The sequence below is a fragment of the Diabrotica virgifera genome, chromosome 7 (genome assembly GCF_917563875.1).
Source record: "Diabrotica virgifera virgifera chromosome 7, PGI_DIABVI_V3a".
Classification (NCBI taxonomy): Eukaryota; Metazoa; Arthropoda; class Insecta; order Coleoptera; family Chrysomelidae; genus Diabrotica; species Diabrotica virgifera.
This window is the reverse complement of record NC_065449.1, coordinates 43,419,677-43,491,765: the sequence shown is the minus strand read 5'-3', so window position 1 is coordinate 43,491,765 and position 72,089 is coordinate 43,419,677. Positions and strand designations below refer to the sequence as shown.

The 72,089-nt window shown below is 31.6% G+C and overlaps 1 protein-coding gene across 1 annotated transcript; it reads right to left on the bottom strand.

Annotated features, from left to right (window-relative positions):
- Window positions 1-25,055: 25,055 nt before the first annotated feature.
- On the bottom strand, window positions 25,056-54,855 carry LOC126888214 (attractin-like). The gene is made up of 4 exons (XM_050656269.1): window positions 54,410-54,855; window positions 42,419-42,648; window positions 31,711-32,092; window positions 25,056-25,203 (listed from the first exon to the last, which is right to left on the bottom strand). The coding sequence occupies exons 1-4, from the start codon at window positions 54,613-54,615 to the stop codon at window positions 25,164-25,166; spliced, it is 858 nt and encodes a 285-aa protein (XP_050512226.1). The 5' UTR covers window positions 54,616-54,855; the 3' UTR covers window positions 25,056-25,163.
- Between the last annotated feature and the right edge of the window lie 17,234 nt (window positions 54,856-72,089).

Here is a 72,089-nt window from a genome sequence, read left to right as displayed (position 1 = left end):
GGAAAAATGGAAGAGCTGATTTTGTTTCATAGTCCTTTCATATTATTCCCGAGGTATCACTAAAATTTTGATTTTTGAATTATCCGAATATCCCTTTTCTTGTAAGAACTGTACCATTTTTTGTAAATAAAAATACTGATGGACTCATAAAATAAAGGTTGGATTAATAAGATTAGAATGGCACGCATTCAGCCTAAATCTTAATCCTATTGAGCATTTATGGGATGAATTAAAAAAGCTATTCGGCCTTATCCTATGGCTCCAGAAAATTTAGTACAGTTATGGCCCTGGTAGAGGAATATCGGGATATTTCCCAGGGAAGGATAACACATCTTTATTCGACGCCAAACAAATTGCGAGCAGTCGTTGCTGCAAGAGGTCGACATACCCGCTATTCAATTGTTTTGTTTTGTTATTAATTTTGTTTTGTTTTGCTAATTTTAGTGCTTTTGATATTTTTAATTAAAAACCCTCAAAGCAGTGTTTCTATTTACAGCTCTTACAAGAAAAGAGATATTCGGATAATTCAAAAAACAAAATCTTAGCGATATCTCCAGTATAATACAAAAGGAGTATAAAACAAAATCAGCCCTTCTATTTGTCCATAGAATTTTTTAAAGTTAAGAGAAAATACAACGTTTTCATTCAGCCCCGTATAACGCCATCTAAGCAAAAAAATTATGTTACCTGAAGAATAAAAAACGACATCAATACATGTGCCTACAAACTGATGCACAAATCTTGAAAATCGAAGTACAAATAAGAAAGTTATAGATTGTCAAACATCAAAAATTTTGGGTGGCGGAATTTTGTGACGGTGAGTGTATAAAAAAACAAATATCACATATCGAAAGTCAGAAGACCCAGATCTTTGTATAATTAATGTAATTTTAGAATTGATAAAAATGCACAATACCTACCACTTCAACCTTAGCAATTTTCTTTACAATGTTGCCAGTAGTATCGCCAAAATCGTAAAAAATGTGAATTTTTTTTTCTTCGTGCCCTATATATTGAAAGCGGATGGCGATACATTTTTTTACTAAGCAAACCCCAATTATTTCTCAGTTTTTTATCTATCCTAAGACGGTGTTACTTTTTTGAAACACCCTGTATAAAAGGTGTACTTATTGATTCTTTTCTGCTATTTTTTTTAGTGTAAATAATAATTTGTTTTAATTGTTTTAAAGCTTAAAGTGAGTCTGGTACAATCTAATTACTCACAAAGAATATCAAATATTAGTTCAATGGTTATATTTTAATCAAAGATTAAAAATACTTTTTTTGTAATTAATTATTTATATGGGAAATAAGCCACAATTAAAATGAAAAAAATAATTTTATTAACGTTTCGACGCCCAAATCGGGTGCCGTTGTCAAAATACAAAATATTACTAAAACAAACAAAAGTGTTGTTGCTAAGCAAAAAAATTCTTCTAATAATTTATTTAATCTCACTCATTTATATTGGCAATTCAGACATATATTATACATTTTAAAGTAGAAGACTTTAAAATGATATTGCCAATATTTATGAGTTGCGTTCCTGGGACGACTTACTGAAAGATAGTTCATTCGATTACATGAAATTAACCCCAACTCAAGAATATCCGTCATAAAAAATTATAGCATGTGATATGTAAAGACCGGATTATATGTTTTTTGCATATCGATAACCATCAAAAATACAATCAAACGCTTCAGGATGTGGACGAATTATGATAATTAAAGGCGTTTGACACTAATTTAATTTTACATATTTAGAATATTTTCGGTTTTTTAACATATTTTGATGGTTTGAACATATTTTCGACCGTTTGACATATTTTGGCATATTTTTAACATATTTTGGCATATTTTTAACATATTTTGGCATATTTTGACATATTTTTGGCTGTAAACAGCTTGACACAGTTAACCATGTAACAATGGTTAGGTTTATAAATGATGCATTCATGAACTTTTTCCTTCCCGTCATTGTTCCAGCTAACAAAATCTTGCTTATGGTTTTCGATGCTGCGTCATACATGGTCAAATCTGGCCAACAACTAAAAGTTTTATATCCCAATTTAATTCATGTGACGTGTTTGGTGCATGGTTTAGACAGAGTGGCGGAAGAAATTCGAAATTAATTTCCTACATTTAATAGTTTAATTAGCAACGTGAAGAAAATATTTGTAAAATCGCCTTTAAGGATTCAGATATATAAAAAAAAATTACCAAATACTCCTTTGCCACCGGAGCGTATAATCACAAGTTAGGGAACATATTTAAAAGCTGCCTGTTTTTATGCGGAACATTTTCTCCCTATAAAAGAACTAATTTTATGTTTTGAAGAAACAAATATTGGTGCGATTTCAAAATGCAAATCAAGTTTAGAAAACAGATCACTGCACAATGAGCTTTGTTTTATTAAATCGAATTATGAATTTGTTTATAAAACCATCCTCAATCTTGAAACTGAATCGTTTCCACTACAAGAGTCCCTTAATTTAATTCAGAAATTTAAGGAAAACGCTGAAGAAGTTTCTAAAAAAACTGGACAATCAATAAATAAAAAATGGATTGAAACTTTACAGAAAAATAGTGATTTAAAATTATTATTACAGGAAGCAAACCAAATTATTTGTGGCGATTTTGATGTCAATACCAATTTAAATACGGAGATTGTTAATGTTTGCACCAATCACATCAGTTGATGTTGAACAAAGATTTTCAACATACAAATTACTACTAACGGATAGGCGACATAATTTTACTATTGAAAATATTTAAAAACATTTGATTGTGAATTGTTTTTATAAGAAGGAATAAAATGTAGAAACGTAAGTAATAGTAATAGGTACTAAATAGGTATACATTCGTATATTTAGGTTAATTTTGTCACTATATGTACTTACCGTTATTTAATAAAACTTTTATACATTTTTTAATGCATATTTTTTTGTTACTTTAAAATGTTTTTCACATATTCCACATATTTGGAACATATTTTAAACTTTTAGGGAATATTTTCAACATATTTTACTCATATTTCAGACATATATATGCACATATTTCAGTCAAAACAGGAACATATAATCCGGTCTTTAGTGATATGTCTTTAAAAAGACAACCAAATGCAACGACAGTAAAATTCTCGCGTTAGAGACTTCATAGTAAATCACAAGGGAAAACCAGGAAAAAAAACCCTGTGATACTATCCCGACATCGTAAGTATTTGGTCTTACATTAATTTACTCTCAAAAAATAATACCAAATTCTGACTTGTAATATGTTTAAATTATAAATAATATTAATAATACTAGATATATAAGTAATACTAAAATATAAAATATGTACTAGCTCGATATTATGGACTTACTAATCTTGGTATTTTCTTTCTATTGACTTCCTCTTTCAGTATGGGTAACCACATCCTACTGCATTCTACCGAGGAATTTGCGACACAATTGGTTTCATTTAGCATAATTAGAGCCGCTTCTTTGATTTTTCTCTTTTTACTATCTGATACTTTCTTAACGAAGGATCCAACGAAGACACTGGAAAACAAAATATATAGAACTTTATTCAAATTTAAAAATGATCTAACATACTATCAAAGAAAATTAATGACACCTCACTACAGTAAGACACCACATTTTTATGGAGTGCCGAAAATTCATAAAGCGAACATACCACTTAGACCCATTTGTAGTACCATCAATTCTCCTTGTAGTGAACTATCAAAATTCTTATTAAACATTCTAAAACCATTTGCTAATAATGATGACACTTTTATAAAAAATACAAAACATTTTTTAAACAAATTATCAACTATTGAATTTAATCCAAATAATATTTTAGTAAGTTTTGACATAAACAGTTTATTTACAAATGTACCATTAGATAAAACTTTAAACATAATCAAAACGAAATTAGAGAATGATAATACATTGGCAACTAGGACAAGACTAAATGTATCAGCTATAATGGAGTTATTGACATTATGTACCCATAATACCTATTTTCAACTAAACAATGAATTCTATAAACAAAATTTTGGTCTAGCAATGGGCTCTTCTTTATCTCCATTATTGGCTAATATATTTATGGAGGATTTCGAAACTAATATTATTTCTAAACAAAATTTAAAACCCACAGTATGGTGGAGATATGTAGATGATGTGTTTTCAATATGGCCTCATAGATCAGAATTGTTGGATACGTTCCTGAATATTATAAACGATCAAGAAGAGACAATAAAATTTACAATGGAAAAGGAATACAATAACAGCCTACCTTTCCTCGATGTTTTGATCTCAAAGAAGGATATTGGATATGAGACTCAAGTGTATAGAAAACCAACACACACCAACAGATATCTCAATTACAAGTCAAATCACAACATCAACGTTAAAAAGGGAATCATTAAATCCTTATATGATAGAGCCAAAATTACTTGTTCTAACGAAAATTTCTTTTTAGCAGAAAAACAATTGTTAACATCTGTTTTATTAAAAAATGATTATCCTTTATCGTTTATAAATAAGGAATTGTCAAGATTGGATCGAATGGAACAGAACAACTTAGAACGGGATCCTACAACATTCACCAGAAATAATACGAGGAAAATATCAATACCATATATAAAAGGACTATCCGAGAAACTTAAAACAATAGGAAATAAATTCAACATTTCAACAACATTCAAAACAACAAACACATTGAGATCTATTCTATCTAAAACTAAACCTAACAATGATCAAGAAAGAACAAAGAATTGCATTTATAAAATACCTTGTGAATGCGAACAATTTTATTTAGGTGAGACATCAAGACCATTAGACGTTAGAATAAGTGAACATCAATCTTATATTAAAAACAGAGAATTTGAGAGATCTCAAATATGTCAACACGCATGGGATAATGAACATAGAGTTCAGTGGAGAGATTCAAGTATAGTCCTGAAAGAATCAGATAGTAAAAAGAGAAAAATCAAAGAAGCGGCTCTAATTATGCTAAATGAAACCAATTGTGTCGCAAATTCCTCGGTAGAATGCAGTAGGATGTGGTTACCCATACTGAAAGAGGAAGTCAATAGAAAGAAAATACCAAGATTAGTAAGTCAATAATATCGAGCTAGTACATATTTTATATTTTAGTATTACTTATATATCTAGTATTATTAATATTATTTATAATTTAAACATATTACAAGTCAGAATTTGGTATTATTTTTTGAGAGTAAATTAATGTAAGACCAAATACTTACGATGTCGGGATAGTATCACAGGGTTTTTTCCTGGTTTTCCCTTGTGATTTACTATGAAGTCTCTAACGCGAGAATCTTACTGTCGTTGCATTTGGTTGTCTTTTTAAAGACATATCACATGCTATAATTTTTTATGACGGATATTCTTGAGTTGGGGTTAATTTCATGTAATCGAATGAACTATCTTTCAGTAAGTCGTCCCAGGAACGCAACTCATAAATATTGGCAATATCATTTTAAAGTCTTCTACTTTAAAATGTATAATATATGTCTGAATTGCCAATATAAATGAGTGAGATTAAATAAATTATTAGAAGAATTTTTTTGCTTAGCAACAACACTTTTGTTTGTTTTAGTAATATTTTGTATTTTGACAACGGCACCCGATTTGGGCGTCGAAACGTTAATAAAATTATTTTTTTCATTTTAATTGTGGCTTATTTCCCATATAAATAATTAATCATAAAAATGCCACAAGGAAATAGCTTCAGAACAACACTTTTTTTGTAATTTTTAGCGCGAAAGTAGGCTTGATACAGAGCCCAAGCTAAAATGTTCACTCGAAGCGACTGACATGCAGCATGACATAATAATATAATTTTATTTATTAAGTGTACCTCGCGCGGCGGTCGTCGTTCGAGTGAAAATTTAAGCTACAGTACTGTATTATTCTACTTTCGCGCGTGTAAATTACAAAAAAATATATTTATAATCTTTAATTAAAATATAACCATTAAACTAATGATCGATATTTTCGGTAAATAATTAGCTTGTACTTTAAACTCACTTTTACGCTTTGAAAGAATTAAAAAAAAATTATAAACAACGCAGGAATCGTATGTTTACTTTGCTGTTTCATAACTTTTTTGCAAATGGTTGTAAAAAAGTTTTAGAACATTCATTTTCAAGATATTTGAAATGCGCATTTTAACTATTTTTAAAAAATTAGAATATAATGAAAACTTTTTGAAAAACGTAAATTTGTTTATAACTATTTTTTTAAACATTTAAAGATTATGCAAAAAAATAAAAAATTTATATTTTGTCGACAAAATGTTAAAAATAGGCATCTCATCTTTATAAGATTTCAAAGTTTGATCAGTGTATCATAATCATTTTGGTTACTATTGCGACCGTATATTATTAATTAACAATTTATTTGTTGCTAAAATATTCGTTCAATTTTCACAAGCTTCTGGAACTATAATCTAAACCAAGAAGGCTTTAAATCACCAAATTATTTAATTATTGGTAGATAATTACTTATCTGAAACTTTATTTGAAAATTAAAGATTTTGTTGGGAAAACCAGCATTTTCCGAGGAAAATTTTCATTGGAGAAGATCGGTACAAATATAAAAAATAATTTTTATTTGAGTGTTTTTGTTGTAAAGTTAAAATCTTCGGAGTTATAGAGCAATAATAGAAAAAAAAACACGATTTTCGGGCGCCTTTTTGTTTATAAAAAAAGTAGCACACTATCTGCAGACTTTGCATACCAATATTATTAATATATATAATCATAAGCTTCGATTTCAGCAATAAAATTGCTGGTAAATAACTTTTCCCAAAAATTGGTCTATTCTCCGATAATCAGCCCAGATGTAAAATTTTGAGGAAGGCTGCAAAGAAAAATAAAAACATATTTCCCATTCCCTACCGCCGACGGGGTGACAGTATTTTAATAGTCATTTATGTATTCAGGATAATAAGCAGATATTTATGCCTTGAGTGCCACAAGCTTATAAACCTGATTGCTTCAAGGGGAGGAGGGTGGTTTGCGAGTGAACCGTGCGCATAGAAATTTTTAGGTCATGTAGGTACATATTTGACAAGTTATTGAAATAGTCGACATTCCAAAAATGTACTTTAATAAATATGCAGCAGGTTTTTTATTTACTATTGTAATAGGCCTGGATCGCGCGTACCAAAAAAAGTTAATTAATGGCAAGCTGAAAATTAGTTAATAGATCAACGGTTATCATATATATTATAATATTATATATACGAATAAACTTTAAAACAACCTGCTAGTTTTAACAATCATAAACTTGTCAGGATGACACGTTTCACAATTACAATCACGTTCCACAATTAAAACATCCCCTGTTCCAGTGTTCCCATACATCAAAGTTTGTCCGACTAGACACTGTTAAACTATTAACAAATTTTCAGGTTGCTATTCTTCATCTTATTAAAGTGCCTATCCGTTCCGGATGTTGGCGATCATCATGGCTATCTTGACTTTGTTTACCGCAGCGCGGAACAGTTCAGTGGTAGTCCTGTTATACCACTTACGTAAATTTTGAAGCCAGGAAATGCGTCTTCTTCCCGGTCCCCTTTTACCATTTACCTTCCCTTGGAGAATCAATTGGAGAAGGCCGTAATGTTTTTGATTTCTCATTACATGTCCTAGATATTTTAATTTATTGTTTTTATGGTTATGAGAATTTCACATTCTTTCCCCATTCTACGCAGGACTTCCACATTGGTAATTCGGTCAACCCAGGATATACGTAAGATGCGCCTCTAACACCACATTTCGAAAGCCTCGAGCCGATTCATAGATGCAACAGTTAGTTCTGCAACAGACGGTTAGTCTGCAACAGACGGTATTTTGTTTTTAATGCTATGTCTCGACTGTTGAAAATGGGTCTCATTCTAACGTATGCTGCTTTCGCCCTTATTAGTGGAGTCAATGAAGGTTTTCACCTCCGATTTCGTTGAACCTCAATCGATTTTCATGAAAATTGGTAAGTATGTAGAGGATACCTCAAGAAACAAAGGTGACATGGTGCCTACTTGCGCTTCTACCCTGGGGGGGATGCCACCCCTTCTCGGGGGTGGAAATTATTTTATTAAAAATAATGCCACTAATCGATAGAGGGACAAATTATAAGTAAAATTTGTTATATAAAGTTATTTCAATAAATCAATAGTTTTTTAGTTATTAAAGATCAAAAGTTTTGATTTTTCCTGAAAAAAAATCCATGTTTTAAAGCAGTTTTTCATAAATAACTCAAAAACCATAAGTTTCTTCAAAAAAGTTGTTATTAATAAAATCGAAGACAATATAAAAATAACTAAGCTCCTTATTCGAAAAATCCTTTATTAGTTATAAAAAGTGGGTTATATGCAATTGAATGTATATTTTTTTTCCGCGAGTACTCAAATCTTAGTATTCAAGCTTAAATAACAGGAAGACGATGCACTTTGTTAAATATAGATATTAAACATATTAATAAAGTACTTAAAGGTATCTATCAAAAAGCTATATAAGAAGTCGATAGCATCAAAATTAAGCAAGTTATGATGGAAATAAGAGGACCCTTTCAGATTTTTTAGGGAAGAATGAAAAATGAAACATACGTCATTTCCACAAAAATTAAAATTTATAGTAACCCATTTAAAACTTTATTTATTTTAACATGAGTAATAACTTCAACAATTAGGACCGGTTTAAAATTCATATTTTTGAAAAAAAAGTACGATAAAAAAAATTAGAATTTTTCAAATTTTCGTGAATTTCATTTTCTTTTGATAATAACTCCAAAAATACTCGATATACTTAAAAAATGGTAGAGAACAAAATTTTAGTTTTAACTTCATTTAAGCTTTCTATTTTTTTAATATTTTTTTACGACAAAAAATAACCGAGATAGAAACATTTAAAACCTAAATTTTACTGCGAGAACCATGTAACAGGGAATTTTTCACCTTGTATTTAAAAAAAATAAAGGATTTAGAAAATTATGTTTAATACAGTGTGATAGAACTTTTACTTAGCTTTGTAATGGTTTTTGGATAAATCTCATATTTCAAAATTTAACGTAGTTATTTTAAAAAAAAACCAATAACATTTTCTTGGAAAAAAATTTATAGCGGAGATTTTGTATGTATACATGTTGTGGGAAGTCCAATTAGTCGTTTGTTGTAGGAGATACGAAAAAGTTTATTTAGGTGAGATTGGGGCATAGATAATAACAGAATTTAAATACATTTCCAAATATACAGGGCCACCCATATTGACAGGATGAAACAAAATTATCTTTTGTTTAATGGAACACCCTGTATATTTTCACATTTTTGGATTCTCCTCAATGTTTTATTTCTTAAAATATCAGGTTTTGTGATGTTATACGAAGTAGTTTAAAAGATAATTACGTTTATATTTTCAAATTTTATAGCAATATTCACCCCCTGTATAATTGTAGTGATTTGACATCAGAAAATCAATTTATGTCAAGTGATTTTTAATATAATCTATTATTGTTAAAAATTATAAATCTAGCACAACGTTTAATTTTAGCTAATACAGGGTTGGTCGAAACTGAATGAGTGTTTTCTCAAAGTTTGAGAGTATGAGTTTTCTCAAACGGAGCAGCCTGTAATGCCTGTAATGAGCATTGTAATGAAATGCTATTGTATGGCACTTTATTATTTCCCACCCTGCCAGTGAGAACTGAATTTATTTTTGAAATCCCTAACTTTATGTCTTTAATTATCTTAAATATTTTAAACGATTAAAAAACAATCAAATTAAATTGAAATGAATAACCAGTGTATATCTTCCACATTTACTTCATATTTAACGTAGCCTGTACCATAACATTGCACAGATTATTATCCCTGTATAGCAACGATATACCATGAATGTGAATTCATACTTGAGAAATGTCCTATATCCAGTCTCACAAAAAAAAGGGATTCCTCAAGCATAATGTATATGCAGACAAAATCAGCCAAAGTGATTTGCGTTATCTAATTAAAGGCCCTACCAAGTTGGTTTTGTTGAATATAGGATGGAAGCACGACGATACTTTAGTGATAAGCGTATTTTTCGTAGTAGCTATAGTATGTTGTTTTATATTATGTATTACCTATATTAAATTAGTTTTAGTATATTTCGTTTATCTAAAAAAATGTAAAACAAACAAAAATTCTGTTTTTCTTGTAGTTGTTTTTTCGTATAGATATTGTTTTATATTGTAGTAAATTGAATTTAGTTTTAGCATGTTCCGTTTGTTTGTAGAATTATATTTAATTAGATTTGCTTTAATTACTATAATAAATAAATTCTCAATTATATTTTATGTATTTGTAGAAAAGGAAACCTAGCATTAGCGGCCGCATTTCTATAACGGCCAATTTTTTTCTATTTTTAGTGGCCGTTATTGTCAGGTTTTACTGTACCAATAATATTTTATTAAATTATGAAATATTATTTAAATAAAAAATTTATAAACTTGATAAAAGAAAGTTTGCTTAGAATTTACTCCTCTATCTAATTATGGGGTTATTTTTAATAAAATAGTGTTCACACATGAGAAGGGGTAACATCCACCCCCAGGATAAAAGCGCAAGTTGGTACCACATCATTTTTGTTTCTTGAGGTATCATCTAACTACTTACCAATTTTCATGAAAATTGATGGAGGTTCAACGAAATCAGGGGTGAAAACCTTCAGTGACTGCCTTTTTGGAAATATAAAAGATTAATTTTTTTCGTGATTGCCGGTTTGCTAATTTTCTGATTTTTGGTTACTATAAGGTTTAAAAAATTAATAAAAATTATAAATCATGCACATAAATTTAAAAAAATATTTATTTTACTTAATTAAACAAGATTGCTTGAACCAGAATGCTGAAATCTGCATTTTTATCATTTAAAAAAGGTGGATTTCACCCCTAAAATTCAGAAAGCGCAACTTGATGCCATGTCACTTTTGTTTTTTGAAGTATCCTCTAACTAATCAACAATTTTCATGAAAATCGATGAAGGTTAAATGAAATCGTGGGTGAAAACATTGAGTGACTACACTTTCAGAAATATAGAAGAATAAGGTTTTCGTGATATTCGACTTGTTAATTTTCAGATTTTTGGTTGCTATAAGGTTTGAAAAATAAAAAAAAATGTAATTCGTGCACATAAATATAAAAAAAAATATTTATTTTTCTTAATTGAACGAGATTACTTGCGCCATAATGCGGAAATCTGCATTTTTTACAATTTAAAATATAGGGGTATATTACAGCCCTAAAATGCAAAAGCGCAAGTTCATGCTATATGTCTTTTATTGTTTGAGGTATCCTCTAACTACTTACCGATTTTCATGAAAATCTATGAAGGTTCAACAAAATAGGAAGTGAAAACTTACAGTGACTGCACTTTCAGAAATCTAAAAATAATTTTTAAAAAAGGGGTGTATTTCACCCCTAAAATGCAAAAAGCGCAAGTTGGCACTATGTCACCTTTGTTCCTTGAGGTATCCTTTAAGCACTCACCAATTTTTATGAAAATCGATGGAGGTTCAACGAAATCTGAGGTAATAACTCATATCCACCTTCATTGACTCCACTATATTATTCGCTGTTTAATTTCTGTTGACTGGTCCCATTGGCTATTTAAATTCGTACCCAGATATGTATATTGCTCAACTCTTTCGATATTCTGTTGGTTGATTGTAAGTTGAGCGTTTAGTATTGGTTTCTTACTAATTGTCATAAATTTGGTCTTCTTTATGTTAGGGGCTAGTCCGTGTCTGTTGCTGACTTCTGTTGTACGATTTGTTAATATCTGTAAATCATTGAGATTATCGGCAAAAACTATGGTGTCATCTGCATATCTAATGTTATTCAACCATTCACCATTTATTAATACTCCTTTGGCACAACCGTCTAAAGCTTCCTTAAATACCCATTCAGAGTAAATATTGAATAGTAGTGGAGATAAAATACAGCTCTGTCGTACTCCTTGTTCTATTGCAATTTTATCAGTTAACTGGTCTTCTATTTTGATTTTGGCCATTTGATTGCAATAAATGTTTCTGATAATTCTTAGACCTTTGTTGTCAATTCCAATTTCTTGCTTGCTATTAATAATTTTTTTGGTACGCGGGATCCAGGGCTATAACCGGTAGCTCCGTTATACACCGGACTTTGTGAAACACAAGTTTAAGTTAAATAAAAAATATTCGAAATAAGTAAAATAACAAAATTTAACTCAAATTAACTTCTATTCAGATCCTTGTGGGAACGGTACTCATCTGAGGGGCCAGACATTCGGATTCAATAAGTCTCTTTGTAAAGACATCGACTTTAGTAAGTAACAAGACGTTTACTCAACGCGCAACACAACACACATTAATCAATACTAATTACAAGACGAAGCAAGTTTTCAAACCTAATAATAAATTAATAATATTGAAAAATATTAAAAATCACTAAAAGATTTTTAAATTGAAAACTTATTGGTACATTTTCATGGTAACGCCTCCAAGACTTCTATAATTTGCAAGTCATATGGATGCTGCAGTGAAGACGAAAGGGAAGTAATTCTACACCTTGCAACTCACATCCCCCGTCTGCAGCCGGCAAAGTTCCAACTGAAAAATGCACCTGGTTACTCTACGGAGTAATACGAAAAATAAAATAAAAATGTGTACCATTTTTATTCGGTTGCAATGCGAAGGCAAACCAATCTTACTCTTTAATTAGAATACGGAGTGCAGTCCAGTTCCTTTAACCGCGATTTTCTGCTCTTATTGGAGCTTCATCAGAAGGAACGTAGGCACTGTTCTCCATACTCCAACTAAATTGCATCGAGAGGTTTTCCCACACATCGCAACCAAAGTGATGATAATAGGTGGCAAGCGCCATCTGGCAATTGAAAGACGAAGCAAGTTTTCAATCCTAATAGTAAATTAATATTGAAAAATATTAAAAATCACAGAATCAGTGCTATGTAAATGAGGTTCCTGAGGAAAATAGTAAACAGAAAGAGGACAGACAAAATACGAAACGAAACAATTAGACAAAACCTAAAACTAGGACCAATTAATGAAAAAATAACGAAGGGACAGCTAAGATGGTTCGGGCACGTGTGTAGAATGTGGAACGAGAGGCTTACAAAACGAGTGTTCGAAACGAAAATGCAGGGGAAAAACAAAAGGGAAGACCAAGAGTTATGTGGGTAGATGTAATCAGGAAAGAAGTCGAGAAGAAGGGATTGACATTGGAAAGTGCAAAAAACCTAAAGCGAGATCGGAAAGCATGGAGACTACAATGCCAAACTCAACTCCACCAGCCTTACACCTAAAGATAGAAAGGCTTAGGACTAAGTAAGTAAGTAAGCTCTCGTCAAAATTCCTAACCTATACTTAGTCTGGGTTAGAGGTGGCCGAACCGATCACTACTTGATCCGGCAAGTAACAGAAAGCAACCAATCAATACTTGGTCGCCGGCGTGAAGGTTTTGGCCTTAGATGAATACTATTCCATGGATACTCCAAAACCTGGGTCGTAAGTTCTTACTATATGAATATTTCAACTTGAACTCCCGGAGCGGTTGGCCTTTAGTCAATATTCAAGAGCCCGGTGAAGTTCTTTCCAGATCAATACTCTAGTAGAACTCTGTTGTCTCTTGAGAGGCTTATCGTTTTATATCGCTGCAGATGTTTGCCCTCTGCAGCGCGCATCTATGGTGGTGGAAGTTTAAGATGGTAGTGCATGCGTACATAACACTGTACGTATTTCCCATTCTCTGCGATGACTGTATTTGAACAGTCGCTTGTATTCAGAATAATAAGCAGATATTTATGCACTGAGTGCTACAAGCGTATTACTTCTGCATATTTATGATTGCACCTGATTGCTTCTAAGGGGGGTTTGAGAGTGAACCGTGCGCATAGAAATTTTTAGGTCATGTAATTTACAAATTATTGAAGTAGTCGAAATTCCTAAAATGTCCTCACGATATTATCATATTTATTTTTACTATTGTAACGGGTAGCTTTGTATAAGAGCACAGTAAGTAAAATAAGTTTTTTGGAAAAATCTAAACGCAGAAGAGACGATTGCAAAAATGAATACATTTTGAACACTTTTGAACACTTTGAACATTTTGACAGGTGACATTTTGCGCTTATGGGCTTAAAGTGAAGCTTTCGCTTGCTTTTAGCATATGTCGCTACGACATCCATGCCACGTTATGTCGTTGCGCTTCGATACATACAGCCCGATATGTTTTGGGTAGTTTAGACAAAGTCATGATTAGCTAAAACGACGTTAACCAACACAGTCAATAAAGTCATGGTAGAAGGCAGTTTTTCAAATCAGTTTAACGTCAACAGAGGATTAAAACAAGGAGACCCCATATCAACAGACTTATTCAATCTAGTACCAGAAAAGATAATTAGAGGAGACAATATCCAGACAAACGGCACGATTATTAACAGAAGACAACAGTGTGCATATTTTCCAGATGACCTGGTGTTTCTGACACGTTCAAGAGTAGAACTTCAAAAAATGTTCAAGCAATTTGAAGATGAAGCAAAAAAATATGGTCTGATTATAAACCAAGAAAAAACCAAGTATATGGAAATTAAAGGAGAAAATTCTGAAGAAAATAAGTGGATTACTCTAAGAGCAAACGACAAAGATTATAAATTTGAGAAGGTAACTGAATTTGAGTACCTTGGAGTAACAGTTACAAATAGAGGAGACTAGACAGATAAACGGTTGTTGAAAGGTAGCAAAGCAGTAGGTTCATTAAACGCACTGTTGAAGGCAAAAAACGTGTCTAGGGCAGCCAAGATCCGAGCGTATAAAACAATAGTGAGAGAAACGGTGTCGTATGCATGTGAAACTAGGACAATGAACCAGAAAGTAGAAAAAAAGCTAGGGATTTGGGAGAGAAAAATATTGAGAAACATTTTTGGTGGTATAAAGGAGGCTAACGGGGAATGGCGAAGAAGAACAAACCAGGAGCTAATGGAGATGTATAAGAATCCTAAAATAACTCAGAAAATCAAGGCACAGAGTTTTAGATGGTTGGGTCATATTTTACGAATGCCACAAGAAAGAAACGTTCTACGAGTTTTATTAGCAGGAGAACAAGGGAAGAAAAGAAAAGGGAGACCACGAAGGAAGTGGTTTGATGCCGTCCGGACTGACCTATAAGAAATGGGTACAAGAGACTGGATAGGACAAGTACAGGACCACAAAAAGTGGAAGAAATTAGTCAAGACTATCGAAGCCAAGGGCCTCTAAGGCATGTAGTGCTGTCAATATATAGACAAAGTCATACGTACATTCTCTGATGATAACCTAAGAACGTATGAAACCGGTTAGAGTATTTATGAACATCTAAGACGGCTTTTGGTGTCGTTTTGCAAAGAATTGATTATTTATTTCTATTTGTTTTACTCCGAACTGAGTATATGGGACTAATTCGTTGGAATTTTTTCCGCGCTGGACAGGAGACAATACAAATGTTTTATTTAACCATTTAACTGTTATTCATAGCACTTATAGGGCAGTCAATGAGGTTATTTGGCTCCGAATTCCATCCTACTACATCGATTTACTTGATATTTTCACATTAAGTAGGGAATATCTCAAGAAACACAGTCCACCCTATATGCTATGTTGCTTTTATCTTGGGGGCGGTTCCCACCACTTCTCGGGGGTGAAAATTTTTTTCGCCAAAATAACCACGGAAGTGGCTAGAGAACCTAATTCTAAGCTAAAATCGTTCCCTAATATTTTTTTGAAAACTAAATACTTTTTGAATTATTCGTGGTTGAAAATTGGCGATTTTCATTGAAAAATTACACCTTTTCGGACAGTTTTTTGCGATTACCTGAAAAACTATGTATCTAACTAAAAAACTATACAAAGCATTTTTTAGCTTATAAAAAGGTAAAGAGATTCGTTCCTTAATAAATCTTCTAGTTATAACGCAAAAAGAGATATGGTAGGTGAAAAGAGTTTGTTTTTTGGTGCATGCTCAAATCGGCGTATTTAACTTGAAAAAAACAGAGAAACGGTCGATTTTTGGTGTATAATGTTGCCAATACCTTTTGTAGTACTTAAGAAGACCTTTAAAACGAGCACTATTACATGTCGATTACGTTCGTACTAAGCGAGATATGGTGCAAGAAAAATTGATGACTAATGTATTTTAAGAAAAAATGAGAAGTGTATTTAACCCCTCATCCACCAGAAGCTAAATGCATCGTTTTTCTTCTACAATACCATTTATTATAGTGTTGTTTCTATGTTCAAAAAGTTAGACGGGTTTGAAATGAATGGTTTTAGAAAAATATAAGATCAAATTATAGAGCGCATTTTTTAATTTTCTTAAAATTTTCATTTTTCTCCATGTAACTTGAAAATGATAAGAGATACGAAAAAAAAAACGTCGTACAAAAATGTAGGGTTCTTTTAGGTAAAATTTTGTTTTTATTTTTCATTACTGTATCTTTCATCACTTTAAAGTTACAGGGAGAAAAATGAAAATTTTTAACAAAAGTTAAAAAGGCGCTCTATAATTTGATCTTATTTTCTTCAAAAACCATTACCGTGATTATTTTAACCACAAAATGTTTCACACACGAGGAGGGGCGGGAACCGCCCCCAAGATAAAAGCACACATCGGCATAGGCTAGACTTTGAATTAGGAGATAAGTAGAGGCTATTCCCAAAATTTCATTAAAATCCATGGAGTAGGACAGGATCCGGAGGTAATATCCTGTTCTTGCTCTTAGTCCAGGGTAATAAGGTTTTTTCCATGACACTCGAGCAGCCAGGGTACTGAAGCGTTTTTTCGACAGGTAATACCTTTAAGAGCAAAATGTAACTATTCCCTGCGTAGGATCCGGCGGCTATTTTTATTTATAAACAATTAAGTGTCAAAAAATGGCATTTTCCCCTTTTTTTTTCAAATCAATAGAAAACAGTGAAATTTATGGTTTTTTAGAACAAATATCTTTGAGATTATGGAAAAAGCTTTAAAATGACGTATTACAAAGTTTGATATACTCATTTATTGTTAATATAATTGCGAAAAAAGGTCGGAATTGCAAAAAAAAATTAATTTCGCAATATCTATTGTAAAAATTAGTGTACAGCTTTAAAATTTTTGTCATATAAGGATTCTTTGGTGCATAATTTGTGATAAAAATTTCAAAGCCATTCATTCGATTGTTAAAATTTTATTCAAATTGTTTATCCCAGAGAGCATTTTTTTTTACAATAACATAAGTCAGAAAAAATGACGTTAGAACCATTCCACAGGTGTCAAATGAAAGAGCATGAGCTATATTTTCAACTTGGTTTAAAAAAAGCGAATAAAAAATGCATTTATTAGTAATAAATAATTATGCAAAAGTATCGTAAATATTTCCTTATAAACATTTTATTTTGTTATATAAGGAATTATACAATTTTTTATCAATTATGATATAAATAACATTACTTGGTAGTTGTGCACTTAAAACAGGGTAAAAAAGTTAATTCTTTTGGAAAAAGTTATTCAAAAACTTTAAGGAAAGATTTACGATGCTTTTGCACAATTATTTATTACTAATAAATGCATTTTTTATTCGCTTTTTTTAAACCAAGTTGAAAATATAGTTCATGCTCTTCCCTTTAGCACCTGTGGAATGGTTCTAACATCATTTTTTTCTGACTTATGTTAGTGCAAAAAAAATGCTCACTGAGATAAACAATGCGAATAAAATTTAAACAATTGAATTAATCGCTTTGAAATTTTTATCACATATTAAGCACCAAAGAACCCTCATTTGACAAAAATTTCAAACCTGTACACTAATTTTTACAGCAGTTATTGCGAAAATAATTTTTTTTGCTATTCCGACCTTTTTTATTATATTAACAATAAATGAGTATATCAAACTTTGTAATATGTCATTTTAAAGCTTTTTCCATAATCTCAAAGATATTTGTACTAAAAAAATCATAAGTTTCACTGTTTTCCATTGATTTGAAAAAAATAGGGAAAAATGACATTTTTTGACAGTTAATTGTTTATAAATAAAAATGGCCGCCAGATCCTACGCAGGAAATAGTTAAAAATTTTTTCCTATAGGTATTACTTGTCAAAAAAACGCTTCAATACCCTGGCTGCTCGAGTGTCACGAACAGGGTATATTTTTGTCTTATTACCCTGGCCTATCTCATTGATTGGCGTATTACAGTTTTGCCGGAAATTTTTATACAGGGTAGCGACAAAGTATGGAAACACGGTAATTTCTCGGAAACCGCTGAAACGATTTTTATAGATTTTGGTATTTTAGGGTCTTCTAATGCGGCCGATATGATAGTGATAATTACATTGTTGTCAAATCTTCCGTTTTTCTGGAAATCTAATCAAATTTCTTAATTCAAATAGAACACCCAGTATATTTTTTAGGTTTTGAAGTTCATGAGAAACACTGATTATTTTTCGTATTATGTTCCCTATACATAAACACCATAATTTAGGAGTTATTGCTACATTTATTAAAAAAAAAAAATTTGAACAAACTACAAAAATCCATTTTTTCGGCCCGGCTAGACATTACTTCAGGTTCTTTGGAGCATTGGGAATAAAAAAGGTTTTTTTTAAATTTTCCTCTAAAGTTAATCGTTTCCGAGTTATAAACAATTTAAAACTGAAAAATTCTAATAATGATGATTTTCATGGTTCAAAAACACAAGTAAAAAAAATGTGAAATTACGAAACACGTGAGTTCAAGCTCAAACCTTCTTCTATCAGCTCCCTGTAAGAATTTTTGGCACTTTCTATTCTAAAATATTATTTTTTTTTAATTGTTAATGAAGTGCATATGAGAGGACAAGCGATCAAGCTGCATTAACAACTAAGAAACAATGATTGAAAATGAAATAAGACCAAATTACTTAGCGGTAATAATTAAAATAAGGTTTTAGCTTGAACTTAGGCACTTCGTAGTTTCAAAAATAATATTGTTGACTTGTGTTTTTGAACCTAGAAAATCGTAATTTTTCGAGTATTTTCAGTTTGAAATTGTTTATAACTCGAATACGATTAACTTTAGAGGAAAATGAAAAAATTACCTTTTTGCACGATTGATCATTTTTGACTGTTTACCGTGACAGATTTTACGTCAGTAGGTGACATTTAATAGCAACTCGACGGTAAGTAATCCAACTCAACGGTAAGTAATTCACTTACCGTCGAGTTAAAAAAGCTCTTAAATTTAATTTATTTTTTGAAAGAATAAAGAAAATTTACGAATTATTTATTAATATTGAAACTTGTGGTACAATTTGTTAAATTATTTAATGAAATCCTACTTGTTTGGGCTGTGGTTTCACTTCTAACAGAAACTCCTGCAGAATCGCATACATTAATAGTATTACTAGTATTACACAATATTTTTTCGGCAAAATCTATTTTATTTTGAAGAGAATCTTCTACATAGCTTTCTGCCACTGTCGATGAACGCCAACCTCCCTGACGCTTTAATCCAAAGACATCAACACCTTTATTACCCAAAAGCGTTGCTGATGTCCTCCTGAACGAATGGCCAGTATAGTTCTCGGGATTAGGCAAATTTAAGAATTTGTCAATTTGAGAAGGCCAGCCCTCGATTGTCCCTTTCCCTATTACTTGAGCACAACATTTTCCTTTGGCGTATCTTAAGAACAAATGATTTCATTTTACTTGTAATGGACGAAGTTTTATATACTTTTGCAGAATTTCTAAATATGGAGTTTTATCGTCTGGTTTATTAACGACTGTAAAAGTACGCTGGATGTTCGTTTTTGTATTGGGTACTTTTACAATCATTAAACCATCGGTTTGTTGGATGCCATTCATAGTAATATTATATAATTCTTCTCTTCTACAGGCACCAGATATTCCCAATATCATTGCGACCTACAAATTATGAAAAAATCTTCATTGGAGTATTTCTTTTACCTGAACTAGCTTATATTACCTTGTGAACTAGAAATTCTTCATCCGGTGCTTCCATCAGAAATTTTTCAAATTGCTCCCGTGTAAAAATGCTCGCTTTCTTAGGCCTATAGCCAACATTTTTTCTCTTCAAATACGCGATCAAAGTTGAAAACTTGGAAATATCAATGCCATCATAATGAAAAACGGTGGATTTAATCATTGAATATTCTGCCCAGGGGCTTCCAGGAGCTTTCAACTGCATATGTCTTTGAACGAAATATGCCAATAGAGTCTTTTCTTCGATTCTTAAATTCTTGCCTTCGCACCAATTTTTAAAACTTTGGTAGGTATTTTGATAACGGATTTTGGATTTTTCGGGAATAATTGCGGAACACCCTTCTTCCCAAGCCCGTTCAATTTCTTCAAATTCACTTTCGCTCATATTTTAATTTATAATAATCAAAATTGTATTTAAAATTATTGACAACTAAATAAAAACTCAATTCTCCATTGTTGTTATGCACCCTAGTTACTACCTAACAACCAAAGTATCTATCTTGATAAAATGAATGAAACTAGTCAATATGACGAAAATGTTTAATTTTATAATTTATAATGATATCAATCGTGCAAAAAAAAGTTATAAGCATGTCCAACGTTAAGGGTAACCGATCTCAGAAAATAATTGGAGTCGTCGCTCCACTCCTCGTCCAAACAATAATTGTCTTCGATCGGTATAAAACCCTTACCGTTCTCCATACTTAATATACTATTTTTGTTACCAATGATCCAAAGAACCTAAAATAATATCTACCCGGGCCGAAGAAACTTATTTTTATAATTTGTTCAAATTTTTTTTTTTAATATATGTAGCAATAACTTATGGCATTTAAGTATAGGGAATATTACATAATAAATAATCAGTATTTATTTTTTAAGGACTTCAAAACGCAAGAAATATACAGGGTGTTCTATTTGAAATAGGAAAGTTCATTAGATTTGCAGAAAAACGGAAGATTTGACAACAATGTAACTACCACTATAATATCGGCCTCATTAAAAGACCCTTACGCACCAAAATCTAATAAAATCTTTCGAGCAGTTTTCGAGAAATTACCGTGTTTCCATACTTTGTCACTACCCTGTAAATATTTTCTATCCTTAAAAATTCACTCCCTTCCACTCAATGACTTTAGATCGTCCGTAAATTATTAATTTTTATTATATTTTCTTTATTTTTCAATGGGTTCCATCCTGTTTCCACCTCATTTTTTACTAAAATTTCATTTAGATATCGAAATCTTCGGATCCACAGACGAAAGCGAATATTTTTATCTTCGAGCGTAGAAGGAAAATAAGACATTTTAAAGTATTGATCGACATTACACAAAAACGGAAACTCACATGCAAGACAATTTTTTGCGCAATGTTCATTGGTTAAAAAGACCCCTTCATTTTTTATCTATTATTTCTTTGACAAATTATTATGAATATCTTGAATTTTTGAGCTATAATACATTAAATTGTAAGATATAATTAAAAAATATACTGTTCATTTCACGGATTTGATTCGATGAGTGAACACTCACAAGTAAAGAAGAATCAACTAAGTAAAATAATGGAAACAAAATAGTCGAGGAAATGAAACTGAAAAAATGGCAAAACCTCGCAATTTTTTCGTCCAGCAGCGAATTGTACAAAAATTTGGGATTAGGCTCATTTCGCCCTCTAGTTCATTTTCTATATTGAGCCGTTGTACGCTTTTGGTTTTTTAAGGGTGAAAACTACCCCTAAAAAACTAAGATTATACAATATCATTTTAAACTTTAATATTGTCAAAATTTGGTTCTTATTAGTTACATGCTTTAAGATATACTATCATATTATTTCAACCCTTAAAACCACCCTTGTTGGAGCCATATATAAAAAATTGCTTATCCTAAAAGAATAATTTCGGCTTGCATCGATATACATAAAAATTTGAGATTAACTCTGTACTTCATATTCTGTAACATGCTCAAGGGCGTCGATTATTTTTAGGGGTGTAAACTACCCATTATTTTCAAAAATTATACAAAAACATTGTAAACTTTAATATGGGTAAAATTTGGTTTTGATTGGCTAAAAATAATGATTTGTTTTATGCTTTAGGATATATTATCATAATATTTCAGCCCTTAAAAACCACCCTTAAGAAAATTACAATTTTTATAAGTAAATAATTTAAGAGGAAAGGGTAGCGGTCAACAGGTAGCGAAAACGCGTTCCAAGATTGCGGCTGTAATTTTGAATATTTTTTCGAGATATTTGGCACACGTATTCGTAATATAATAAAGAATGGCGGTACAGAGCCCAATTTGAAAAACATATTAATATGTGGAAATTACTCTGTAATTAACTACAATATTAGAAAAACGAGCCTGTACCGCCATTAAGAAGGACAAAAAAATACACTTTCTTCAAATAAACTTTTTTATCCGATGTCTAGATTTTGTGTCATTTTGGAACTACTAAAATTTTTTATTTCATTAGTAGTTCCAAAATGACACAAAATCTAGGCATCGGATAAAAAATTTATTTGAAAAAGTGTATTTTTTTTGTTCTTCTTAATGGCGGTACAGGCTCGTTTTTTTAATATTGTAATTATTTATAGAGTAATTTCCACATATTAATATATTTTTCAAATTGGGCTTTGTACCGCCATTCTTTATTGTATTACGAATACGTGTGCCAAATATCTCGAAAAAATATTCAAAATTACAGCTGCAATCTTGAAACGCGTTTTGGCGATCTGTTGATCGCTACTGTATCACCGTAGAATTAAAGGATTTAAAAACATTTATTTACACAAAAATACGAATTTACAAATATGTAAAAGTACCACTAAAAAGAGAGTGGCATTCCATCTTGAATTTTATTGCCAAAAATTTTTGTTTTTTACATTAAAAAACTTTGGTTGTTGGTTGAAGATTTTAACTTTAATATTAGTTAGTAGTTGGGAAAAAATTAAAAAAACATTCAGCTACTAGTCCATTCTTTCACGGTTTTTGCTCTAAATTTAAAAAAACCGCTTGGATTGACATGAAATTTGGCATACGTCTAGCTCACATGTCAAAGAAAAAAAGTGATATTGTGCCGATATGTGCTTTTGCCCTGGGGGTGACTTTTACCCCCTCTTTGGGGTGAAAAAATATATGTCCAAAATAAGTCCGGAAATGGGTAAACTGACTAATTTTAAGTAACTTTTGTTCTATAGAGCTTTTTCGCCAAGTCAACACTTTTCCAGTTATTTGCGAGTGGATATGTTCATTTTTCAACAAAATAACCACATTTTTAGACGGTTTTTCGCAAATAACTCAAAAAGTAAGTATTTTGTCGAAAAAAATGTTCTTAGTAAAAATATAACCCATAAAAAAGTAAAAAAATGGTGTATATGTTAGGTCTCTGGATCTCGTAGAATCAGAGTTATAGCCAATAAAAAATAGATTCATATTCACCAAATTTCAAATATAATATTTCGACGTAAAATATCCAAAAAATTAAGCACTTTTTGGGGAAAACCTATTATAACTTTTTTAAAGTATTTAAAAAAAGTTTTATTTCTGTTTTTACAAAAAGTTTTTACAAAAAGTAGCAGTAAATTTAAGCAAGTTACGCTCAAAATAAAGTTCGTACCTTTTGTTTTTGCAAAAAAAAAATCGGGAAGACCACCCCCTAATTAGCAACTTAAATGAAATTAATCGTTACCGCTCCACAAGTTATTTTACTTATGTTGTGTTTATATGATCTGTAAGTTTCATCGATTCAAAGTGCTTATTTTTGAAAAAATTTGGTTTCAAAATAAAATTTTTAAAAGTTTAAATTTTGAAAAATATGCTTTTTTCAAAATAACTTAAAAATTGTTAGAGACACCAAAAATCTTGAAAAACAAAAAAAGTCAGATTTGCTTTTCTGAATATCATGTGTTTTTGAGTTTTTCTGTTAGACAAAAATTGACTAAGATTTGCTGTTTCTAAATTTGCATATATTCGTGATCAGTGACTCGTTCAACCCATTTTAACTACAGCCCTTTCAATAATAAGGACTTTGAACCGATGAAACTTACAGATCATATAAACAATATATGCACGAGTCAAGAAACTTGTGAAGTCGTAACGATTAAGTTCATTTAAGATATTAATTGTGGGGTGATTTTCTCGATTTTTTTACCAAAACCAAAAGGGACTAACTTTATTTTGAGCGTAACTTGTTTAGTTTTGATGCTAGAAATTTTTTTTATAAAACAAAAATGAAGCTTTTTTAAACTTTTTAAATAAGTTGTAATGAATTTTCCCCGAAATGTGCTTCATTTTTGGTTATTTCACGTTAAGATATTCCATTTGGAATTTGACGAATATGAACCTATTTTTCATTAGCTATAACTCTGCTTCTACTAGGTGTAGAGACGTGATATATACACCATTTTTTTAAATTTTTTACCGGCTATATTTTTGCTAAGAATGTTTTTTCGACAAAATACTTACTATTTGAGTTATTTGCGAAAATCCGTCTAAAAGCGTGGTTATTTTGTTGAAAAAATGAACATATTCACTGCCAAATAACTCGAAAAGTATCGACTTAGTGAAAAACTCTATAGAACAAAAGTTACTTAAAATTAGCCAGTTTATCCATTTCCTGACTTTCTTTGGACGAATATTTTTCCACCCCCAAGAGGGGGTGAAAACCACCCCCAGGGCAAAAGCACATATCGGCACAATATCACTTTTTTTCTTTGACTTGTTAGCTATGTGTATGCCAAATTTCATGGCAATCCAAGCGGTTCTTTAAAATTTAGAGGTTTTGCAATATTTTACCGTTAAAGAACGGACTATATGTATGGTTTTCAGAGGTGTACTGAGCACAGAGTACTGTAACTATTATGTATAAAAAATATATAATTAATACTATACTTTTGTGTATACTTAATGTAAGAAAATTGAAACATTGGCAAAAAAAATTGAAAGTACTACAAGGCACTTTCACATTTTACATTTATTTAACATTTAACATTATTTATTTAATTAACCAATATGAATATACCAACATAATTTTTTATTAATGTTCACTAAATTTACAGATTTAATAGAATGATTCTATTTTGCCTATTAATTTTATCACTAGGCTCTTGACTCTTGATACTCATTACTATGGCATAGAACCTTGAAGTTTGCTGTATAACTTGGCCCTGTAAAACAAAAAATTAATACAATCATTAAATGGAGAAGAAAGTTTGTAAAAACGGTGATAAACTCCAAATTTCTGGGGAATTACGTGCAGAAAATAGCACGTAAGGTGAGTGAGGTGTGTGAGGTGAAGTGCACTTTAGGATTTAAATAGTGTTTCAAAACTACTGTTTCGGTGAACATCTGCTCGGAGTTTGATTCATCTGCTCTAATTTCAGAAATTACAAAAAGCATTGTATTACAAAAAAATTAAAAACTCTTCTTATCGTCTTTGTTTCATGTCCGTCAAAACGTAATCTCCAAACCGTCAAAAAATATTAACATGGAGAGCTGTGACAGCAATTAATAAATTGTATTTTCCGCAAATCGCCAGGAAATTTTGACATTCCTGTCAAAATTTCTTGAAGAAAAAGTCAGGACTTCCTTACTGTAAGGAAATGTCATTTCCTTACTGTAAGGAAATGATATTTCCGTACAGTTGTTAGTGTTCTACATAAATGATAGAAAACACATTGCTTATAAGGAATTAATTTAAAATGCGATAATCCATAAAACGTCTGTATGCATTTTCGTACTTTTCTCTTGATTTCTTTGGCAATAATTCTAATGAAGCAGTATTCACTGCCTCAACCAGCTCTGGAGGAGTCCCAGGAATGGAAATTTCATCATCACTGATCATTTTACTTTCGAGAACACCAGCAATTAAATTTATAAGCGTCAAGTTTGACAATTCAACCTCAATACGTTTCCATAGTAACCCAAGTAATTTTATTAGGAATTTCAAAGCACCATTTATTTGGGAATAAAATTATCGCGTTTTTTTAAATCAATCAATATCTGTCGAATTTTAAACGATTTGCGGAAAAATAGTATGTTTACCTCGTAGGAAAAGCCACATTCCTGGACTCTGTGTTGCTAAGTCTCGGCTTGCGCCTCGACTTAGCAATTTTCACAGTCGTCCAGGAATGTTAAGCTTTTCCTACCCGGTAAACAATGTACTATTTTTATAAAAAAGTTCACCTAATATGAGTCAATACGGAGATAATAATATCTATCAAATCGCTGAGGAATAATAAGTCCCCGGAACCGACAGCATTTAACTGCTGAACTTTTGTTTCCCATAATTCGAGAGGTGTGAAAAACAAATTGCATTCCAGCAGGCTGGAAGGTAAAATTATAAAGCTTCAAAAAAATGGCAACCTCACACTGTGCAAAAGTTTGAAAAGATTGACCATGTTTACCGCCATGAATAAAATTTTCACGACCATTAAACTGAAAAGATTAACAAACAAAATTAAATTTCGAGCTAATCAGACCAGAATCCTCCTGCGTAGACCATATAAATACTGCATACACCCTCTACGAAATCCTGCTGTATAGACAATAAAAATACTGTGAGGATAATAATGGAACAATCGTTTGTAGGCTATTGATTATATTCAAAATAAGATAGCTAAAAGGAACTACAACGTTAACGTGGTTTTATTATTTCATATGGTCAATGGACATCTACATATGAAAAAACCGCGAAGTGCTACCATTTAAAGGGGTGCGTTTTTGAGAAATGGGTGAATTATTCCCTGGCCACAGGTTACATTAGGGTGAGTTCTATGCACTTTTGGTATAAAGATACCTACATAAAAATTGTTCCTGGTTAAATTCCCTATCTAAATATCGCTTTTTAAAGTCAATGATACTTTTTTTTACAAAAATATATTCAAAAGAAAAAGCACAAATAAACCCAAAAGAAAGAAATTTTGTTTTTTGTCCCATAACTTTTGTCCACGAGGATATAGGTATAGACATTGCTTTACAGAAAAAAAATCTACATATTTCTTCTTTAAAATGTTTTGTAGCAGAGGTAATTAGGATTTATAGTTTTCGAAATATGATTTTTAAAATTTCGCCACTCACAGCAATTTTGGGCAATTTTCCTTGTAATTTCGCAAATATTGTTCTGTAACTTTTTTCCACGTATCTTTAGGTATATGAAATGGTACACGTAATAGAAATAGAAATCAATTAGCTTTAAAATGGTCTACTGTCTAACGTTGTACGACTTTTTTTTTAAAGAGATTATGGTTTTGCAAAATTTTATACTTTTAACGATTTTTTATAATATAATATAAAAATAAAATTATATTATATTATGATATATTGTATATTATATAATATTATATTACATATAGTATATATAATATAATATTATATTATATAATATATAATACCTAATATAAAAAATATTATTTTTTACATTTTTTACGATTATTTTTGAAATTTCTCATTATAACTTTTTTCTTCTACATTTAGGTATATATTATATTATATAATAAAAAAAGCTTATTTTGTTTACTTTAAAATTTTGTATTACAAAAAATTCGAGGATTATTTTTGAATAAGATATTATTTTTCAAAATGTAATAAGTACTTGCAACGATTTTTGATTTTAGGATTATTTTTTAAATTTCTCATTATAACTTTTTTTTCTTGTACATCAATATACTATATATTGCTGAATAAAGAGGGCTTACTTTCTGTTCTTTAAAATGGTGTATCATCTATATTTAAATAATGGAAACCGAGTGATTCTTTGATATTTTTTTACCTGTATTATTTAAAATTATTTCTTTTACAAAAATTACATAAACATTAGGCTTAGAAAACATCACTTTAGTTAAAATTATTTAAACGTTGACATTTAAAAAAAAATTCAAAATCAAAGTCCATCTCTTCGTTAGCATTAGCTTCAATATCTTCCTCTGACACCTCAGTTACCTTAGAGTCCCACAATTAGTACCCATGCACATGCACCATTTTCAGAATATTGAAAAACTAATTCCTATCTTCCTACAACCGCAGTTTTTTGTACATCCTTTGGTACATTTACATGCTATTTTTTCAAGCAAAGCTTGTGGTGCAGGAGCTTTGACAGTAAATATTGGAATTAATCCATATTTTGAAGTTTGCCCGGCCGAGTCAAGTGGATCCAAAGTATTACCTATAAAAAATAAGATTCAATCATAACACACAATCACATAAAAAAGTTATAAGGAGAAATTTAAAAAATAATCCTAAAATCAAAAATCGTTGCAAGTACTTATTACATTTTGAAAAAGCATATCTTATTCAAAAATAATCCTAGAATTTTTTATAATACACCATTTTAAAGTAAATAGAATAAGCTTTCTTTTTTATTATATAATATATACCTAAATATAAAAGAAAAAAAGTTATAATGGGAAATTTAAAAAATAATCGTAAAAAATATAAAAACTTGTTAAAAGTATAAAATCTTGAAAAAGATAACCTCTTTAAAAGAAGTCGTACAACATTATACAGTAGAACATTTTAAAGGTAATTGATTTCTATTCCTCTTACATGTACCATTGCATATGCCTAAAGTTGCGTAGAAAAAATTACAGAAAAATATTTGCGAAATAACAAGGAAAATTGCCCAAAATTGCTGTGAGTGGCGAACTTTGAAAAATCATATTGCGAAAACTGTAAATCCTAACGACCTCTACTAAGCATCATTTTAAAGAGAAAATATGTAAGTTTTTTTTCTGTGAAGAAATGTCTATACCTATATCCCCGTGGACAAAAGTTATGGGACAAAAAACAAAATTTCTTTCTTTTGGGTTTCTTTGGACTTTTTCTTTTGAATATATTTTTGTAAAAAAAAGTATCTTTGATTTTAAAAAGTTATATTTAGATAGGAAATTTAACCAGGTACAATTTTTATATAGACGTGTTTGTACCAAAAGTGCATAGAACTCACCCTAATGTAACCTGTGCCCAGGGACTAATTCACCCATTTCTCAAAAACGCACCCCTTTAAATGGTAGCACTCCGCGGTTTTTTCATATATAGAGATTCATTGACCATATGAAGTAATAAAACCCCGTTAACGTTGTAGTTCCTTTCTATAGTACATAATCAATAGCCTATTGAATGGAACACACCACACAATGTCTTGGCTGTTCTACACTAATTATAGTACATTCTTTCACGGTTTTTGCTCTAAATTTTAAAAAACCGCTTGGATTGACATGAAATTTGGCATACGCATAGCTTACATGTTAAAGAAAAAAATTGATATTGTGCCGATGTGTGCTTTTGCCCTGGGGGTGACTTTCACCCCTCTTGGTGGTGAAAAAATATGTGTCCAAAATAAGTCCGGAAATGGACAAACTGACTAATTTTAAGTAACTTTTGTTCTATATAGCTTTTTCGTTAAGTCAACACTTTTCGAGTTATTTGCAAGTGAATATGTCCATTTTTTAATAAAATAACTACATTTTTAGACGGTTTTTCGCAAATAACTCAAAAAGTAAGTATTTTGTCGAAAAAAAAAACATTCGTAGCAAAAGTATAGCCTGCAAAAAAGTAAAAAAAATGGTGTGCGCGTTATGTCTCTGGACCCCGTAGAATCAGAGTTATAACCAATAAAAAATAGATTCATATTCACCAAATTTCAAATAGAATATTTCCAAGTGAAATATCCAAAAAATTAAGCACTTTTTGGGGAAAATCCATCATAACTTTTTTAAAGTGTTTAAAAAAGCTTTATTTCTGTTTTTATAAAAAGTTTCTAGCATTAAACTTAAGCAAGTTATGCTCAAAATAAAGTTGGTCCCTTTTGTTTAGGCAAAAAAAAATCGGGAAGATCACCCCCTAATTAGCAACTTAAATTAAATTAATCGTTACCGCTTCACAAATTATTTTACTTATGTTGTGTTTATATGATCTGTAAGTTTCATCGATTGAAAGTGCTTATTTTTGAAAAAATTTGGTTTTAAAATAAAATTTTTAAAAATTTTAATTTTGAAAAATATGCTTTTTTCAAAATAACTTAAAAATTGTTAGAGATACCAAAAATCTCGAAAAACAAAATAAGTCAGCATTGCTTTTCTGAATATCATGTAGGTATTTTTTGTTTTTCTGTTAGGCAAAAATTGATTAGGATTTGGTGTTTCTAAATTTGCATCCAGTCGTGATCAGTGACTCGTTCAACCCCTTTTACTTACAGATCTTTTAAGCAATGCATACACGAGTCAAGAAACTTGTGAAGTCGTAACGATTAAGTTCATTTGAGATACTAATTAGGGGGCGATTTTTCCGATTTTTTTACCAAAGAAAAGGGACTAACTTTATTTTGAGCGTAACTTGTTTACTTTTGATGCTGGGAATTTTATTATAAAACCGAAATGAAGCTTTTTTTAAACACTTTAAATAAGTTGTAATGAGTTTTCCCCGAGATGTGCTTCATTTCTGGTTATTTCACGTTAAAATATTCCGTTTGGAATTTGACGAATATGAACCTACTTTTAATTAGCTATAACTCTGCTTCTACTAGATATAGAGACATGATATATACATAAATTTTTAAAATTTTTTACACGCTATATTTTTGATAAGAATGTTTTTTCGACAAAATACTTACTATTTAAGTTATTTGCGAAAAACCGTCTAAAAGCGTGGTTATTTTGTTGAAAAAATGAACCTATTCACTGGCAAATGACTCGAAAAGTATTGACTTAGTGAAAAAACTCTATGAAACAAAAGTTACTTAAAATTAGTCAGGTTATTCGTTTCCGGACTTACTTTGGACGAATATTTTTTCACCCCCAAAAGGGGGTGAAAACCACCCCCGGGGCAAAAGCACATATCGGCACAATATCACTTTTTTTCTTTGACTTGTTAGCTATGTGTATGTCAAATTGCATGTCAATCCAAGCGGTTCTTTAAAATTTAGAGGTTTTGCAATATTTTACCGTTAAAGAACGTACTATTAGCCATAGGATGTGAAACCTGGAAATTGACAAAAACCCATTCAGATAAACTGCAAGTCTTTGTTAACAAATGCCCAAGAAAATTTGTTTGTATTTTCTGGCCCAACATCATCAGAAACGAAAATCTGCTACACCTGACCGAACAAAAGGGGGTAGAAAATGAAATAAAATCCAGAAAGTGGAGCTGAAGGCAATAGCTTCCAAGAGTGGAAGGATTTTCCTAGAATGGAACCCCCAAGAGAAAAAAAAAAACGTGTCGCTCATAAATGTGGCGTTAATAAAAAAAGTTGCAGATGAAACTGAATAAAATTGACCTAAGAAGTTTATACGCAATTGGAATGTGGAGGTTCCAAAAAGTACTGAAGATCTCATGTGTACATAGAATAACCAATGTAGCGGTATTGAGACGTAGGTATAAGGAAACAGCAGTAATTCTAACAATTGATTAAGAAATGAAAACTGAGATATGGGATATATTATGAGAGGAGATAATTATCTAATACTTCAGGTCACTAACTCATAGCTGAAGAACCTTAGATAATAGTTTGGATGTAGTAACAACGAATTATTTAGAGCCGCAGTCTGAAAAGTAAAAATCGGTCTGATAATTGCCAACCTTAGAAGAGGAGATGGTACCTAGAGAAAAAGCAAATGAAAAGTCAACAACGTTTCGGAACATGGTCAGTAAACACCGAGAAGAATGTGAAATATACTTACGTTAATAAAGTTATGGCAAATTGTTCCAGATTTAGTTTCGGAGGCTGACTGAAGGAAATTTCTATTACCGTAGGGGTTTGAAAATCGTAGACATGGGCATAAAATTTAGTGGTACTGATATTCCGTGTATCATCAAATTTGTATAAATGTTTTGAAATTTTTGTGGTGATTTTTCCACAGTGGAGGCTTTCCAAAATCGTTTTTTCTTCCAATCCTTCAGTTTTGACTGTTAGATTCACTTTCGCCGGCTTTGAACATGTAATCCGGACATCTACGTCCAAGTCAGGTTTAGTGGGGGAGTTAACATAGTTGATTCTTGTGAAATATTTGTCGCTTGATTTTGATATGTTAAATGTGAATCTATAATCGGTAGTAAGTTCATCTGAAATAAAATAGTTATTAAGGTACCAAGGGTATTATAAGAATAATAACGCTTTATATTAATGGTGTATATTAGGGTGGAAGGAAAAAGGTCAAAAAATAAACGAAAAGAAAAATTCTTGTGGCTGTCGTTTAAAAGTTGTGTCAGGTGATGAAAACAATTGGTGTGAGAGCATTTTAAAGTAAAAAAAAATATCTTGAGGTTCCATATTGGATTTGAAAAATGAAAAAACAGAAAAATTATTTTTGTCGAAAAAATCAATATGGCTCTGATCAAATTTCAATGATCGTGTTTTACCAACTACGTGTGACATTCTAAAGTGTGACATTACATTCGTAATGAACTAAAGTTGACAAATAATAATAAAGATCTATCTATCGCCGACGCGCGATGCCGACGCGACGTCTTGAATGTCGTTGCAACGAAAGTAGAACAAATATGAATAAAAGCTTCTATTCCAACATTAGCGCATAAGTGCATTCAAACGATGATTTAAAATATTTATACAGAGTATCAAAATCTTAAGCGATAGGAACACAAAAACTCAGCAAGCATCTGATTCATAAATAGAAAAGATTTGCCAGTTTCGAAAGGAGTGTAAAAAGTTATTGAGTATCGCGGCTTGCAAGTGCAACATGACTAGAACTGTGTGTCTGTACTTGTGATAAAATCAAGAAAGTACCACAAAATGAGCGAAATTTTCTTCAAGATCAACGATTCTGTCGAAAAATGGCAATTGGACCAGTGGATATTGCAGAATCTGCAGTAATAAGGAAGAAAATGGGAAGAACCATGAAGGCAAAGGCAAGTTCTCAAAAATATAATACCTACTAACGAAATTGTTCTTAAAGCATGTACCGTTGATTCCTCTAATCCTCCCGTAAGTAGCAGCTGGTCTGACTCAAATTCTTCTGATGCAGGTGATCATGAAGAAGAATCATTGCTCCTTTGTCAACAGTTACAGTCCAACCATCTACGTCACAAATACTGCGGCACTTCACTTCAATGGCTAGTATGCTTATTTCATTGCAATAACCACCTCTACGTCATTTAATTAAAGAGTTAGATGGACGCACCAGTGGACCACTTGGTTTTTCAGGGCCAATAGGGAAACTTCTGGAACGCTGTGAAGAGAAGGCTGTTGTCGATTTTGTCGCAATAGGAAACAACCTAGCAATATTATTAGAAACAACACACCTTAGTACCGATCAGAAGTACTTGTACCAAATCAGTCAAGCAGTTGCTGCGGGAAAATATCCTAATGATTTGAGCCTTAAAAAACCTGGGAAAATATCACACGCAAGGTGGCTGACAGTTGATAATCGGTTGCTTCGATTGTATGTTGGAACTAAATGTCCCAGCCCCCAATTAATTATGTTAGTAGGTTTCATCCAAAAAGTGTACGCACCAGTTTGGTTTTCCAAAGAAAAAAGATCCGGAGATTCAAAATACCAACATTAAATTTTAGTGCTGCAGAATATAATGACTTAATTTCTATTTCTGGATTCAAAGTTACGGTTCCTCCTTTGCTAAAACATATTTCCAATGAAGAGGTAAGGGATATGATTGATTCTGGGAATTACAACAACATGGAGGTTTAAACTGCACTTGTCATACAAAATCCGTGGAAAGAACTGCTAAGTTAGTAACTGAAGCATCAGATGCTGTTTGTGGACCAGAATCAAGGGATGGCTTTATTCGTTTAAGGTTGCAGTCTAGAAATATTATGCCGTTTTTTAACACAAAATCAGACTACCAATCTTAAAATGTATATATTGTATCATAAAAAAATTATTTAGATTCAAAGAACTGACACAAAATTAATTTTTAAAATTTTATTTTTTTTTGATATTCCCAAAAATTTAAATTTAATATGGAACCTGAAGATTGGGTCCAAAACAAAAAATATTTCTTACAGTTTTATTATACATCAAAACACAACTTTGCCGCACTAGCCCCATAAAAAATAATGACTTCGAATTTTTCGTTCCACCCTAGTGTATATACCGAGGGCCTTTGGCCCGAGGGATATACGTTGACCGAAAGCGTTATTATCTATAATACCCGTGGTGCCTGCAACGTTTAATATCCGACTAAATTATTCTTTATTTGCAAAAATTTTTAACGAATTTAATGAATTAGTTTTTAAATAATGTTATTTTTCAAAATAACGCCCTAGATCATTATCCCATACTTAACTGACTTCGAAATCATGACATTATTACAAAATTATTAAATAATATACAGGGGATCCAAAAAGTTTCCTGAGAAATGAAGACAGGAGAATATTTAGATATTTTTAAGGCAATTTAATCCAATTCACCTAGCCCAAAAATGCTTTTAAATGTTTGCTCACTACGGAGAGCAATGGATTGTATCCTTGCCTAGTATCTATTGTTGTCGTCCCTTCGTATTTACTCAGTGTTTGTTGTACGTTTGCCGACAGTATTTTAAATATTGCATATATTTTACCTGGTATTGGATACATGGGTACGATACATTGATCGGAGTAAGGCTTGGCGCCTCGTAATAAGAACAACTTAAGGGAGCTAGAACTCTTTGAAATCGAGCCTTGTGATTAGTTTTTGAAGTTATACTTCTTTACCGGCGATAGAGGGTGATTTTTTTATATGTTAAAACCTATCAGCCCGGCGCATGCGCATTATATCTTTGTTCTGATTGGATGTTCAAATGACATGTCAAAAATTATCCGATATGGCAGCTGTGGTTTGGAGGTAAAGGTAAAGGTAAACAAATGTATAATATATTAGTTTTATTGTTGTGAGGACAGAAACAAAAAAGTTTATAATATTGTAGTGACTTTTAAATAGTTTTTAAAAGCAACAGGTACGTAATAATTGTTAACGTATCATGGGTATAAACCTACCTATTTGATCTGCCAAAATACATAGTATGTAATACTTTTATTTATATAATTTGATTGCCATCAAAATTTCTATCAATATTCACCTAATATATTGTTTTTTTTACTCTATGTTTTGTTGTATTTTTTCAATTCTAAATCATTTCAATTCAAAATTAAAATAATTTGATCAATTTTCAAACTGGTGTTTGGATCTTTGATTCTATTCAAAGAATTTTTCCCACCCTGAAATGGTTGATGTGTGAATTGTTCGTAAGGGGATTTTTCGACATTCTCTAGTTCACTGTTTGATTTAGTTACGATTGGTCGGTAAACCAATAACTTCGATCTTTTGATCACTGAGTGTGTTTCAAAGATTTACATCTTTTGTTTTTTTTTGTTTTTCAAAAATATATTTTTATAATTAGGGAATTAAAACTGAGACTGTCATGGTCAGATTATGCGGCGTAGATATACGCTCCTGCTATGTCTGGGTCTCGAATGTTGTTTTTTGATGGAATGTGTCTGGAGATATTCAACCTCTCATCTTCACTGATGAGCCCAGAGAGGTTTGAAGAGGGCGAAGCACATTTCTGAGAACTGGTGTTTGGATCTTTGATTCTATTCAAAAAAATTTTCCCACCCTGAAATGGTGGATGTGTGAATTGTTCCTAAGGGGATTTTTCCACATTCTCTATTTCACTGTTTGATGAATTGATTTCATCAATTTCGAATTACTACTGCCGGCTATAGACGTCCCTTTTGGGTAGGTCAAAGGTTATTTCAACGCATGCTTTTTTGAATTTAACTTTTAAGAATTTGTGGTATTAGATTATTAAATTGAGGGGTGTAAAATCAAAGGCGGCAATCTCCACTTTTTCATGTTTTGGGTTAGGGACGCCATTTGTTGCGTTTCTTTATTATCTGTTAGACAAAACTATTTGTAAAAACCAAAAGCGGTCTTAACTGTATACAAATCGCAGTGAAAAATTCATGTTAGGATCAAAAGCAGCAATATCCATAGCTGAGTGCGTACCAAACACGGCAATCTCCGCTGCGGGCCAATAAGAACCACGTTGCACTCGCACGTGATCAACTGTGTGTGAATGTCATGAACTCTGTCAAAACCTGTGAATATATACCCGAACTTCCGGATACTTTTTTATGTGATATGCATTTAAATTGCTTTTACATTATTGTTGAATATCAAAATATATTTTTCTTCACTAAGTAACCGGCACAATGATGTTTAATTAGTTTCAAAACTGGTAATATCCTTATAGATCATTTTCATATCAGTCAATCTACTAGCGTTGCAAACAAAAGCGGCAATCTCCAAAAAAAAATATTTAAAAAAAGGAAAATAAATAATTTTCTTAAGCTCCTCCTTCTGGACATCCGATCACAAACTAAATTTTATATGATTCTTATTAGTTTTATTGCGTTAATTTAATTTTGCTAGTTTCTACAGTTTTTCGCGGTTTGCCAAAATTATGGAAATGGGAGATTGCCGACTTTGATTTTACACCCCTCAATTGTGAGACATTCTAGTACTAAAAGGTACTCTTGCTTAGGTAGGATACATCGTTTTCTATAAAAATCGATTTGATAATTTCTCGATATTTCGTCATGAAAATTAAAATATTAGGTATATATCGCTACTTCAGTACAAAAGGGCCACAAATCAAAAAATACGAAAATCGCGTTTATTGAAAAAATCTAACCTTAAGCAGTCATATTTTTATATACCACTGAAACCCCCATGTATTTTACGTTTTTTAATATCGAAATAACACTTGCGCCCTTTTTGCATTTTTATGTTTGAAAGAAAAAATATGGACAAAACCGCCACTTTGTTAGTTGTGTCCTGGCAGTCGAAGTGAACGCACGTTTCCTTTGTGCTAAAGAGCCACATTTCAAAAAACCCTAGTCGTTGTTACCGTTTTTATAAACGAAAGTGCCACATTCCGAAATACGTCCGTTTGGCACAGAAGATTCACGTAAGTACATTATTATTTCTTAAGCAAAAGAGATGTGTAACGAAATACGGCCATTTTATACAAAATATTCGCATAATATATATTTTTTTTTCTCAATCAAAAACGATGTATTACAGAATACGTTCATTTTGCTTATGATATTCTCGTAGTTAGTATATCATTTAAAATAAAAAAAGGGCCATATATTGGGACACGACTATTTTGCATTTTTTATGACAGTCAAATGTTATTATTAGAAAGTAAAATGCCGTTGTTTTATTTACTTGCACAGTAGACTCTCTCCATAACGAGAACTGAAATGGCGGACCAAGACTCTCGTTATAAGCAGATCTCGTTATATCAGACAACAATAATATTGAAATGTTTTGATGCCTCTTATGTAGTTTATTAAGCCCTTAATGTACACGCTCTGATACGAGAGCGTGCCTTATTGGCAATTTTGTACACGCTCTGACACGAGCGACCATTAACCCATTAGACCTATTTATGGGATATTAAAAGTTTAATTTTTTTCAACCATTAACATTTTTGCTTAAATTGTAAGAAAAAATTTACCCTGTATATTTTATGATCTAGTAAACTAGTTAATACACTTTGTTTGATTATATTACAAACACCCATTCAGTAAAAAAAATTATAAACATTGGTCAAATTTTTTTACCTCGTCTAGATTTACACATTTAATAATGAAAATTTCATTTCGGCACTATTTTTGTCTCTCTATGGGTTATTATTGTTGAGTAAGGTTTATTACATCCGATAGTCATAAATAAATCTGGTAAAAATATATTGCTGAACAGTAAATGAAGTTTACCTCCGAGGTCCAGATTTATTTATTATATCTAATAACTTGCCCTAGGAACCGTTGACAATTGATACATTGAATTTTGTTGAATTGTTAAAAACTGTTTTTATTGGAGACACTAAACAGCTGTAAAACATTGATACCTTTTTTTATTATCCAGCTAGTGTTGACATTAAGTTATAAATTGTACCTTTTAGTAGTAGTTTTGGAATTAACTTTTGTTATTTTTGTAGACTGACATTGTAATATTTTTTTTGATAAGATAAGACTTTTTGTAATAATTTTACTCAAAATCTACATTAATTAGTGACAAAAACATTGATTAAAATGTTTGTTTTTTTGGTATGTGTCCGTTTATTTCAAATTCCTATCATGACATAAGAAATATTTTTTATACAAAAGGGCCATATCTGCTAATATCTCTTTCAGGAAAATACTTACGCTGTATCTAAATAAAATATCAGATACAGTTTAAATTTACCTTTCTATCAATATATTACTTGCATATCAATGATAAAAAATAAAAGAAAAATGAACCAAAAATAAATGTCAAAACTTTTGAGTAGCTCCTCTGTAAAAACTGTGATTTTGATTTGTGGCCCTTTTGTATTGAAGTAGCGATATGTTACAGTTCAAGTTGCTTATCAGGTTGGAGTTGACTATTCCTAGTTCGAGTCAACTCAAACGGCTGGTTTCAGTAAAAGTTGATTATAAATATAAAATGAAGATTTTGATTCAACATTTACTAGTAAAAGTAGACTCCAACTAGTTAAAGTATAATGTTCCCAATGCCATTTAGTAAAAGTTGATTCACACAAACAACCGATTCTACAATAATGTTACTTGATATTAGGCCAGGAAATGAAGCATTGTGGCTGGCAATTTTTTTGTCCAACATGGATTTACTTGAAATTTTGACAAAAGGTAGGAAATAACCCAAGGATCATTTTCTAAATCATGCCGCTCTACGTTAAAACCTTAGGGGTGGTTGCCAGCCCAGCTCGGGGGCAGAAATTTTTCATTATATTTTAACCATGGAAATCGATGGAAAATGTAATTCTAACAAAAACATGTTTCTTACGTTTTCTTCGTAAAACTAATATTTTTTCAAGTTATTCGTGGTTGAAAGTAACAGTTTTTTGACGAAAAAATCGACTTTTTTAGAGGGATTTTTGAGAATAACTCAAAACATATATACTTAATAAAAAAAACTGTAGCTTTAAAAATTGTGTCTCTTACAAACACAAACAAAATCCTTTTTTTATAATTTTTCTACAACGAATAAAAATTTTTTCGTCAAATGCATAATTTGAAATATTCAAAGAAAAATAACAGAAAAACTTTGCATTTTTCGAGGAAAAGAATATTTTAAGTATAATTATAATTAGACCTTTAAAAAAAGTTTCAAGCATAAAAATTGAGCTACTTACGATCAAAATAAGGTCGGTACCTAGTTTTGCTACGAAAAAATCAGTGAAAGCAACCCCCTAACTAACCACCTACTTAAAATTGATTTTCGGACTTCTGTAATTATTTTTATATATGTATTACCAATACACCCAAGAAGTTTGACCTATTTAAAATTTAAAAAAATTGAAGTTTAAAGATAAAATATATATAGCTCCAACAAGGGTGGCTTTAAGAGTTAAGATATTATGATACTATATCCTAAAGCATAAAACAATCATTATTTAACTAATAAAACCAAATGTTGACCATATTAAAATTTAAAATGCTATTTTATATATTTTTTTAATTATAGGTAGTTATTACCCTTAAAAAACCAAAAGCGTACAACTGATCAATATAGAAAAGTAACTAGAGGGTAAAATGACCCTAATCCCAAAATTTTCGTACAAATCGATGCTGGACGAAAAAATTGCGCGGTTTTCCCTTTTTTCAGCTTCATTTACTGGCCTATATGTTCAAATCATGATAAGTAGTTGAAACGGTCAAAACAAAGAGATGCACAGTCATCAAAAAAGCACGTGAGATTATACTGGTATAATCAACATTTACTGAATCGATCCAGGAATAGTCAACACCAACTAGTAAAAGTTGAATTAAATTTTTCAAATCAACTTTTACTGCTCGTTTTAATTTTATAAATTATCTTTTGGTTCAATAAATGCACAAAATTCCTGAAAATTTTTTAGGAAAGTATAGTCCGTTCTTTAACGGTAAAATATTGCAAAACCTCTAAATTTTAAAGAACCGCTTGGATTGACATGAAATTTGGCATACACATAGCTAACAAGTCAGAGAAAAAAGTGATATTGTGCCGATATGTGCTTTTGCCCTGGGAGTGGTTTTCACCCCCTCTCGGGGGGTGAAAAATATTCGTCCAAAGAAAGTCAGGAAATGGATAAACTGGCTAATTTTAAGTAACTTTTGTTCTATAGAGTTTTTTCAATAAGTCAATATTTTTGGAGTTATTTGACAGTGAATATGTTCATTTTCTCAACAAAATAACCACGTTTTTAGACGGTTTTTCGCAAATAACTCAAATAGTAACTATTTTGTCGAAAAAATATTCTTAACAAAAATATAGCCTGCAAGAAATAAAAAAAAATGGTGTTCATATCACGTCTCTACACCTAGTAGAAGCAGAGTTATAGCTAATGAAAAATAGGTTCATATTCGTCAAATTCCAAATGGAATACTTTAACGTGAAATAACCAAAAATGAAGTACATTTCGGGAAAAACTCATTAAAACTTATTTAAAGTGTTTAAAAAAAGCGTCATTTTTGTTTTATAAAAAAAATTTCTAACATCAAAATTAAACAAGTTACGCTCAAAATAAAGTTAGTCCCTTTTGGTTTTGTTAAAAAAATCGAGAAAATCACCCCCTAATTAGTATCTTAGATGAACTTAATCGTTACGACTTCACAAGTTTCTTGACTCGTGTATATATTGTTTATATGATCTGTAAGTTTTATCGGTTCAAAGTCCTTATTATTGAAAGCGCTGTCGTTAAAATGGGTTGAACGAATCACTGATCACGAATGTATGCGAATTTAGAAACACCACATCTTAATCAATTTTTGTCTATAACAGAAAAACAAAAAATACATGATATTCAGAAAAGTAAATCTGACTTTTTTTTGTTTTTCGAGATTTTTGGTATCTCTAATAATTTTTAAGTTATTCTGAAAAAAATCATATATTTCAAAATTTAAATTTTTAAAAATTTTATTTTGAAACAAAATTTTTCCAAAAATAAACACTTTGAATCGATGAAAGTTGCAGATCATATAAACACAACATAAGTAAAATAATTTGTGGAGCGGTAACGATTAATTTCATTTAAGTTGCTAATTAGGGGGTGGTCTTCCCGATTTCTTTTTGAAAAAACAAAAGGGACCAACTTTATTTTGAGCGTAACTTGCTTAAATTTCATGCTAGAAACTTTTTGTAAAAACATAAACAAAGCTTTTTTTAAACAATTTAAAAAAAGTTAAAATGGGTTTTCCCCAAAAAGTGCTTAATTATTTGGATATTTCACGTCGAAATATTCTATTTGAAATTTGGTGAATATGAATCTATTTTTCATTGGCTATAACTCTGGTTTTACAAGATCCAGAAACCTAACGCACACCATTTTTTTTTACTTTTTTATAGGCTATATTTTTATTAAGAACTTTTTTTCCACAAAATACTTACTTTTTGAGTTATTTGCAAAAAACCGTCTAAAAATGTGGTTATTTTGTTGAAAAATGAACATATTCACTCGCAAATAACTCGAAAAGTGTTGACTTGGCGAAAAAGCTCTATAGAACAAAAGTTACTTAAAATTAGTCAGTTTACCCATTTCCGGACTTATTTTGGACATATATTTTTTCACCCCCAATAGGGGGTGAAAGTCACCCCAAGACAAAAGCACACATCGGCACAATATCACTTTTTTTCTTTGACATGTAAGCTATACGTATGCCAAATTTCATGTCAATCCAAGCAGTTCTTTAAAATTTAGAGGAAAAAACGTGAAATAATGGACTAGTAAGCAAAAAATAATCAAATTAACAAAATGTTTCAAATGAACAATAGTATATTGTACAACAAGAGAGAAAAAAGACATATTTCTCACGAGCGCAGAAGTTCGTTGGCACGAGACGAGGTACGAGGAGAGTGCCGCAAATCAAGCGAGGGAGAAATGTGTCGTTTTCTCACGTGTTGTGCACTGTACTTTTTCTATGGATGCGTTTTTGTCAAGAGTTCAAACTTCAAAATTAAATAGTTTAGGTGATTTTATGTAGATTATATGCCAAAATTAACATAAAGTACATATTATACACATATGTGGGTATATAATATTCTTAATATTTATATACTTTTATTTATTTAAAATTATAATTACCAGTTATATTTGAACTGTTTTGAAAAATAATTCCTGGTATGTTTTCATTTGACACATTTTATTTGACAAAAAAATTTGTGTTTGTATTGTGCATATTACCATGGAAACCGCGATTCTACGTATGGAATCCGTGAAAAAAAATATTTCTCACTGCAATGGCCGACTTTTTTCACAGCCTAAGAAATTGTTCGTTTTGAATGTATGTAAGTAGTAAGAGACGTTGCACATTGTATAGCATCCATAGAAAAATACATTTGCCAATATCCTAGTAATTACTGAACACTAAGAAGCAATACTTACAGTAACAAGCTTTATTCTTATCTTTATCTGGATGATAATGATTAAGTGTGTCACACTCATCGCAAGTATTTCCAATCGTTCCCTTCGTCAAACAATTGCATTCTCCAGTGTTTTTATTACAATCTCTAGCATCAAGACCGCATTGACACTTTTTACATTGGTCTCCATTTAAAGTGGTTCCCCAGTAGCCTTTCATACATTGCTGACAGCTCCTTCCTGTGGTACTGTTACTGGAATTAATTTTACAAATGAATACGTTGGATGAAGAAACGTTCAGAAAAACGGCTAAATAAAGAAAAGAAAAGGGCAAAAAGGAAAAGTCTGACAAAAAACAAAAAAGACAAAATATATTCTCCTTCTCTCATGGCCGAATCAGCTCATCTAAACCACAACCGATCACAACAGAACACGAACAAAAATACCAAATACCAAAAATATCCTCCAACGAAATAAAATTATATCGGATCCTGAAATACCATAATCTTACCAAATTGATGTTCAGGTCATAGAAACACAGGGAATACTCTACACTCTACACATACGGCACTAGTCCTAAATAACTGATTAGTCAGAAGATGACAAGCTGGACATATATAAGGGTGTAACAAAAATACAGGTCATAAATTTAATCACATATTCTGGGACCAAAAATAGTTCGATTGAACTTAACTTACCTTCGTACAAATGTGCATATAAAAAAAGTTACAGCCCTTTGAAGTTACAAAATGAAAATCGATTTTTTCCAATATATCGAAAACTATTAGAGATTTTTTATTGAAATGGACATGTAGCATTCTTATGGCAGTGGTATCTTAAGAAAAAATTATAGTGAAATTTGGACTCCCCTTAAAAATGTAATGGGGGTTTTGTTCCTTTAAACCCCCTCAAACTTTTGTGTACGTTCCAATTTAATTATTGTTTTAGTACCGTTAGTTAAACACAATGTTTTAAAAACTATTTTCCTCTTAGTACATTTCGAAAAGTTTTTATCGAGATATTTTGAATATTTTTCAAATCCCCCACGTATTTGTATATGATTAAGTACGATTATTAGTCTAGTAAAATAAAATTACACTACATGTAAATCAAAATGTAAATTCGTACAGGTTGAAACAAATTTTATATCAAAGTTTAGGTGGGTACAAAAGATATTTTCAAGAAAGTATCCAAATCATACAAGGGGATCATTGTTTAAATAATTAAAAATGGGTCATTTTTGCAAAAAAAAATACTTTTTTAACTGCTGAGGTCATTCAATTACTAATGAAGGTCTATAGGATTTTTTCTGCAAAGCTAACGGATAAATCTTTCACATAAGACTTACTAAATTAAATTTGACCTCCTATTTATTTAAATAATTATACATAAAACTTTAAAAACAAATTTGCAAAAAAATATTTTTAGCGTTCTAAATAAGCACTATAAAATATTTTATTTTACAGAAGAAGTTGCGCTATGTTATCAGTATTAATAAAAAAAAATTGGTGCAAAAATATTTAATATTTTTTGAGATATTGAATTTGTTTTTTAAATATTACTCTATTTCAATTGCAAAAACGCGGTTGTTGCCAAAGAAATATTCACCTTTGTTAAATCTTATTATTTTTGTTTTTGTGTATATTTTCGATAAATATATTGATACATTTAAATTTCAATTAAACTTCCCCCTAAAATGGCATTTGAACATTATTCAAATTTGTTTATAATTTGTTTTTTTAATAACGTCGCGGGGATTAAATATTTTGAAATGCCGTTTCGATAATTGGGTTGCTGGGAATTTTTCAATAATTAAAAATTTTTTTTGTCTTTTTTCCTCTTCTTTTTTTTTTCTTGGAGTTATATTACTACGGGCCCTTTTAGGGTTAAATTTTATTAAGAACGTCGAATCTCTAAGTTATAGATTCTAGACCTAAAAATATTAAGATTTAACTAAAATCTCTTAAATAAAATGTGGCTACTTACTGAGTTACAGGGTGTTTTATTTAAAAACTAAAAAATTATTCTTACCAAGTACTTTAAAAGTATTTGATGTATCCTTATCATACTTGGCATAAAGCGTGAGTACTATACAGTCTACTAAATTGTGATAAATAAAAGTTTCTAGCTACTACCAGAGGCGTACGACGGGGATAGTTATTGGTTGACCCTTCCCAAATTCTACGCTACTGAGGGAATTACTATTTTAGCGAAATTTTTCGATTCTCCAATACTTTCTATATAAATAATACACTCTTCACTGGTAACGATTATGTCATTAGTTTTCGAGATATTGGACGTTAAAAATGAAACGGCATAGTTATTTTGATTCATCCATTCATTAATTATTTTAAACTTCCAATATCTCTCAAACTGATGACTTTATCGATAACAATAAAGCTTATTTACATACAAAGTATTGGAGAATCGAAAAATTTCGCTTAAATAGTAATTAACTCAGTGGCGTAGAATTTGGGAAGGGTCATTCATTCACTATCCCCTGTCGTACGTCTCTGGCACTAGCTAGAAACGTTTATTAATCACAATTTAGTAGGGTGTATAATAGCCACACTTTCTGCCAAGTATGGTAAGGATACGTCAAATAGTTTTAAAGTACTTGGTAACAATAATTTTTAAAGTTTTAAATAAAACACCCTGTAACTCAGTAAGTAGTCACATTTTATTTAAGATATTTTAGTTAAATCTTAATATTTTTAGGTCTAGAATCTACAACTCAGAGACTCGACATTCTTAATAAAATTTAACCCTAAAAAGGTCCGTAGTAATATAACTCTAAGAAAAAAAAGAAGAAGAAAACACGACAAAAAAATGTTCTTAATTAGTAAAAAATTCCCAGGAACCCAATTATCGAAACGGCATTTCAAAATACTTTATCCCCGCGACGTTATTAAGAAAACAAATTATAAACAAATTTGAATAATTTTCAAATGCCATTTTAGGGGGGAAGTTAATTGAAATTTAAATTTACCAATACATTTATCGAAAATATATATGAAAATAAAAATAATGAGGTCTTAAACAGGTGAACATTTCTTTGGGAACAACCGCGTTTTTGCAATTGAAAATATAGTAATATTTAATAAAAAAATTCAATATCTCAAAAAATATTAAATATTTTTCAACCAATTTTTTTTGCTTAATACTGGTAACATAGCGCAACTTAGTCTTTAAAATAAGATATTTTATAGTGCTTATTTAAAACGCTAAAAATATTTTTTTGCAAATGTGTTTTTAAAGTTTTATATTCAATTATTTAAATAAATAGGAGATCAAATTTAATTTAGTAAGTCTTATGTGAAAGATTTACCCTTCAACTTTGCAGAAAAAAGTCCCATAGACCTTCATTAATAAGTGAATTACCTTAGCAGTTAAAAAAGTATTTTTTGTGCAAAAATGACCCCTTTTTAATTATTTAAACAATGATCCCCTTGTATGATTTGGATATTTTCTTGAACATATCTTTTGTACCCACCTAAACTTTGATATAAAATTTGTTTTAACCTGTACGAATTTACATGTTGACTTTTTTTTTATTTTATTAGGCTATATGGAGACTTGGTAATAATATGAAAATTTATTTATGATTTACATTTTTAGGTACATTTTGAACCATATTAAAAAAGAAGCAGCATCTCAATAAAGGGTGCCTTATCGAAAAAATACAAAGAGGCAAAAAAGTTTTAAAAACACTGTGTTTAACTAATGGTACCGCAGTAATAGTTTAATTGGAACGTACACAAACATTTGGGGGGTTTAAAGGCACAAAACTCCCATACATTTTGTATGTAAACGTACTTAAAAAGAAGCCGCATCCCGATAAAAACTGCCTTATCGGAAAAATAGTAAGAGGCAAAAAATTTTGAAAATATTGAATTTAACTACCACAATAATAATTACCACTATGGTACCACAATAATAATTTAATTGGCACGCTCACAAAAGTTTGGGGGGGGGGGGGCCTTTAAGGGAACAAAACCCCATAAAATTTTTAGGGGGCGCACAAATTTCACTATATTTTTTCTTTAAGATGTACCTGCCATAAGAATGCCGCATGTCTATTTTCAATAAAAAATCTCTAATAATTTTCGATATATTCGAGAAAATCGATTTTCATTTTGTAAATTCAAAGGGCTGTAACTTTTTTTATGTGCATATTTGTACTAAGGTAAGTTAGGTTTATTCGAACTATTTTTGGTCAGAATATGTACTTTAATTTATGTCCTGTATTTTTGTTACACCCTGTAATTACTAAAACTTCATTATAGTCTGACTTACATTGTTGCAAAAAATTTAATTGGGAAAAATCTAGTAATAGTTGTTATTTATGTACCAAGTCAGGAAAGTGACTGTTTATCGAAAGAGTCTGATATTACGAGCAGAACGAGGGTAGCGAGCATAGCGAGTAACAGACGAGTTCGATAAAGAGTTTTTGCTGACGTGGTGCATAGAAAATTTTATCACCAACATAATTTGATATTAATTTTAACACCTACTTGTATCCCGAATAAAGTACGTGCCTCCTAGTGGCGGGATACGGGCAAAAATACATTGGCTTATAGGGCAGTCCTTACAGTAGGGATCCTGGCCTATACAAAAAAATGCAGGCGGGTGTGGGGTAATACTGCACTTTGGTTGCATTGGTGGTGTACTGGCTTAACGTGCAGGGCACGGTATGGTGCTGATAGAAAAGGCATTCAGGCATCAAATATCCAAACAAAATATTTTAAGGCCATAAAAATGAAAATACCTTCTCCAAAGATATAAAACTTTATACTGAAATGATGGCATCTCCTGAGGTAAAATATACCGGAAGTAAAATGAGTCTCAGTTAGGATTTCCAGGTGAGGACTATCTCAGGGGGAATACCATTGCAGGTTTCAAAAATCAGGATAGGGTCGTGGAATATTGGTAGTCTTACAGGTAAAAGTCTGGAGTTAGTGGATGCGCTCAAACGAAGGAGACTTCAAGTTGCTTGCATTCAAGAAACTAGGTGGCAAGGTGAAAGGGCGAAAGAACTAGGTGAAGGTTAAAAATTGTGGTATGCAGGGAGTAGTAACACTAGAAATGGAGTTGGTATAATTGCTGATAGTGAAATAAAAGATAACGTAGTGGAAGTTGTAAGAACGAGCCGTAGAATGATGTCAGTGAAATTTGTAATTGATAAAGAGGTATAGTCGGTTCGCTAAACTCAGACGCAACTGGCTAGATAGTTTAGTCGATATTTTTTTTGTTTTTTGCCAATTTTGCAAAAATTGGCAAAGTTACTAAATATTTAGTGATTATTAACTATTTAAAAATTATTTTTTGCCAATTTTGCTAAAATTGGCAAAATTGCCGACTAAAATATCTAGAAAGTTGCGTCTGAGTTTAGCGAACAGACTATATTGAATGTTGTGTGTGTGTTTATGCTCCCCAAATATGTCTGGGTGAGAATGAAAGAAGAGCTTTCTATGACCCATTAGGAGACGTCCTGAGTGATATTCCATCAGAGAAGAAAGTTATAATAGGAGGTGATTTCAATGCACATGTGGGCCAAGCCAAGGCAGGATACGAAGCAATACATGGGGGATTAGGCTTTGGAACTAGAAATGAAGCTGGAGATGACGTGCTTGAATTGGCAACAGCATTGGATATGGCAATTGTTAACACATTTTTTTAAAAGAGAGAAACTCAACTTATTACCTACAACAGTGGACAACATCAATCCAAAATAGACTACTTCGTGATAAGGAAAGAAGACATACGTGAATGCAAGGACTGCAAGGTAATAGTTAGGGAGACAGTAAGCCAACAACATAAGCTGCTTGTTCTGGACATCGAAGTAAAAAAGCGAAACTAAACAAAAATATCGGAGAGGACCACAAAAAATCAAGTGGTGGATGCTAAAATATGAGAAAGAAGGTCTATTCAGCAGAAGAACAGTAGGTACAAAAAATATGCTGGAACATGAAAGGAAGCCCTAATACAATTTGGAGAAAAATGGCCATTAGTATTAGAGAGACTGCAATTGAAATACTTGGGAAAACGTCAGGAAAAAAGTTTGAGGATAAAGAAACTTGGTGGTGGTCAAACGAAGTACAAGAAAAAAATAAAAGAGAAGAGAAAATATATAAAAAGTGGCTTAATTAACGGAACACTAGAGAGTAATCTGAGATATGTAGGCGATAAAATACGATAGATACGATAATTTGGGATGCAAGCTAAATGTACAACAGGATCGCAGCCTTGAAATGAAACAACTCATTGAGATGGCCAGAAACGCTTTCAATAAGGTGAAATCAGTATTATGTAATTGTGGAAAATATCATGTCATATGGTTCTTCTGAGAGGCATTTTTCAGTGCGACACAAGTGACAGAAAAAAGGCACGTCCGCGATATATACACATTTATAACATTTATCCCAGTTGTTGGTAGATGGCGCTATAATCGGAAAACAAATGATTTAAGACTTGTTTACACGGGTAGAGTTTTAAGGAGAGTAGAGTAGCGAGGAGAGTAGACTCTACTCGCTACTCTATCAAGGATGGCTTGATACCGTTCACACGAGGAGAGTACAAGTATAGTACTGATGCTAGTATTTTTATATTTTTAAACACTCTTGATTATAAGTGCACCTAAAATTCTTAATTTTTTGCTTGAGCGCGTTTACTCCAAAGCCCCCCTTTGCCATTCTTTCGACGATTTCATCCTCCACAGCTTGCCTCATACTTTTATTTCCGTAGTGTACACTACCTAAATTCCATTCACACTGGTATTCGCCATACAGATCTACAAGTTTTAAAGTTTCATCTTCGGTGAACTTCATTTTCACTACTTACACAAAACATAATTCCAGCCGGAATGACAGCGTCCCTATGTACTCTCCTACTTACTCTACTCTACCACTGCTACCAAAATTGAGCGCGTTCCATGGGTAGAGTTCGCAGGCGAGTGGACATTTTGGCGGTGGTGGTGGTAGTAGAGTAGAGTTACTTTGCCACATGTTGCTAGTCACTCTACTTTACCACCTACTATACACTCTACTTGCTACTCTACTGTGCTGAGCGTTTTTACGGGTAGAGTAACTCTACTCTATCAAGTACTTGCATCATTGCTCTACCCGTGTAAACAAGTCTTTAGGTATTTATCCATTATTTACGGATTACATATCGATACGAATATAATTTAAGTTCTGCTCAGTCTTTCAGTGTGTCATTAATAACGTAGATATAATTTTACGAATGTAGAGAATCATAGCATGACATTTTAGTTAAATCTGACACTTGTTAGAATCGTAATCATAATTTGGTATAAAAACAAATAAATTGTGTTTATTTCATTTATAAAAAGGTGTGTTCTTTGATTTGTATAGTCTTATAAATTGTACAGATTATAGTCGTATAGATAATATTATTAATTTTATATCCAGACAACCAAGTGACGTCAATAACGTCGAGGAAACGTCAGCTTTTGGTTGAATATATACACGTGTTTGAACATTACGTCGTATAAACGTCTTTTGTAGGTGATTTTAAAGACGTAAGATTAATGACGTTAAAATACTTTTAAAAACACGTTTTCATTTCAGACAACCCAAATCTGACGTCACAAATAGGTTAGGAGCTTAACGAGTTAATGATTATAATGTTTATATTTAAATTTGACATGCATTTGACTCCAAACAATTTCGTTTATAAGCTTAAATTGTCATAAGAAATTTTTTATTTACTGTTTACGTGCTTTGTGTGGTATTAAAATAAGATTTTTCATTTAGATATTTAGTTGAAGAAACGTGTTAATTAAGAGATTTTTATTCGTTTTTCTCAAGTGAGTTAGTTTAATGCAATACGTCTTCTTGAAAACGGTTTGAGGTTATGTGTTTTGTTTTGGTGAATATTTTCTGTTTATGAACTAATTATGTGTTATCGAGTTTAATTTAATTAATTTGTTAATAATTTATTTATTAGTTGATATGTTGTTTCAGTTTTGACACAGTAAGTACGTATACCTATATAAAAAGTGAAAATGCTATAATGTTGCATCGAGGGTATTGTAATTCTATGCATTTGGTTTTACTTTTAGCCTATAAGCTAAATTTAAAACAGTTAAATAAAAAATTGCAATTACAACAATGCCCGTACGACTAATTATTTGATATTGTGTATTTTTAAAACTATAAAATGAAAAATAATCTAAAAAAACGACATGAAAACTACGTTTTTTATATCACGTATTTAAAACGTGATAAAAATGACGTCAGTTATGGTGGGACATATTCACATAACTTTCTACGTCGAAAAAACGTGACAAACTGACGTGGTTTGGTGATAATTATGACGTCTTTTCAACGTTTTCTGTGAAGATTTCAAAGAAATCGAAAAACTGTGACGCACTGAAAGATGCCTGTGAGAAGGAGATTATTAATATCATTACATGTAACAAACACGGAAATGTTAAGAAAGGTGAAGAAAAAAGAAATACTCAACACTATGAAGAAAAGAAAAATCAGCTACGTTGTTCACATACTAAGAAATTAAAAATATGAGTTGATGCGATTGGTTGTATAAAGGAAACTGGAAGGGAAAAGAGGACTAGAGAGAGTACGGACTACCTGGTTGAACATGTTAAAGTAGTGGAGTAGAAAAACAACAATATAACTCTTCAGAACCGCTGCAGATAGAGTAAAATGAGCCAGTGTCCTTAAAGGATGAGGCACATGAAAAAGAAGAATAAAGTGTGGACAGAGGGGAATAAAAAAAAACAGAAAACAAAAGGAATTAAATAAAATATTCTATAAAAGAATGTAGTGTGTGTGTGTCATCGAATTTCCTGACTGTGGACTTAATCTATTAGCCGAACTTATTTTTGCTCTACAGATAATTATCTCACATCAATATTACTATTAAAATAAGATTTTGTATTTTATAGATATACCTATATTCTATACGAATAAATGGATAGTTTAATCTTTAGCTACAATCATATAATATTACACATTAATATAGATATATCTATATCAAAACTATATTCTAGTATTATTCAACATTATTCTTTATTGTATGTTTTTTATTATTATTATTTTCTTTTTTTTTATTGTTTTCTTTTTTTTATTATTATTTATTTTCTTGTTTGTTTTTTTTAATTGTATTATAAGAAATGTCAACAAGGAGTACTTTTGCTCAGGAGTAATACACATACACAAGACTAGACCACGGAAAGGTAGGTAGACAAATGGGATAAACACAGGTATTAATAGTTTACAATTTTAATTTTATACTAAGTATGTGTTTAATTAAGATCTCATATACACGTTCGTCTAAACTGGATAATATTGTTATTAGATTAAAAGGTCTTGTAATATTGGTTTCTCTATATACTTGATTCATGAATTGATTTATTTCTATTATCTTTAGTCTACAGTTTAGTATCATGTGTTCTGCAGATCCTAACTCACCACATTTACAAATATTACTATCACTAAGACCTATTTTAAATTTGTGTTTTGGAACTAGGCAGTGTCCAAATCTAAGTCTGCATATGTATGAAACAACGATTTTTTCGCCGTGACAATGATTAAACTAGGATTTAGCTGGAATATTTAACTGTATGTTTTTGTAGAATATTAGACTGTAAAAATATTAGTACAATTGGACATTGAGAGGTGACTCAAATTTTTTTTGCAGAAATTGCTTGGAAATGTCTCATATAATAATATTTGAGTTATCCTCCCACACAAAAAGGTCCGGAACATTGTTTAAATAATCAAAATATCAAAAAATGAAGGAAAAATTCGATATTTTTGTTGGTTTTTCGATTATAACTTTCAAAGTATTCACTTCCGATAAAAGTTGCATTGACATAAAAGTTGCATAATTAAATTTCCTATAATATAGGATTGGTTACAAATTTTAAAAATTGTCACCCTTGTTGCATAATAGCAATAATTGCGAAAAAAAAAAACGATAAAAAAACAGTATACGCATTTTACGTTTTTCAACCATTTATGCTACACTTAGGACATTCATATTTTACCCAGAAAAACTATAATATGATATAAGAAAACAATACTGTAAATTTCATTAAGATCGGATCAATAGATTTTGTAAAATAAATTTTACAATACAGCTTTCGCAAAAAAATTCATTTATTCAAAATGTTGCAGGACTGAAAATAAAGCAGACAGCAAGTTGAATTATTTTTTACATATAGAAGAGTACTGTACCTTTCATTTGCAATTTGCAAAATTTAAGTCGGTTAACCACTACGGCGTCAGGAATTTTTTTAAATAAACATTATTTTTTGGTGCTACGCGCAGGACAGGGGATAGTTTGCTCTGATTGGGCATTCCAATGACCTTTGATAATGATTGATAAATTTGTTTATTGCAAAATAAAAACACATACTCTGTCGTTTGAAATAACACTTTTTTTGGAAAAAACTTTCTTTGTTCATATATTTTAAGTGAGAGAGTAAAAGTTTATTATTTTTAAACGTATGAAATTGTTTAAACAATATTTCACAGACAATAATCAAATTAGTTTGATTTTTGCGGAATTAAAATATTAAAATACAACAAAATATAGAGTAATAAAATAATATATTAGATAGATTCGACAAAATGTTGGTGGAAATCAACTTGTGTGAATCGAACACCACTGTCCTGCGCGTAGCACCAAAAATTAATGTTTATTTAACAAAATTCCTGAAGCCGTGGAAGTTAATGGATTTTAATTTTAGAAATTGCAAATGAAAGGTACAATATTCTTCTATAAGCAAAAGAAATTTCAACTTGCTCTCTGCCATATTTTCAGTCCTGCGATATTTTGAAAAAATGAATTTTTTTTGCGAAAGCTGGATTGCAAAATTTATTTTGAAAAATCTGTTTAACCGATCTCAATGAAATTTACTGTGTTCTTTTATTATGTTACAAAATTTTTTTGGGTAAAATATGAAGATCCTATGTGTAGCATAAATGGTTGAAAAACGTAAGATTCAAATACTTGTTTTTTATGGTTTTTTCGCAATTATTGCTACTTTGCAACAAGGGTGACAATTTTTTAAATTTGTTACCAATTCTATATTATAGGAAATTTACTTACGCAGCTTTTATATTAGTATAACTTTTCTCGAACGTGAACACTTCAAAAGTTATAATCAAAAAACGAAGAAAATAATCGAATTTTTCCTTCATTTTTTGACATTTTGATTATTTAAACAATGTTCCGGACATTTTTGAGTGGGAGGATAACTCAATTATTATTATAGGGGTCAATTCCAAGAAATTTCTGCAAAAAATATGAGTCACCTCTCAACGTCCAACTCAAAACAGATGCGCCCTGGACCATAGCCCTTTTGTTGAGTTGTTATACCATTGTTGCCAGGTTTTGGTTTTATTGCTGGTAATATTAGCGTAAACATCATTTAATGTTAATTTATATTCACTTTCCATTTCTTATTCGGTAGCCTTCTTAGCTAAAGTATCTACTATTTCATTGTGTTTAAGATTAGAGTGGGCTTTTACACAACAAATTGATATTTGTTTGCCCTTATCCTTAAGTGCGATATATGCTTTAATAATATCAATATATACGTAGGTTGATATGTCCTTCAAACTTTCCAGTTTGGGTAAAGTACTTTTGCTGTCTGTAAGAATTAGAAATTTTTCTTCGTTTTTGTTTATACTGCTTATATACTGCAATGCTCTCAGTATTGCAATAAGTTCTGCTGAAAATGTTGTAAAATTTTCATTCAGCCGTATACCCTCTTTATACCTTGTCCTGGGGTCCCACACGGTAGCAGCCACCCTCGAATTCATTTTTGAGGCATCGGTATAAATTTGGTAGTGTTCCGGAAATAAAGTTTCTATATCCACATTAAACATGGCATTCCTTAAGTAAACTGGAAATTTCGAGTAATCTCTCATGTAGGTTGGTTGTATGTTCGGTATAAAAGAATGTAAAAGTGAAAAACAAACCGACTAATAATTTAAAATAAGTTAAAGCAAATATGCTTACCTAACGTTTCCTACACAATGCTGACATTGGGGACCACTCCAGCCCACATCACAGATACAGAGATCATCTTTACAAACTCTATTTCCACTACAACTGGTGTCATTGCATGTCGCAAATATATTTGGAAGCACGCATATACTAGCAAAAACTGTTATAAGACAAACAAAATATTTGTGTCGATATGATTTATATATCGAGATACACATTATCTCTCGTATGTGTGTGTCTTGGGTACTCTTACAAAGAAAAACAAGAATTGATTGACCTCGAGAAGATTATAAGTAGTTGACTAAATTATTATGTTAATAACTTATGGTGTTTTTTATAAAAGAAATATGGCCTCTTAATAGTCTGGTAAAATGTGATAAAAATTTGCGATAAACGCAAATGCAGTTTACGCAATAATTGAACGAAGTTATCTACAGTAAAATAGATACAACCAAACCTATATGGAATCATCTGATATTTCTTATCATTTCAAGCGAATTAAAACAAAAGCAACATTAGAAGTGATCAGCTAAAATCCTCACTTATATTGTATATTTTGAACGATTACTTAGAATAATTAAGTTTAAAGGGAAATAAACGGACGTAGGCTTCTCAACTAGTCATATAGTCTGGGCTGTTTATCGGAGAATAGGCCATTTTTGGGAAAAGGTATTTACCAGCAATTTTATTGCTGGAATCGAATTTTATGATTGTATATATTAATAATATAGGTATGCAAAGTCCGCAGATAATGTGCTACTTTTTTTATAAACAAAATGGCGCCCGAAAATCGTGTTTTTTCAATTATTGCTTTATAACTCCGAACATTTTAACTTTACAACAAAAACACTCAAATAAAAATTCACTGCAATTAAATTCTGCATCGAGATATGTTTTTCCGATCTGCTCCGACGAAAATTTTCCTCGGAAATTCCGGGTGTTCCCAACAAAATCTTTAATTTTCAAATAAAGTTTTAGATAAGTAATTATCTACGAATAATTAAATAATTTGGTGACTTAAAGGCCTGCTTGGTTTGGATTATAGTTCCAGAAGCTGGTGAAAATTGAACGAATATTTTAGCAACAATTCAATTGTTAATGAATAATTTACGGTCGAAATAATAACCAAAATAATTATGATACACTGATCAAACTTTGAAATCTTATAAAGATAAGATGCTTATTTAATATTTTGTCAACAAAATATAATTTTTTTTTGCATAATCTTTAAATGTTTAAAAAAATAGTTATAAACAAACTAACGTTTATCAGAAAGTTTTTATTATATTCTAATTTTAAAAAATAGTTAAAATGCGTATTTCAAATATCTTGAAAATGAATGTTTTAAAACTTTTTTACAACTATTTGCAAAAAAGTTATGAAACAGCAAAATTAACATACGATTACTGCGTTGTTTATATTTTTTTTTAATTCTTTCAAAGCGTAAAAGTGAGTCTAAAGTACAAGCTAAATACTTACAAAAAATGTCGATTATTAGTTTAATGGTTAAATTTGAATTAAAGATTATAAATATATTTTTTTGTAATTTACACGCGCGAAAGTAGACTAATACAGTACCGTAGCTACACTCGGAAAAATGAAAGAATACCCATGAACAAACATATAAAACACGCTGTATTTTCCTGTCACCGTGCCACAAAGAAAATTGCCCAGCGCAAATACATGTAATAATAATTATTACATGTACTTGCGCTGGTCAATTTTTTGTGTGACACGGTGACAGAAAAATACAGCGTGTTTTATATGTTCGTTCATGGATATTCTTTCATTTTTTCTACTGTATGTATTATGCATTATACCCGTCCGCATACACAACTCGCGCGAGCTTAGTGTCAGTCGCTTCGAGTGAACATCTCCGGCTCTGTATCAAGCCTACTTTCGCGCTAAAAATTGCAAAAATTAGTATATCACTTTATGAGGCGGAGAAGCATGACTTTTCTTGACGCGCCCGATATTACGCGCCGAACGAAGTGAGGCGCGTAATAGAGGGCAAGTCAAGAAAAGTCGCTTCTTTGCCGAATAAAGTATACTATTTTTTCTTCAAACGTAGCAATTTTCAACCATAAATAGTACAATTCATACGCTATTTTTACTCGAAATTAACTGTGACAACTATCAAAGTTGTCTAGATGTTAGAAATTAAAATAATTAAGTCGTCGGTGGGATTTGCGTCTCCCTGTTTACAGTTGTTTGACAGTTGTTTGCAATTATTATTACGACGAACTTCAGCAACACTTTTAATTGATGGAGGCGGAAATCTAGAATGCCTCAAACGACATGGGGGCTGGAAATCAAGCACGGTTGCCGAAGGATATATAGAGGATTCAATAAGAAATAAGAACGATAATGCTCAAAAAATTTTAAACCCTCATGATTCGCCAACATCGGGAATGATTGCTGAAAGTTGTGCTCGACCATCAGTATCATCAACAATTAACAATGCGTATCAAGAGTCGGGAACATTTTTGCACGGTTTCAATTTTGAAAATGCCTCATTAACTAATTGTACTTTTAATATTACTATAAATAAAAATGATGTTTAATTGTTGTTAATGACATTTGTATTGTTGCTTTGTGACATGTTTCATATTGTTGCCATGACAATATTTTTCCCTCCGCCGCGCCGTAAAGAAATCGGAAAAAAAACTGCTGCCGGCGGAGACATCAAACTTTGACAGGATCAAGTTAGATAAGTAATGTCATCATTATTTGACGTTTGAAGAAAAAAGTATTTTTAATCTTTGATTAAAATAGAACCATTGAACTAATATTTGATATTCTTTGTGAGTAATTAGATTGTACCACATACTCACTTCTAAGCGTTGAAACAATTAAAACAAATTATAAAAAACGGAACAATCGTATATTTATTTTGCTGTTTCATAACTTTTTTGCAAATGGTTGGAAAAATTTTTTGAAGCATTCATTTTCAAGACCTTTGAAATACGCATTTTAAGTATTTTTTAAAATTAGAATATAATAAACAATTTCTGAGAAATGTTAATTTGTTTATAACTATTTTTTTAACATTAAAGATTATGCAAAAAAATAAAAAAAATATTTTTTGTCGACAAAATATTAAATAGGCATCACATCTTTATAATCTTTCTAAGTTTGATCAATGTCTCATGATTATTCTGGTTTTTATTGCGACTGTAAATTGCTAATTAACAATTGAGTTGTTGCTAAAATATTCGTTTAATTTTCACCGGCTTCTGCAGTTATAATCTATACCAAGAAATTTTTTATTTCACCAAGTTATTTAATTATTGATAAATAATTACTTGCCCAAAAAATTTATTTGAAAATTCGAGATTTTGTTGGGAAAACCCACATTTTCCGAGGAAAATTTTCATCGGAGCAAATCGGAAAAAACATGCCTATATGTAGAATTAAATTGGGGTGAATTTTTATTTGAGTGTTTTTGGTGTAAAATTAAAATCTTCGGAGTTATAGACCAATAATTGATTTTGTTAATAAAAAAAGTAACACACTCCCTACGGACTTTGCATACCTATATTATTAATATATAGGATTACCATATTCGATTCCAGTAATGAAATTGCTGCTAAATAACCTTTCTTTGTACTTTACTAATTTGACCAGCGTATTATGACTATTTTCTTTTCAAAATTTAATAATTATGCAAAAAAACGAAAAGTTGTTGCTAAAATCTATACCAAGAAAGCTTTGATGTCACTAAGTTATTTAATTATTGATTAATAATTACTTACCTAAAACTTTATTTGAAAATTAGAGTTTTTGTTGGGAAAACCCGCATTTTCCGAGAAAAATTTTCGTCGGAGCAAATCGGGAAAAACAAATCTCTATGCAGAATTTAATTGTGGTGAGTTTTTATTTGGGTGTTTTTGTAGTAACGTTAAAATCTTCTGAGTTATACAGCAATAATTGAAAAAAATACGATTTGTCGGCGCCATTTGTTTATAAAAAAAGTAGCACAATATCTGCGGACTTTGCATACCTATATATAAATATATAGGATCTTATAATTCGATTCCATCAATAAAATTGCTGGTAAATAACTTTTCCATGAATTTTGCTAATAAGCCCAGAGTAATAATAGGTGACCAATAGCCAACCCAACCCGGGGGCATATTTACAGATGCTAGCGTGTATAGACACCAGGTTGTTGAAATCAGTTGTAGTCCAGAGAAATAAAGTTTTTCTCGGGACACTTGAGCAGCCAGGTTGCAAATGGATTTTTTGGGTACTATATAACCAATACATTATAAATACAAAAATGCCCGTCACAGTTCGGACTAGAAACTTAGTTATTAACAAATAAGGGTAAAAAATGGCAGCTTTTTCGTTTAAATCGCTACAGGTAAAAATAGGATGACTAATTATCTTATTTATAATATTCTTCTTTTTGTAGATGAGCCTGGGTTTAAAATGGCACTTTTTGAATTTCGGTTCGATCCTTTTTTGTTTCGGAAAGTGCAAAATAAAATCTGAAATTTCAAAAATAAAAAATGTGCTATAACTTTAGCGAAAATGGCCTTAAGACTTTCGTTTTGCACGAAAAGTTGAGTCAAACATTCCGTATAATGAACAAAAATTTTTAAGACGATTCGTCAATTAGTTTAAATTTTATTCAATTTGTTTATCGCAGAGCTTTTTTTCGCAATGTTATTTTTCAGAAAATAATAATGAGATAGCAATTCTATGGAAACCACACGCAAGAATAATAGTTTTGTTTTTAAAGTATTGAAAAAATCATTAAAAATTCGTTTATATCACTCCGAAAAAAGTTTAGTAAAATAGAGTCTTTTTCCTTTTAAACAATTTGAATAACTTTGTTAATATTGACTATAGAGTAAATCTACTTTAGAATTTCAAAAGCTGGTATTTTTATACGAGTTTTCAGAAAAAAATGTTTGCCTAAGTTAATAAGGTTCAAAGTTAGCCACTTTTATTATTTCATTCGCAGTTACTTCTATATACATCAAATTCTCCTGTAACAGTGTTAGTTACCATACTACTCTGAAACGGCTTGGCCGATTTTTATAAAATTTTACATGTTTATCCTGTAGGACGTTGAAGAGGTTTTAATCTATTTTTTATACCCATAAGTTACAAGGGGGTTGCGCCACTGACATTTTTTTTTAATTTTTTTGGACAAAATTATCTACCTTAATTTTTTATGATGTAGAATTAGAAAATACATACAACCCTTAATTTTCACTCTTCTATCACCAACCCTTATTTGGTAATAGCCATCTATATATTTATATCTATAAAATTCTCCTGTCACAGTGTTAGTTTCCATACTCCTCAGAGACCGCTTGACCGATTTTTATGAAATTCTGTATGTATATTCGGTAGGTCTTAGAATCAGTCGTAATCTATTTTTCATATCCCTGAGTGATAAGGGAGTCCCCCCTAATATTTTGTAATATTAGGTGGGGTTGTGTGTACATAACGTACTCTATAAGACTACGAGTACATACAAATTAAAAAAATTATGATCAAAATCCTTCAACAAGTTCCAGAGATATTAATCGCAGCATATGTTTGCAGAATCAGTTTCATTTTTTGAGTGCACGTATTTTAGTAATTCCCCTCCACCGACGAATTAATTCCGTTCGGACGCCATTTTTAAAGCTTTATTAACCACTCTGTTGAGGTTCAAAGTTTACTGAAACTTTTACACATAACCTATATATCTTCAACTTCAAAACGGCTCTAGTTAGGTTGTTTAATTGTTATAAACAAAGTAGCGGTCAATTAAATAAAAAAAGTGGCTGACTGTAATTAACCTAGGCGAAAAGTTTTTCTTTGAAAATTCGGATAAAAATACCAGTTTTTCAAAATCCTTTATAGTTCTAGCCTACAGTCAATATTAACAAAGTTATTCAAATTGTTTATAAGCCAAAAATGACTCTGTTTTAGTAAAATGTTTTCTGAGTGATAAAAATGGCTTTTTAATGATTTTTTTAATGCTTTGAAAATATGACTATTCTTATTTCATGTTTTTTTCACAGAATTGCTCTATCATTATTATTTTCTGAACAATAACAATGCGAAAACATCTCTTTCGGATAAACAAATTGAATAAAATTTAAACTAATTGACGCATCGTCTTAAATTTTTTTGTGCATTGTATGAACTCTTTGACTCAACTTTTCATGCAATATGAAAGTCCTAAATTTATTTTCGCAAAAGTTATAGCAAATTTGTTATTTTCGAAATTTTACTTTTGTTTTGCAATATCCGAAGCAACAAATAATCGGACCAAAATTCAAAAAACGCTGTTTTAAACCTTGGCTCACCTTATAAAAAAAATATTTATAAATAAGACATTTAATTACCCTATTTTTACCTGTAGCGATTTAAACGAAAAAACTCTCATTTTTGACACTTTTTTGTTAATAACTAAATTTCTCGTCCAAACTGTGACGTAGATTTTTGTATTTATAATGTATTAGGTATATAGTATCCAGAAAACCCATTTGCAACCTGGCTGCTCAAGTGTCCCGAACATGGTACATTTTTGCCTTATTTCCCTGGTGTATTGTTAGGGTTTGGAAAAACAGTACATTTACAGATGCTAGCGTGTGTTGACACCACAGTGTTGAAACCAGCTAACTTTTTTAGTGGCTTCTTCTAAAAGTGCCTATCGTCTGGAGATGTTGGCGACCACATTGACCCATCTTATTCTATTTACGGCAGCTCGAAATAGATCAGTTGACGTTAGACCAGTCCACTTCCTAAGATTGGCCAGCCAGGATATACGTCTACGTCCAGGGCCTCTCCTGCCCTCAATCTTGCCTTGTAGAATCAACTGCAGCAGTCGGTATTTTTCATTACGCATAATGTGGCCGAAGTAAGCCAATTTTCTGTTCTTTACGGTGTTAATTATTTCTTTGTCTTTTCCTAGCCTCTGGAGAATAGTTATATTAGTTGTGTGGTGTATATATGAGACCCTCAACATACGTCGGTAGCACCACATTTCAAACGCCTCTAACCGTTTTATGGCATCTTATGTCAGGCTCCAGCTTTCAACTCCGTATAGGAGGACACTAAAGACGTAACATCTAAGAATTCTTATGCGTATATTGATACTTAAAGACAAGTTGCAGAGAATTTTCTTAAGACTGTTAAAAGAGCTTCTGGCTTTTTCAATACGACTTTTTATTTCGTAGCTATGATCCCAAGTATCCTTAATGTTGCAGCTCAGGTAGCATATTTTCTGTACTCTCTCTAGAGGTGTATTGTTTACTGTAATTTGGGCGTTTATGTTGGTGTTTTTACTAATGATCATTATTTTTGTCTTCTTACAGTTTAGTTTTAGGCCGTATTTGTTACATGCTTCTACAACATTATCCATGATCCTTTGGAGCCCCTGCGCACTATCCGCCAGCAATACTGTATCGTCTGCATATCTAATATTATTTATAAGTTGTCCATTTACTGCAATACCATCTTCTGATTCGTCCAAGGCCTCTCTAGAGATGTTTTCAGAGTATATGTTAAATAATGTTGGTGACAGTATGCAACCCTGTCTGACTCCTTTTTCAACCGTGAAGATTTCGGACAGTTCATTTTCGAATCGAACTGTTGCTTTTTGTTGGAGATATAAGTTTGAAACGAGTCTTATGTCCTTACCATCAAGTCCTGATGTTTTTAGGATATCGATTAGTTTTCCATGTGGGACTTTATCAAATGCCTTCTCGAAATCTATGAAACATGTATACACATCGCAATTGACATCCCTGACTCTCTGTATTAGAACTTGGAAGCTGAAAAGTGCTTCCCTCATTCCGAGTCCTGATCTGAATCCAAATTGAACTTCACTCAGCTGTTCTTCTAATTTGGTGTATATGCGCGAGTGAATGATAGTAAGAAGTACTTTAAGTACATGGCTCATCAAACTAATTATTCTATGTTCTTCACATTTTCTAGCGTTGGATTTTTTGGGAAGTGGAATGAATATTAATAGTAGCCAGTCTTTTGGTAAGTAACCACTCTCGTATATGTTGTTGAATAAATTCGTAAGAGCTGTAATTTGTTGTGCCTCTAATAGCTTTAAAATTTCACCATGCACCTCATCAGGTCCTGGTGATTTCCCATCTTTAATCCGCTTAATGGCCATAGTTACTTCTTCGTTTGTTATTTCTGGGCCATAGGGATTGTCTATTTCATACGGACTTCGTGCAGCATCTTCGAATAATTCTTGCATATATTCTTTCCATCTTCGTAATTTATCTTCAATTGCAGTCAAAATTTGACCTTCAACGTCTACGACTATGCCTATATTGCGTTGTTTTCTGATGTTCTGTACTTCTTTAATCTTTTTGTGCATATGGAAATCGTCATATTTGCGTTGTAGTGTTTCAATTTCTGTACATTTCTCCATCAGCCATGCTCCTTTTGCCCCTTTTATTTCTCTTAGTATACTCTTATGCAACTTTTTGTATTCATTGTCATTTCTACCTTTTAATTTCCTTCGCTCTTCCATCATCTGCAATATTTTATCTGTCATCCATTCTTGCTTCTTTTCTCTTTTTGATTTAAGATATTCATGCGAAAGTGTGTTGATAGATGTCTTCATTTCTTTCCATTGTTCTTCTACGCCACTAGGAGCGTCTTCAACTATTTTCGCAAAATTCTTATTAATCTCTGTTTTTACTTTTTCCTGGATGCTATTTTCTTTCAGTAGTTTTATATCTATCTTGGGTCTTATTTTCTTTTGAATTATTTTGAGTCGTATGTTGATATTTGCAACTAGCAGACTATGATCTGAGAAGACATCGGCGCCTGGATATGTTTTTGTTGAGGTGACAGAATTTCTAAACCTTTTGCTTATGTTAATAAAATCAATTTGGTTTCTTATGATTTTCCCTGGGGTATCACCGGGTGCTTTCCATGTATAAAGCCTTCTTGGATGTAATTTACAGAATGTGTTTATTACAACCATATCCGTCTCTTGGCAGAATTGTATCAGTCTTTCTCCTCTTTCGTTTCTTGTGCCAAGACCATATGAGCCCACAACATTCTCGACTGTACCTTGTCCTATTTTGGCGTTGAAATCGCCCGTGATGATAGTCATCTCATGTTTTTTTGTCAGCTTTAGAGAGTTTTCTAGAGTCTGGTAGAAAATTTATATTTCTTCTTCGGTTGATTCGGATGTCGGTGCGTAGACCTGGATGATATTTATATTAGAGGGACTTGAATTAATCTTCAATAGAATAACTTTATCTGATATGGGCGTAAATCCTATTACTGCTTTGGCTATTTCCCTTTTTACTATCATCGCTACGCCATTTCTGTTTCTTGTTGTGTCATCTCCCGAATAATAGATATGGTGTTCATCTATAATTTGTATGCCAGAATTTGGCCATCGAACTTCACTGCATCCTAAAATATCTATGTTTAGGCGAGTCATTTGTTGAATAATATTTGCTGCCTTGCCTGCTTGATACATGCTTCGAATGTTCCACGTACCGATCTTTTTCACTTTTGGGACATTATTGGCTGACCGGAGGATTCTTAGCACCCTCTCCCCATTTAAGAGTTGCCCGGGACTGAGGGCCGTTTGTTTTGGGTTTTCAGCCATTGTGGTGTCCTGGGGATATCCTTATGGATCTTTAACCCTTAAACGCCCAAGGGTGGGTAAAAAATGTCCACCTAATGCGGATTCTCTTGTAACATATTTATTACGTGCTTAAAAATTTTTCCAGGCCACAACAACATATTCCCCCTATAAAAGATCAACAGGGGAAATGGGCCAGAAACGACAAAGAAAAGGCCAATGCATTTGCACTTCACCTATCAAATGTGTTTACACCAAATGAAGTAGAGAGTACACAAGAAGACATGGACGACATACAAAACTACCTGGAGTCACCTCTCCAAATGGAACAGCCCATAAGCAACTTTAACCTTCGGAGTACGAAGACTGGGTCAAACGTGACCCGAAATTCAGTTATTTCTTAATATTTTATGAAATAATTTTTTTACAAATCCGATTGATCGTAAGTTCTCCTTATTTGTTTCAATCTATTTTTTCGCATATAATTCGTGAACATGCAAATTATTGTTTTTCCTCTACGTAACATCTATGATGCCGGGTCAGTCCTGACCCGGTCTTCGGATTTCGAAGAATATTTTCAATATGTTTGTAGGTACACGTAAATCGCAGACGTCTCTGTTTACGGGTATACGTACAGTGGAAACCCGATAAGTCGGCCTCCGATAACCGGAAGTCCGGCTAACCCGAACCGATTTTCATCAGACAAAACAAACATTTTTTCACTTTGACCAAGTTTTTTACCAAGAAATAAACAACACTGTATACAACTGTACGTAATTTAGATGTATTGTGCATATTTTATGTACTTCATGTTTTTGCAATTATAATGGAGTTTATCTGTAAGTATACCGTGTTTTATTAATTTTTACTATATTCTCCGGTTAACTCGGATTTTCGATAACTCGGATCGGCCGCAGTCTCGATTAATCCGACTTATCGAGGTCCCACTGTATTCAAATATATGGCCGGAGCAAATTTACCTATGCCCGTTTTCTGTAAGGTATTAAAATCTGGCCGCCGGAGCGAACTAGTATATGCCCATGAGTAACCATCTTAAAAAATTTAAATACAATAATTTAGGATTTTCTTTGTTTTTTGTTGAATTAAAGATACTGTTTAATAACACTGACTATTTAAAACATCCTTATAAATAAAATGAGAATGGGTCACGCTTGACCCATTATCGTAATCTAAGTAAGTCAAATAATCTCCGTACTCCGAAGGTTAAATACAAGGAAATAAGAGATGTAATTGTACACCAAATTAAACCAAAAAAGCACCGGGCTATGACCTAATAACCGGCATTATAGTGCAAAACTCACTAGAAAAGGAATCACAGCATTACTACAAATTTTTAACGCAATGCTAAGGCTGAGCTACTTTCCAAATCAGTGGAAAGTAGCAGAAATAATAATGCTTCCCAAACCAGGTAAAAACCCTAATGAAATATGCTCGTACAGACCCATCAGTCTCTTGCCAATTTTATCAAAAATATTTGAGAAACTTCTACTCAAGCGAATGTAGCCAATATTAACGGAAAAAAAGCTCATACCAGATCATCAGTTCGGCTTTAGAGCAAAACATGGCACAATAGAACAAGTCCACAGAGTCGTTAAACAAATTAGCAATGACTTAGAAAAGAAAAGGTGTTGTTTAGCCGCATTCATAGATATTAACCAAGCTTTTGATAAGGTGTGGCATCCTGGACTATTGTATAAAATAAAAAAAGGTTTACCTCACAACTTCTATCCATTATTAAAATCATACCTAACAGATTTTTCTTAGTAAAACAGCAGTCTGAATATACTAACATCTACCACATAGAATCTGGAGTACCACAGGGTAGTACCTTGGGCCCAATATTATATTTATTGTACACGGCAGACATTCCCACTACAGAACAAACAACAGTATCAACATTTGCTGATGATACAGCAATACTAGCCTCCCATCACAATCCTGCAGGAGCTACAAGAAACCTACAAACAAACTTGAACAAAATAGGAGTATGGCTAAAAAAATGGAAAATAAAAGCGAATGAATCCAAATCAATACACGTTACTTTCACGATGAAAAGAGATCAGTGTCCACCAGTGAAACTAAATAACAGCCAATTAGCACAAGCTGATAGTGTGAAATACTTAGGCATGCACCTAGACAAACGCCTCACATGGCGAACACATATATTCAACAAGCGAAAACAACTAGGACTTAGACTGCAGCAACTATACTGGATTATCGGCAGGAAATCAAAACTGACCATTCAAAACAAAATACTTGTATATAAATCAATTCTAAAACCAATCTGGACATATGGAATCCAGCTATGGGGCACAGCGTCAAATTCAAACTTAGAAATACTTCAAAGGTTCCAAAATAAGGTTTTAAGAATAATAGTCAATGCCCCCTGGTACGTGCCAAATACAGCAATAGAAAGAGACTTGGAAATCCCCACCATCAAAAGTGAAATAAAACGACATAGTGAAAAATATCGGGATAGAGCAAATACGCATGTGAACCCCTTCGCGAGTGATCTATTTAACACAGTAGGTGAGGTGCGCCGCTTAAAAAAATTTAAACCAACGGACCTGATAAGCAGGTTTAACTAAGTGTACTCAGAATAACAAACAAATAACGGTTTTAAATAAATAGGTTAATTATGTAAAGGAAATACATGTCCAATGTAAATATCCGACCATTTACTTATTGTCCTTCAATATTATATATGTGACAGATTGTAAATATACTGGGAGTTAAAAAAAAAAAATTTTTTCAAAAATTGTTCATTGTTAAAAAGACAGGCCTTTATCGAATGTTAATTTGGTTCTACCGATATTTTTGAAAATAAAAGTAATATCGTGAGTTTAATGTGGGTGAGCATAAAAAGTACACCCTTAGTAAAACTTGTTACTAAAGGTTTGTATATAATTTCTCGTTGTGTAACAAAATGAACTTCTGTTGGAGTGATATACTCCAACAGAAGTAATGAAAAAGAAAATGAAAAGACTAGGTAATAAAAATGAAGAGAGAGAGTGGGGTGTGTAGAAAGGGTGCAGTGACTTCTACGTTGAGAAGCCGAAGTAAGAAAATAAAAAAATACTACTTTAGTGCAGTAGTACTGAAGAAAGGGGGATTAGAAGGGATAGAAGTAGAAGTGGGAAGAGACAGAGGCAAACTGAATAGAGTTGGCTAGCAAGAGATGCAAGAAAACCACTTGACACTCAAGGATGGATACGGCTCGTTTGCATGCCTGTCGAAGAACAGTAGCTCTATATAGATAGTAATGATGACTAAAAGATGAAATAATAAAATAAGAATAATGTACTGAAACTGAATGAAGATGACTAATGACTAAAACGAACAAAATAAATAAAACTAACTAATCATGGGCGCCATGAAAATGATCTTCGATCATTTTCCCAGGTATCTTATACTGCTGTCAAATATTAAATATATCAAATCTGTAATAATGAACATAAAGGAATAATAAAATAATTGATATACAAAATAAATACACATTTATTAAAAATAACTACTAGATTTTTGACAATCTCTGAGTTACACAAAGTGTATATCATGTGACTCTAAAATGACATAAGTTATACAAAAAGTTATCTCTAAGATAACAACAATAATGTTATCTGTTACAAAATTACAGGTATAAGTACCTCTCACTAACATATAGGGTACAAAATTACATAAGTCTTCTACCAAATGGTTATAGTACGCCTGCTACGTACAACTAAAGGAAACTGACAAAGTTGAAAATACTACAAATAAATAGGCCCAAGCCTCACTAAGGGAAAATACAGTAATGAATAAATAAAGTTAAATATACAATTGACTAAAGTAGAAATGAAGTTGAGATAAATACCGACGATGACCTAAATTAACCGAACAAATGGAATAAAGCGAATAACAGTAAAATATTTGGGAAACAAGCTAGTAATATTAAAAAATAAATTTACCCGAATTACATAAACCAATAATAAAGTATTAAAAACCTAATTTTCTCTAGGCTTTTTCCTGTGCACAAGAAGTTACCGTAGATACAAAGTTTGGGAACCAAATAATCTAATATACAAATATGTCAAAAAAAAAACAGAGGTAACCTAAATCTGGAAAAAAACATAGTGTATTTAACAGATAGTCTGAAATATAAAAAAAACCAATAGTTACTAAAACACCTCACTAAATGTTCCCAAACGAGGTTGCGGTTACATCCTAGAAAATGATGCACCAGGATGGTGCGCCCCCATGACTCCTGTAGGCCCAGGTGCCAAGACGAAAATTGAGCTGGAACGCTCCCATAGCTTGCTCCCAAAATTACTACCCAATGATGACTTGACTGTGGCTGTAGTGGTTTCCCAAGGTGGTCAAATAAGGTCTAGGACTTCATGGTAGGGTTTCTCCCAAATGGCTAAAAACATTCCCAGTTTTATTTCCCATTTTAAACATTAGCAAAAAGTAAAGGGAAGAAGAAATAATTGAGGAAACTTTTTAGAAGCATTAACATAGAAAAACCGATCATTAAGATGGAACAAAAACTAATCTCAGGTAACCTTGAACTATTTTGAGTGTGAACACATGAACAAATAATGATAAATGTGAAATTTGAATATGATTTATCTGAGGGAATATCTGTAAAAATATATAGAATTTATAAAAATATTGGAGGTTCAATAAATTTAAAACCTACAGAGAAATGATAATTATTTCTAATATTAATTGAGAATTGCATATGTTTGGTTATGTCTAACCAAAAAATATATTAATATATAATTTTCCTTGAATGAATATTCAATAATCGAAATAATCTACATAAAATCCAAATAATGAGTTGACTAAGAAATTTAACAATGAACCTAATATCTCAAAGGTTCCATCACAAAAACCAAGGCTATACATAAAAAATTACTATGAAAAAGTAGATCTCACCGAATGATTCCTATTTATACTCCAACAGGAGTTGTCACCCACATGTCTCCTCACTCCAGACAATCCCTGGTGGTAACTTTTTACTTTACGTTAAATTTCTTATGTGATAAAATAAGTTGGAGGAAATCATCCGCCATTCTATATGGTATATCTATTCGACACCACAGCTCACAGTCAAGTAAAGAACGAGAGGCGTTTCTCCGCCAAGGTAAACGTCAAATTCTCTCAGAACCCGAATAATTCTCGATAGGTGGAGTACGTTCCATCACCGAGGTATGACGTCACCTCAGTGGTCCTATACGAGAATTTAAATGAGAGACCGAGGGAAAATAATAATAATAATTATTAAAGAGCTACTTTCGTAACGTGACCGTTACAGTTGGAAGGAACATAATCCATATAATTATCGACGTATATTTACATAATCGACACAATTATCGGCCAATGAGGAGCCTGAAAAGAAGAATGTGGAGAAAATCGACAAATCTGAATTACTGGCTTTTAATGGTATGTTTATTTTGATGTACATTGTAATTTTGTTGTAAGGTTTTTAAATTGTTTAAATTAATATTATAGATGATGCTGTGTTTATTAAGCATAAGATTCTTAAGGCTAATCCATTTCCAACAACTAGCAATAAATATATTAGCTATTTTCGAGGTGGACATTTTTTACCTACCCTTGGGCGTACATGGAACCTAAAAAAGGTTGGGCGTTTAAGGGTTAATGTGGTAGTTATCCCGTGGCTTTCCACATCTCAATGCCGTTGGCTAATTTAGCTCATCCGTCTTCGGAGTCAATTTCCCAGCTCCAGGGCAATGAAGTGCCCTACCAAATGTCGGTTCTTACACCCGTAGCTGTTGGCCAACAAATGGGAGATTACTTATACCGGTAATCGTTCGGTTAGTAGAGGGTCTAGTAGCAGGAAATATAGTGACCCGTCTGCCTTCGGAAACCTAATCGCCATTCGGGGTCGGAAGAAACAAGAGTTAGCCAAGAGAGGCTGATAGGAAAGATTAAAGACATTTCACTCAAGACTAGTTGAAAATGAGTAAAATGTGAAGGCTCTTACGATCCGCCAGGTGCGTTTCATAAGCGTATGAGTATTAATACATTTTGTGTTCCCGCTCATACTTCGGGGTGTTGACTACAGACTGTATGGCACGTCCAGCATGCCATAGCATGGAGGATGGGGTACACGACATTTTTACAATGTAGATACTCCAACTCCATGGCCTGACCCTCCATGGCCTTTTAGTGGCTATACTTGCATATAGCTAACGGCTATTGACATTTATTTTATACAGAATGGTGCAAATGTCTGGAATAAATTCATTATTTCGGAAGCCAGCGACTTAAGTAAAAATCCTGAAACAGGTTGATTTTTAATTTTAAATTATGAAAAAGACTAAGTTCTCACTCTAATGGCATATAAAACAACATAATGTTACTCTACATCCCACCAGACTGACAACAATGCGAACCTTCTCTTGTTACACCTCCGAGGCTTCTACAATTTGCAAGCCATACGGATGCTGAGACTAAGGAAGATGAGGGAATTTTACAATTTATAATTCACGTCCCATCTGCTCAGCTCGGTGAAGTTCCAACGAGAGTTTAAATTATGACTTTTGACATAGGTATCATACTAGTGACGTCTTCCATCTGGGAGTGATGACGCAATCGATGATTTTTTTAAATGAGAATAGGTGTCGTGTGCTAGCTCGTTTGAAAGCTTATTTAATTCTCTATTCAGTAATATAAATATTGATATAATTATTTATACAGGGTGTGTCCTAGAAAAATTATTTTGAATTAAATTAATTGACACAAAAAGAAGAATATATGTAATTTATTTAATTCATTGCTATTTTTATCATCCACGTTTCGCTTCCGTACATCACAACGGGTCGCATGATTTGTACACTTGTACCTCCGTACGTCTCGTTTGTTGTTTCGATTTTACAAGGTTTTGAAGGGCATAAAGACATCTGTTGCCGGCCTGTATCCTGTTGTTTATTTCTTGTGGTCCGTATTGTCTTCAGTTATTGCTGTTCCAAGATATTTAACTTATCTTACGCGCTCACAGGTAAAGTCATCGATGGTGATGTTCTGACCGATTCTGTCCCTAATTTAGTAGTTCAGAGAAATAAGGAAAAAAATATCATGTTGGTGACACAACCCCCTCCAGGCCGAAATCAATTTTTTTGAGTAGAATGGACATCCATATAAATAACCTATGTTTCCTGCAGCCGATTTTGATGATATACATAGTTATAAACAAATGAAGATCAAAAATCGGTAAGTTTTCGTTTTTTCGTCTATAACCAAAAAGTTAAGTATTCTAAACAAATTTGAGAGTGAGAAACTCATAAATCATATAAAAAACTTCAATATGGCATTCGCTGAATATGTCTATCCTTATCGGTTGCTTAGAAAATTGCAAAATAAATCATAAATTTTGGGTTTTTATAAATATTCATAACTTATGTAAAAATTAACTTAGAATGTTCTTATTACACGGAATGCTGAGACTTCTGGTGCTAAAATTATACCCTAAATTTTAAAGCAATTGGTCAAATAGTTTAAAAGATATTTAATTTGTTTATACCAAATTAATTTTTTTTCTAACGCTATAAGTCAGAAAATGATGAAATTACATTAATACTTTGGATAGTTTATGACAGAAGAAGATTTATACTATTAACTTAATTAAAAAAAATGACAAAAAATAATTCTCAATACTGCAAAATTATTTTGCAAAAACATGTGAATTAAAAAAGAGGGGGGGCTAACTTCGTCCTGAATTGTCCTAGGGTAATTGTTTTTCTTTCTTAATGTGTATAAAAATTCAGTCTCTCCAAATATGAAAAAATAATTTTTCTACGGGTCACGGTTAAAAAGTTATTGTAATTGTTTATAAGTAAGCAAAGGATCGACGTGTTTTTGCAAAATAATTTTACACTGGTTAAAATTACTTTTTGTCATTTTTTTTAATTAAGTCAATAGTATAAATGTTCTTCTTCCATAAACTGTCAGAAGTCTTATTGCAACCTCATAGTTTTCTGACTAATAGTGTTGCAAAAAAATAAATTTGGGATAAACAAATTAGATAACTTTTAAACTATTTGACCAATTGGCACCAGAAGTCTCAGCAATTCGTGTAATAATAAGGTT

Bases quoted from the DNA above. Each gene is read 5' to 3' on its own strand.
- LOC126888214 (XM_050656269.1), bottom strand. From the start codon at position 54,615: ATGTGTATCTCGATATATAAATCATATCGACACAAATATTTTGTTTGT. The intron at 42,649-54,409 runs GTAAGCATATTT...AATTAATTCCAG, and splicing joins CATTGTGTAGGAAACGTTAG to TAACAGTACCACAGGAAGGA. The intron at 32,093-42,418 runs GTAAGTATTGCT...ATTTTATTTCAG, and splicing joins TAAGAATAAAGCTTGTTACT to ATGAACTTACTACCGATTAT.